Source organism: Gossypium hirsutum, chromosome D04, assembly GCF_007990345.1.
Source record: "Gossypium hirsutum isolate 1008001.06 chromosome D04, Gossypium_hirsutum_v2.1, whole genome shotgun sequence".
NCBI classification, from domain to species: domain Eukaryota; kingdom Viridiplantae; phylum Streptophyta; class Magnoliopsida; order Malvales; family Malvaceae; genus Gossypium; species Gossypium hirsutum.
This window is the reverse complement of record NC_053440.1, coordinates 16726329-16798417: the sequence shown is the minus strand read 5'-3', so window position 1 is coordinate 16798417 and position 72089 is coordinate 16726329. Positions and strand designations below refer to the sequence as shown.

The window sequence follows — 72089 nt, the reverse complement described above, 5'->3', positions numbered from 1 at the left end:
TAAATCTACGTCTACAGTTCACTCTTTGGTCCATAAATGTCGCTCATTGTTGTTTTACTTTATGATGAATGATGCAAAATCACAAATGATAGGTTTGACTGACATTTTAATTGAACCCGCAGATATCTTCTCGGTGAGAGAAGCAGTTCACCCTCAGAAGATGTGTCAGAGTTTTTGAAGCTTGTCAGTACAGCGCTCTAGCCATATGTTTACCACACTTCAATCCCATATTTGCATGTTAGTTTTATCAAGCAATTGCAATTATATGTAGGTTAAATATGTAAGTGGGTCATATGATTCTGCTGAGGGCTTTCAACTGTTAGACAAGGAAATTGCAATGCATGAAATCTCGAAAAGTAGTCAAGAAGTGTCATCTCGGAGACTCTTTTATCTCGCACTTCCACCATCGGTATATCCATCGGTTTGCAGGATGATCAGGAAATATTGCATGAACGAATGTACGTACTTCTGTTCCAAGACCAACAGTGCTTGAATGCATCATTATTTCTTGGGACTATGAATGTTGTTCTCACTTGCTTCACATTTGTTTCATATTTCAATGGATTTGATAACAAGATATAAGATATTTTCCAGCTGATCTTGGTGGATGGACTCGGGTGGTTGTTGAAAAACCATTTGGAAAAGATTTGGACTCTGCCGAGCTACTGAGTTCCCAGATCGGAGAGTTGTTTGATGAACCTCAAATTTACCGTATCGATCACTATTTGGGAAAGGAATTGGTCCAGAATCTGGTAATAAACATGTAAATAGGTGCTTGTATTTCTTGATTTCTTTAGCAGCTCTGCTCATATCTGGCTTTATGGCACTTGCAGTTGGTGCTTCGTTTTGCTAATCGCTTCTTCTTGCCCCTTTGGAATCGTGACAACATTGATAATGTACAGGTGAGGATCCTCCTTTGTGGATGTTTAAACATTCGAAGATGCTATGGCGAAGGTTTGATTGGTTTAGGATATGCTTCTTAGGCAACAAGTTTCATCAGTATATGCTGATTTTCACTTTAAAAAGGGAAATTTGTTAAAAGCCATGCTAAGCTGAAAGAGCTTTGCTAATTGTCAAGTTATAATATTGCTTTGATATTAATCCCTATGTTCTTTGTTTCTTTTGGCAGGTTGTGTTCAGGGAGGATTTCGGAACTGAAGGTCGTGGTGGATATTTTGATGAATACGGGTATGCTTCATAGCACTTATTTCAGATCCTTATGGTATTAGAAAATGCATGAAGAACCATGCACCTCAGCTAGGCGTATCTGCACTCTTAGTTCTTTTTCCTTTTGTGCTCTTTCTGCAGAATCATCCGTGATATTATCCAAAACCATCTGTTGCAGGTAAGGTCATTACTAACCTCAACTAGATATCATATGGTTAGAATGAAGCCTAACAAGTTGGCAAGAACATGCTATGCACCATTAGCCTACTTCCCTTATTAATCGAGTTCATAACGACAACAGGTTTTTTGTCTTGTGGCTATGGAGAAGCCTGTCTCTCTCAAACCCGAGCACATTCGTGATGAGAAAGTGAAGGTGCACTTTTTTCCCCTCTCTCCAGACTTTAGGAATTGCCATATACTTAACAGACCGATGTTTTGAGAATCCATTAAAAAATATATGGTTGAGATTCTCGAAACTTCGAGTTTAGGTACTCTTAAGTCAGTGCTTTCTTTATCATAGATGCTTATTATCATATAAAATCCAGGTTCTTCAATCGGTACTCCCAATTAAAGATGAAGAGGTTGTACTCGGACAATATGAAGGTTACCGAGATGATCCAACAGTTCCTGACTACTCAAATACCCCAACATTTGCTACTGTTATCCTCCGTATACACAATGAAAGATGGGAAGGTAGCATAATTACTTCTTTTCATTACTGTTGTTTGTTTTACGTGCTTCTTCATTGAGTTGCTAATTTCACTCATTGATGTGTTTCAGGTGTTCCATTTATACTAAAGGCAGGGAAAGCATTGAATTCAAGAAAGGCAGAGATACGTGTTCAATTTAAGGATGTTCCTGGTGATATATTCAAATGTATGACAATTGGCATATAAGATTCTTTATAATTCCACTTATGGATTACTTGTTTATCATTGGCCTCCAACCCTTTTCTTTATTAACTCTTTTCAAGTATTCTGACATTTTAACAAGCTTGTTGCTGGAATTGACTTCTTTATTTAGGTGAAAAGCAAGGGAGAAATGAGTTTGTCATACGGCTGCAACCTTCTGAAGCGATGTACATGAAGCTAACAGTGAGTTGGCTAATCTTATTGTGTCCATCTGAAAGGCTATGATCAGAGCTATAGTTTCTATGAATGTTGTTTTCACGCTTGTAGACTTTCCTTCATGCTTCAACATGTATAGTTCCAGATTATTTTCAATTTAAGCTTGAAAACCGGTTGCAACATCTTTGCGCCTTTAAACTGATTTGCATTTTCTCTATAATGCAGGTGAAGCAGCCTGGTCTGGAGATGTCAACAGTGCAAAGTGAACTAGACTTGTCATACAAGCAACGCTATCAAGGTGTTACGATCCCAAAGGCTTATGAACGTCTTATTCTTGACACGTATGGTCCTTGCCCTTCCTGATTCTTGAAATATTATTATTCGGGATCCTTTAATCTTTCTGCTTTCAAATGAAGTGCTTCAATTTTCATTCGAGCTTTAAAGGCTAGTAGGTTTAGGATTAGAAACCATGATAACCAGTTAAATACATTTGAGAATTAAGAATACAGTGTTAAGGTTCCCATGTAATGAACAATGGATCTACGTTTGGTTATACAGGATCCGAGGCGATCAGCAGCATTTTGTTCGCAGAGATGAATTAAAGGTAAGAACTTGTGCACACTCCTTGCAGAAATTCAAACCGATATTCATATTGCTTCAATTTGACAGGCGGCATGGGAGATATTCACACCTCTTCTACACCGAATTGACAATGGTGAAATGAAGCCGACTCCATACCAACAAGGCAGCCGTGGTCCTACAGAAGCAGATGAGCTTTCGGCTAAAGCCAGTTATGTTCAAACACATGGATACATTTGGGCCCTCCCACCTTATAGAAACTTGCTATAACTTGGTATTTCATCACCATTCCCATATAAGTCGAGGTATTGGTTTGTAACACATCCAATAAAAACGCAGCCATGTAACCCTATCTCAGCCAAGCCTAGGAACCTTTTACCCTGCCTATTTGAAGTATTTTGTGTATAGAATAGGATTCTATATCCCTTTTTGAATCCTATTTGGAACATTTTATGAAGGGTGTTTCCTTGTGATGGGGGGAAATAATGTGCGTCTCATTTTAGGGTATGGCATCAGGTTGGCTTGACCATAGAAATATACAACTGTTCCAAACCTGTTTACTTGAGCCACCCTTTGTCGTTTGCAAGAAATCAATAGCTCCACATTCAAACAACTTTTATCCTTAAAGAGTTTTTCACCTTGGAAAAATATAGGGGAGAAAGGTAGGATGGGCAAGGCAAAGAAAACCTAGAAAGGCAGGTAAACAAGATGTGGAGCCATAAGTGTGTGTGTGGAAAGCTTTCTTTTATTAGCCACACATCTCTCCCAAATTCCCTCAAATTGAACCTTTTTTCACTTTACTTGTGCCACCCAATATACCAAAACTACATTTATACACTAACCCCACTTTTTGTTCATGTAAACATCAAAGATACCATTTCGGATTTTATATCCCAACACATTAGTTGGGCATGGGATTATGAAAATAATTAAAACCAAAAAAAGGAAAGAAAAAAAAACACGATTTGATGGCTGCTGAAACCATGGTTCAACATAATACTAATTAGGATGTATATTGGACGTAAATATAAAAGTATATTTTTTTTAAATTTAGAAAACAATTAAACATACTCATATCAAATAAATATATTTATGTAATCATTTCATCTTATTTGTTTTTTATTTTTAATTTTGGACATAATATTCTTTGAATTTCGTGAACAGAGTGGATTAGATAAAATGTCGATGTCATGCTAATTTATATGTCAACTTTGTGTACCTTTCTCGTTTTCCTTTACCTTTTTTTTAAAAAAAATTTCAAATAAAGGAAATTTGTGAAATGAAAATAGTATTTTTAATTATAATTAAAAACAAGTTAGAGAAGGAATATTCAAACTTGACATTGGAAACATTATTTATTTACACTAACTATGCATACAATTTTTAAATAATAACTTCTCATAAAACTAAAATTGGCCATCCCAATCCCTTTTTTCTCTTTTCAAACCAACGAGGCTTTTTTTAACACTTCAATTTTATTAAAAATTTATTTTAATCATTCATTTAAATTTTATTTTGTTTTTTTAAACCTTAAATTTTTATTTTATTTTTATCAAATCATCCAAAAATAAATGAAAAAAATCAACAAATATTGACTTTGTTGATGTATTTTAAAGGAAATAATGAAAAGTGTACAACATAGATAGTCTTATGATGTGATATACTGATATCCATACGGGTATGCACTTTGAGTGAGAGCAACGCGGATTCCTAGTAACTAGGAATCCTTTCGTTATTGCCAAATAAATCGATCAATAATCAATTTGAAAATGAAAACAAAAAAGAGTCTTCTTTTTTGTTTACTTTACTCTTTTTCTTTTCATTAAACTTCCTATTTAATGATCCTGATATGAATCTAGAGCGTTATCAATGTCATAATTTATGGGAGCAACTAAATAACGTAAATTGCCACATGGATGTCACACTAATAATTAATTGAACTTTTTAAAATTTCAAAAAATTTAAAAAATATAGAAAGTTATTAAATTTATTTACTTTTTTGTAAAAATATTAAAAAGTAATTAATTCTTGATGTGATAATTCACATCAACAAAGTTAACATTTGTTAACTCTTTTTATTCATTTTGTGTATGGGCGAAGCTAAAATTTTTTTGAGGGATCAAAATTAAATTATAAAATTTTTAATAGATTAAAATATGATTTTACCATGTATTAATTTATAATTTTAATATTTTTAAAGATATTAAATAAAATTTTTCTTCTTATTTAGGAGATTAAAATATAATTTTACCGTATATTATTTTATACTTTTATTAATTTTAAAGGGGTTAGAAGCGAAATTTTTTATTTTTAGGAATCAAACTCAAAGCGGTAAATAAATCATAAATCATTGTACTTTTTTTAACTGCAACAAGGCTTGCCTTACTAATTAATAAACGCAAATTTTAATTTTCTCATTATCTAACAATTCATTAAAATTGTATAAAAAAATCCAATTCACTAAAAAAATTATATACACTTTAAAAAAAAAAAAGAATTTGAAAGTCACCACCTAAACAAACCCCTCCAATTGGCCTGGAATCTTGTTTCCCATTCCTTCTTGCTCTCCTTTTTCCACTATTTTTGGCCAACTCTGTTTTTTTTCCTCTGTTCTTTGCCCTTTTAACTTTTCTTCTCCATTCTCTTTCTTTCTGCATTGCTCTTTGCATGAACCAAAAAAATTAAGTTTGGTCAAAAACCTTTTGATTCTTTTATCTCCTCAGTTAGATTCTTTCATATTAAGATGTTTTTTTCCCTTTGAAGTATCTTGTCCTTCTTTACTTTGCCATTCTTTCAAAGTTTCAACTTTTGCCTCCAAATTCACAAAACAAGGTAAAAAAATATCTTTTTTGAGCTTAATTTGGCTCCTTTCATATTTTTTTTTACAAGAAACTCTATAGAATTTCTGGTGTATTTTACTTTTTTTAGGTCTGGCTTGACACCTGAAATAATGGGTTATCTAATTTGTCCTTGTTTAACTTATATATATATATATTTAGTTTGGTTTAGAATCATGTTATTTGTTTCAATTGTTGGCTGAGTTTAGGGTTCTTTCTTCTTCTTTTTTTCCTTAGATGTGTTGGTGATTGAAGACAATAAAAAATGGCATTGAAGTGGGATGATATTGGGAACTCGTTGAGTTATTGGAGTTGCAATTGGGATATGGAAAATGATCATTTTAGTGGAAGTGAATCAAAAGGCTTTTCTGAGGCTGTTAATGATGATATTGTTGATAGACTGCCTGCAGATCCATTTGGGATGGAAATAAGGTCTACTTTTGCTGCAGCAATCACAGGTTGGATTCATGATGTTGAGAATGAATTGGGGTCAGATTTATGTGTGTTTGGCATGCAAGATGGTGATGAAAATAAGATTACTGATCATCACCGTTTGTTCAAGGGTCTAAATTCGGTTTGGAATGGGACCGTGAGTTTCCAACAAGGAGAAGGCAATTCAAGTTTTTCTGGATTTGGTTCAGAAGATGATGATAAAAACATTGATGATGATCAATCATCTTTCTTTAAAGGTAATCATCGAGTTCGAAATGGAACCCTGAGTTTCCAACAGGAGGAAAGTACCTTTCAAGTTGATGAAATATCAATCCCAAATGAATTTATTGATGGATTTGGGATTGGTAATGGACTTCCCGATGGAGGTTTTGTATTCAATGATGAAGGTAATAAGTTGGAGGGCTGCAATGGAGTTTCTTGTGATGATAGTGAAGGAGATGCTCCAAATAATGCTTTGTTTTTCACCCTTGGTTATCTTGGTGTTAAGGATCTCCTTGTAATGGAAAGGGTCTGTATATCTTTAAGGGATTCTGTTAGAAATGATCCTCTCCTTTGGAGGAACATTCATATTGAAGATTCGTTGAGTAAGAGAATTACCGATGATGCTCTTTTAAAATTAACTAGCAGGGCTCAAGGCACTATTGAATGCTTGAGTCTGGTGGGGTGCAAAATGATCACTGATGATGGTTTGAAACGCGTGCTTGAAAGCAATTCCAAGCTCAGTAAGGTTAGTATTGCAGTGCAAGTTGCTGTTATTAAGTCAATATGGTTTAACTTTTCATATACATTAGTCAATTTGTTATATAATTCGTATGTATACATATATCTTAAGGAAGGCCACTGACACTTTTTTTTTAATTTAATTGATTTAGTATTGTTTTTACTCTTTTGGTATGTGCTAATGATGTTTGTATTTAAGGTTATAAAGTTTAGTTTCACTTTGGTTAGAATTGTTGGCAAAATTACTCTATTATATGTTGTGTGTTTAGATAGTGAGTTAAGATTGTTAGCATGTAAAGCAGTTGATGGATTCTAGTACGTGGAATTTTTGTTTTGTGTTTAGGTAGCGCGATAAGGTTGTTAGCATGTAAAGAAGTTGATGAAACATGTGGGTTGCATGTTGTGTGTTTAGATAGCAAGTTAAGATTGTTAGCATGTAAAGCAGTTGATGAATTCTAACACGTGGATTGTATGTTGTGGTTTAGATAGCGAGTTAAGATTGTTAGCATGTAAAGCAGTTGATGAATTCTAACACGTGGATTGTATGTTGTGGTTTAGATAGCGAGTTAAGATTGTTAGCATGTAAAACAGTTGATGGATTCTAACACGTGGATTGTATGTTGTGTGTTTAGATAGCGCGCTAAGGTTGTTAGCCTGTAAAGCAGTTGATGATTTCTAACACATGGATTGTATGTTGTGTGTTTAGATAGCAAGTTATGATTGCTAGCATGTTAAGCAGTTGATGAATTCTAACAGTGGGTTGTATGTTGTGTGTTTAGATAGCGCGTTAAGGTTGTTAGCATGTAAAGCAGTTGATGATTTCTAACACGTGGATTGTATGTTGTGTGCTTAGATAGCGAGTTCTGATTGTTAGCATGTAAAGCAGTTGATGAATTCTAACACGTGGATTGTATGTTGTGTGTTTAGATAGCGCATTAAGATTGTTAGCATGTAAAGCAGTTGATGATTTCTAACATGTGGATTGTATGTTGTGTGTTTAGATAGCGAGTTAAGATTGTTAGCATGTAAAGCAGTTGATGAATTCTAACACGTGGGTTGTATGTTGTGTGTTTAGATAGCGCGTTAAGGTTGTTAGCATGTAAAGCAGTTGATGATTTCTAACACGTGGATTGTATGTTGTGTGCTTAGATAGCGAGTTTTGATTGTTAGCTTGTAAAGCAGTTGATGAATTCTAACACGTGGATTGTATGTTGTGTGTTTAGATAGCGTGTTAAGATTGTTAGCATGCAAAGCAGTTGATGATTTCTAACATGTGGATTGTATGTTGTGTGTTTAGATAGCGAGTTAAGATTGTTAGCATGTAAAGCAGTTGATGAATTCTAACACATGGATTGTTGCCTTTGTTTTTTATGACATCGATAATATAAGTATTTTTTGGAATTGTCTTCTGGATGCTCTAGGATTTCAACGATGATAGTAGTCCGATTATTTTATTGATGTCTCTTATTGCCATTAAAACTTAGAATTGACTTATTTGCTACTCTTGCTCTGATGAAACTTTCTATATTAGTTTCGGTTCTTGCTCCGTGGCCCTTTATTGGCATTGATTGTTTTAAGAAAATGTCATATTTTAATGTACTTGAAGGTTTGGTGAAGTTAGATTTGACACAATTTATGTTCCCTATGAGGTCACCAAGTTGATCAATTTTCATGCAGTTAAGTGTGCCAGAATGTACGAGACTTAATGTCGAGGGCATTTTGTTGAATTTAAGAGCTTTCAAGTCTGCTGGGTTCCCAGGAATAAAACATTTAAGAATAGGTGGAAGTTTTAGCGTAACAGAAGAGCAATTCAAAGAGTTGAAGTTATTACTAGGGATAAATAATTCAATGCAACTGCAAGAGCAAAAACCACAGTTTTTCCGACAGGGGCAATCACATCTCATGTCTGATGATGATAGGGCAATCGACATTGAAGTTTGTCCTAGATGTCAGAAATTGAAACTAGTTTATGATTGCCCATCTGAGAGTTGCAGAAGAACATATCATGCTGCTCAGTTGTGTAGGGCTTGCATTCTCTGCATTGCACGTTGTATCCATTGTGGTTGCTGCTTTAAGGACTGCGATTATGAGGAAACATTTACCCTCGATTTGCTTTGTTTCAATTGTTGGAAGCAAATAGGTGGCCCTTCTTCTAAGCACGTGTTGCACGAGACGAGGAATCAGTTATGCTTTCATGGGTAGCTCAGAAGATGTGATATAATATTCCTTTGGATACAGATTGTGGACAAGACACTTGTTGTTGCACAATGGCAAAACTTAGAAAGTGGTAAGAGATGCCTAGCATCTTAAGCCTAGTCTAATGGCTGCCATGATGAGTATTCCTGCTTTGTTGGATGGGAACATTGAGGTCGGTTGGTTGGCAGGAATGAGATATGGAGGTAAATCTTATAAAAGATCCTTCCATTGATTGTGTTGATGAAAGCATTGGTGATTTGTTCCATCATTGGGAAGAAGGAAGAATGGCGTGGAGCGAGGATGGTGGATGACCAGGACTTTCTTTCATAGGGAGCTTTGTTGTTGGGATAACTGTAATTTAATCCATGGGCCTTGACTGAAATTCATTTGTTTTAAATACGAAAGCTGAATATAGTTAGTCAATTTCCTACTTGGACTTGGATGATCCCTTACAGAGTTTTTTTTTGGCATTCTAAAAATATAATCAACGTCCGCCTAAAATTTTAATTAACAACTTTTATTAGGTTTTGTGAATGCTCATCAAGAAAATGGAGAGAGGTTTCGGCCCTCCCTGAATTTTATATATGGATGGGCCTCTCCCAATTAGATTTGTAATTTGGGGGGCTGACTTTTATTCTAGAAACTTCGTTCAGATGGAACCCCAATTATTTCTTCACTTTTATTCTAGAAGCTTTACACAGACTCATTTTTTAGGTGGTGGTTTCAATTTTCAGACCTTTCCCAGTTAAACCAAAAATCAAACTGCAATGAATATCACATTATTGCATGTGAAAAATCAATGGGTGGGTTTGAGGGGTGGTCCATCTATTTGTGGATATGGTTTTAAATTTAATATTTAGATATTTTTGTAAATGAAAAAAAGTGACCCAAAGGAGATGCAAATTTTAGTTAGTGTTGTTGCAAGTTTGGATTAAAATCAAAAGTCCTGCTAAGACAATAACAAATTGCAAAAGTAGGGGTACCATTCATGGGAAACGCCTGCTTTTTCACTCAACAGAAAATGAAGCGCTCCTACGTTGAAGAATGTTATTCAAGTGGAACACGATGTTATTAGCATGGTTAAGAGAGAGAGGAATTGATATCCTTGGATGAATAACAGGTAATCAACTCACTCATCAGTAGGCTTTTCTTTTCTGTCTTTTTTAATAGATATTATGTGTTTGTGAACCACATTCACCTCAACATCTTACTCCAATTAAGTGGTGGGTTGGTGGTCCCTTATGCAGATGTTTTTCTTTTTGTTAGATGTAACATCTTTTTCAGTTTACGCCATTTCTTCATATGCCCGTACTAATGAACACGTTGACTTCCGTTTTTGTGGTTAAGAATGATCTTTATTACTTTTTTGTCCACCATTTTTTAATACCATTTTAAGTAAAGAATGAGATTTTAATCCCATTTCCTATGAACATTTTTATCCCTTTTATTATTGATTTACCATTTTTTTCAATATAAAATCACTCATTCCATCAAAAAGTCAAAAGGCATACACACAAAAGTGTCATAGAGGACAAAAATGTGTCTCATTTTTACCATTAATAAAATAGCCACTTGTTGAAACAACAATTCAAGAGGAGAGGGTGATAAAGAGCTATCTTTGGATGGTTTCAGCAAAGTATCAACCTAAGAAGGAGAGTTTTGCCTTGATGGTGTAAGAGAAGGTATTTATAGGTAAAAAGGTCTTTAGCTTTATGCTATGACACATGCCTACCATGGTAAAATCTTGGTACGCCTCTTAGGGCAGGATAGGCCTCTTAGTTAAGCAACAATTAGATTGATGAGTTTGGTGACCAAGTGACCATTGGTCTTGAATGACTTGGCAAAGCCCTACGTGTTGTCCATGTTTAAAGGAGCTCGACACCTGTCCTGACGATATTTAAAGGGAAAGGTTCCATGAGTTGGACATGTTATGCTCCAATAAAGTCTATAATTTGGTAAGGTAGCCATTAGGCAAGGAAAGTTTAGGCGCGAGTGGCAAAGCAGGTATAATAATTGTCCCACTCGAAGGGAAGGTTATTAAGTGACCTTCTTTGAGGCGTAGTTTTGACGATTTGCATTCTTCAACTAAGATGTGGATCATCTGCATAACTTATACACATGAATATTATGTGTGGGGGGGAAACATTGTGTTTTGTGTACATGTCTCGTATGTGTAGGGCTTTTTATTTTGGCACAGGGGAACGACTTTTGAATTTTTCTTAATTGATAAGGGTGTGGCATGTCTGCTTGTGATAGGTTATAAGATAGTGCTTTCTCGCGGAAAGTAAAGCAAACATCTAAATTGGTAACTTTCTCGTGGATACTTAAAATGGCAGATTGTTCCGTGAATACCCCACCTTATGGCAGGTCTCGCGAAACTTAAAACGCAGAACATAATAGAACTGAATTCATTTATTTATTCACATACATCACAAAAGTCTACAATAATAACCTTTTAAAATTAGCATGTTTGTTTACAAATGACCAAACGACTATATACATGCCACTTAGATCGACTTAAATAAAATCAAGAGTCTACCACAACTTTGATAGATACTGTGAACTTCTTGCTGGTCCAATTGTCACGCTCTGAACGTTTAAAATCTACAAGATAAAAGCAATCTAGGCATAAGTATTAAGAATACTTAGTAAGCTCATACAAATTCTATAGTTAACTTACCTCACATGATAATTATATGATAATTTAATACACAAACACAGTTTACCTATCAGCTAACACAATTCGCCAACAAAGTAAGTGTGTATACTTCATCACATATAATATATCGAGTACACAATATGATACAATTACACTCATCATACCAAATTCATTCTAATACCTTTCACTAGTACAGACTCCAATTATAATGGTCAATTCTTTCATTTCTCTTCATTCCTTAACTTGCAAATTTCACATTTTACATGTCTTATATTACCCAATAAACATTGTAAAAGAACTTAAAACACAGGTACGCTTCACATCAGAGGCTTTTCTGAGCTACTCACGTACAGAGGTGTAAGGTTTCCCGTCCAAGCTAAACCTTTATGGACATAATGAAAGCCTGGCCAGGGTTGTATATACATGTAAGGTTACCAGTCTAGGCTAAATCTGTGTCACATGTATCTTCAAGTCCACAACAAATGCTAAATCTCGGAATCATCAGGAAATAACATGTAACCATGTGTATGAATCTTTTACTAAATTCATCGAGAAATTTTTATTTTATACTCTCATTCTCATTTCCTTGGTGTGATAGTTCAATATTTCCCTTCTATACCCAACAAACCAAATCAGACTTACCGAGCCTTTAACTATACAAATAAAGAACAAAGAAAATAAAGTTAAACAATGTTTATATTGTATAAACTTACCTGGTGGTGTAACACCCTTTACATGACCCAATCACCAAGTCCGAGTATTGTATGCCACAACTATCAGAATAATTTAACACTTTCCTATTTCGAATTTAATATATATACTTAGATAACTTAAACATTCAAACTTTTTCCTAACATTTATACACTCATCGTATTAGTTTTACTTTCTTACAACCCGAAAAATTTAATGATTCAATTATTGTTTACAATTTACAATATGACTCCGAGTAGACTTAGTCAACTTCAACCCAGAGCCATGGCCTCCGAGTTTTTATCTATCTTGCAGTCAAACAACAATTTATTAAGTTTGGAAGAACTTAGTGAGATCTATACATAAAATTCATGAACGACCACAAAAATCTTTAAGAAAATGAGATTTCTGGTTCAGAATTAAATTCCTTGAATTTCATAGGAGAATTCACGAACTTGGTTGGCAAGGTCTATGTCTTAAGCTCTTTGAGTCATTTTTGGCGAACATAAACCCTAGTCTGGTCATACCCATGTTCTCTTATAAGTCTCATCCTATTTATCGTTGTTCCACATCCTTGATATTTGTATGCATTACTTCTAGCTAGCGACAGTTGGAGTTTTTCCAAAATAATTACCGATACAACGGTCCTTGTAGAATATGATCATTTTCTAGTATCCCCTTTCTCTTTGAAGAATTTAGGCCCAGAAAGTATTCAGTCCATTCCTTTAAGATGCCTCGCTAGACATGTGATTCCCAGGTATTATCTCCTCCTTAAGTATTTCGTAAAGGTATCTATCTTATATAGGTCCACACAATCTTTTGTCATGTTTTATGGTCTTGGTGGACTTCCACTTCTCGTTATTCTCTAGTGGACTTTATTCACCATTTAGCGTAGAGCTGACGTTCCTTCGATGCTGACTCTTGTTGGTATTCCCATTAAGATCTATTCTATTGCGCTCTATTCCTCAACTACTTAACACCTAAAGGATCCGTAACTTCTTTGGCAGACTTTTGTTGGTAAACACCCAATTTACCATCTCGTTTGATGAGTCACTTCTCCTTTTACACATGGTTGAGTTATGATGCTCTCTAGGCTCCAACCATCATTCCCCTTGATGAATCTCCTAGTTATCCCATTTGATCCGTCTCTCAAATGCACAAAGTTCTTCCTATCTAGTGACTGGATGCTCAATCATCACGTATCTTCTTCTTTATACCTTGGTGGGTCTTCTGGTTTTTTGAATTGCAAACTTCACATGCCGCCCTTTCCAAGCTAAGGCCTTACACATGTAACCCCATGTTTTTCATCTCGGCGGATTTTCTATGTTTCATAGTCGAGCTATGGTCTTACACATGTAACCCCATGTTTAATGTCCTGGTGAACTACTGTTGGATCGCCGGCACCCCTATGGCGCAGCGAAAAAATAATAATTCAGCGATCCCAACCAGGAATCCATGTGTAAGGAACGAATCGGGGTGAAAAGGTTGCGAAATTACCTAATGTTTATTCAGAGTAGACAACAACACCTCAACAACGAGTAGTCTAATCTGTTGTCGAACCAAGCCGCAATCTATCGTGATCCCGACCTCTACGTAATCCACCCAGTTGACTACGAACGGAAGAAATCCCCAAAACAATTTTGAAAGTGATTTTTGTTTGACGGCTGCTAGACCCAAGCAAAGGAAAAATGGGATCCTTATAAACTTTTTATTTTTAGGGTTTTTAGGAATTAAATAAATATAATAATATTTTAAACCGAAAATTATAATTACATTAATTATAATATAATTTCGGTAAACCATATATTTATTTGAATTCATATGCTAACCAAATTCATGTCCTCATTATGCGTACAACAACTTTGTACATAATGTGTTGGAAATTTGATTACCGAATTAAATTAAATTAAATTAATTCTAATTAATTTAATTCAAGCGACCCCCAAAACAATACCAACTATGGCTTAATCTGTTCATTACAACTATAGGGTGTGACCCTGTAGGTTCTTGTAACGTTAGCAATAATACTAGAACGATTCCAATGTTACAAACAATGAGTGGCATCTAGCAATGCATCATTGCTACCTAAGTCACAAGAGATCATGATTCGACATAACCTTTTTATGATTAACCTTTTATGCAATAATCCTTAAGTCATTTATCTCTGGATTGGACAAAAGTCATGGAATAGTCACACTTGCATAGTCCATTCCATGTTCCTTGATATCTTAAGCAGACTACGATATACAAATAAGTATGACATCTCATATCAACTTATTTGAGCATGGCCATGCATTTCTAGTCTCACTTAATCAAGTTGCCTAAGATATTACTCCCATTATGTAGGAGGAACTTATTCTATATCGACCAACCATATCCCTCTACATCGATTGTGGTATATCCAACATCAGCCTTTATAGAACAACCAGTTACGGTGTACGTTTGACTGTATCAAGATATACTACTCACGATGTTGGGATTATGATGATCTCAAGTCTGAGGATCATATACATATTAATCACTATGAGTAATGTCATGAAAATTACATAATAATCCAAGAAACATACTCATAATGGGTCAGTCCAATATGTTGTTCTCTAACACACATATTCATGCATCGATTCTGACATTCCATATCAATGACAACTCTTTATCATCAATCAACTGCATGTTAGTCTTAATGCATTATCGTTGTCCTATCCAACAATAATACTTGACTAAGGATCTTTTAAGAATAATCATATTATTCTCAGGACATTATTATAAAACAGTTTATTTATACACACAGAAAAGAAACTGAAATAATAATGGTAACGCCTTATATTAATAAACATGATAAATCAAGTATATTATTACAACCATCTCATGATTGATCTTTGGGCATACTCTAACAACTACCCTATGTTTAATGTCCCAACGGGCTCTCTATGCTATCATAGTTGAGTTATGGTCTTACACATGTAACCACATGTTCAATGTTCTAGCGGACTACCCTGTGTTTAATGTCTCGGTAGACTCTCTATGTTGTTATAACCGAGCTATGGTCTTACACATGTAACCCCACGTTTAATGTTCTAGCAGACTACCCCATGTTTAATGTCTCGACAGACTCTTTATGTTGCTATAGCCGAGTCAAATAAAATAAATAATTAAGATAAATAAATAGAAAAATAAATCAAATATTGAAACAATAAAGAAGAAAAATAAAGAAGATAGATGGAAAAGATAGAACGTGATATGTAGAATTCCTAATAAGCATTGGAAACATGAAGAACCCACAACCCTATTCAAGCAACTCTAATTTCCCCTCCAAGATAGTAAACTTGACAAGAAAAGGTTTGAAGATGATCCCCACAATCTGAATAGATTGTTAAACTACTCTTTAAAAGAAAACTTAAGAGAAATTCTTGAAAGAAAAACTTAAAGAGAATTTATTAATTCAAAAGAGAAGTTGAATAATAATGAATTGTTTGATTTGTGTACAATGAAAAGGCCTATATATAACCTAGCTAAATAAATCTAAATAAAACTCTTAAATATACTAGAACTCTAATTAATCTAAACAAAAGTAGTTTTAAACTAAACTTTCCTGTTAACATAAAACTCTAAATAACTTAAACTACTTAATAATTATTAAAAATTTGGAATAATAAATTAATAAATTAATAAAATAATAATAGCTGATAAATATAATATTGGACTCATATATAATAAAAATTAAGCCCAAAACTCGAACCCAATATAATTTAAACTCGAATTACAAGCCCAAAACTCATAATTCCCGTCATAATCCCGTCCAAAAATTATGTTCGAGTAATATTCACTAAAATGGTCATAACTTGAGCTCCCGAATTCAAAATCAAGTGATTTAAATTGCGTTTCGAAGCTAAGAGATAGATCTTCGAATTCCATGGAGACATCTCAACCCAAAAATGTCTAGATCACATCTAAAAAGTCATTGCAAGTATACTAATTTCTCAAACTTGAAAATTGGCAGCTTCGATGAATGGAATTTAATGAATTTCACCCCATCCGTGTATGTATCATTCCCTATTTCCTCAAAAAGATTCATCCTCGAATCTTGTCTTTGATCGAATCTTGGTTTGATTTGCTTGGCCTCTTAAGGTACTGTGAGCCCATCACATCCATGGGTCTAAAATTGGGCCTTGAGACTTGCATCACATACTATGACACTAAATACCCACACACGGTATATCACATACTCAAACAACAAGATGTATTCTAAACAAACAAAAATTTTTCTTACAACATTCATACACTTCTACCAGTCTACGCACTCATAGCATCATACCCATTCATCACTATTCATAACTAATCAAATTCTAGGCAAAATACATATTAGTCATAAAGGTGTTCCAATCAAGAGACAAAATACCATAGAGAACCCAAAGATAGGTTATAGATTCTCACATTGCTTCCTTTGTCCTTAACAGTTTAGCTTGTCCAAATGCTAGAGCCTCCTTTGTCATAGCAGCTAAGCATGACAACTATTTATCGGTTAAACTAAAGGTGTTCAACCCTTAAAAGCCATAATCTTAAATTATACAAAAGCTTTGAGAGCCCTTATTCCACTCTTTCCTTTAATCCACGAGTCGAGAGAGGTAAGAAAGCTTACAGTTTCCTTGATTTCTCTACAACCATACTTTGATTAGCACGACTACTACGACATGCTGAGCTTCCTTCAGCTACATCCTTTTCTTCTTCAGAGCAATTGAAGAAGATGATGTTATGGAGAGAAAAATTTATAAATAGAATTGAGAAAGTTATGTCTCCACACATACTTATATATATAATCCTTAGGCACGGTCCTCACTGACCATCTCAACCATCCATCCTTAATTATTGTCTCCCATTATGGAACCAGTCGATTCTAATCTAACTAAACCAAATTTGAAATCTAATTAATCACAATTCAACCACCAAAATTTTTGAATTTCCCGGTAGAGTTTGATAATTTTCTAACTCTTTCAATTTAATCCTATCTTTTCTTAAATTTTGGGTCAATAAAGATAGGCAGGTGTTACAGACAGAATGATAACTTCCCACAATAAAGTCTACTCAATAACCTTTCCTTTCCTGCGATCTATTCTTGGCTGATTCAAATCTTGATCTATTACATAATTTAAACCAAAATTTATCAACCAACCTCATTCATTATCTTATAAAGCATATAAGTCAGTTCAGTTCTATCACTCAAAATTTTCTTAAGCCTAACACATTATACAGTTGAGCCCTTTTATAAAAAAAGTTTATAGAAATCTCAAACTAGTTTCAAAATGTCTATACTTAAGCCCTGATATCCAAAACTAGAAAATTTTCATTTTTATAAAGTGATCCTTTTTCTCAATTCCACTTCTAACCTAATCATTTAACATTGAAATTTCAAGCATTCAACAATGGTAATCTCATGAAATCTTTAATAGTTAGAAATGAACACCAACGTTAGCTAGATTAAAACACAACAATCTCAAAAACATAAAATTCGTGCACAATAAGTTCGATTTAGATTACCATTCAAAATCACAAAGCTTGATCGACTTTCCTAGCTCAACAAAGAAGAAAAATGATGATGGAGAGGATGAAGCAAAGAAAAATGAACTGCCTCTTACCACCCACCATGATACAATATATATATGTCTAATCTAATTATTAATTAATATTAGCATCATAATAAGTAATACCAACACCTGTTCGGCCACTATGTATAAAAATGGATAAATTATCATTTTAGACCCTAATAAATCAACTTATTATCATTACCAAAAGAAATCTATAATGGTCACTTCTACCACCTTTACGATTTCATCCCTATACCATGATCAACTTTCTAATCTTTCAAATTACCAAACCAGGTTTTCATTTAACAATATAATAGACTAATAATTATTAAATATTAAAACTTATAGACTCAATTACCGATAAACAAAGTTCTAAAATGATCATTTTTGGCACCACTAAAAACGAGCTGTTACAAGGGTTGCCAATATAGGGAGGAGCCTTGCAATATGATGAAAGATGCTTAACAAAAGAGGGATTATTCTCATAGAAGCTAAGAGTTTTCTAGATTTAAAAGCTCTCAATCACTTTAAGATGTTTTTGAGAGAATAGGAAGTGATAGTGTTGTTGGTGTAGAAGGGGCTATACATAAAGCACCATTAGAAGTGGGAATATGTATGCACCCACAACTATTTCAAATGCTTATTTTGTATTTGTTATTTCATCTAATGTAGGGAGCGAGGTTGGGGGTCGACTCATAAATGCCTTAAACTAGAAGTCCCTGTAATATTCAAGTTCACATTTTAAGAAGGCAATAATTCGCTCAGGACGTTAAAAATCCATCATATCATTATTTTCCCTAGAGGTATAAGATTACAATTGGGGAGTTCCTTTGTACTTCCATCAAGGTGTTCCCCAACTAGGACATAAGCTTACTCAGGGTAGCTAGCAAAACCATGTTTCCTTTTCGGGTAGCTAATATGAAAGGTCCATTGGTGATGTTGTACACTGAAAAGGACCTAGTAGTTCATAGTTTGCAGATAATAACATACGAGGAAAATGTTGCTCCAAATTAGACTAAGTAAGAATATGAGGGTTTGAATATCTTTTATGATTTGCTAAAAAAATAAATATATTTATATGGAAAAGAGAGCATCCTTATAAAAAAAGGCTTTAAATGGCACTACTCGAGAGATGGATGCAAAAACTCAACTTGACCTAGAGTCTAGACTTTCCACGGTCATTATGATTTTGTCTATCACATTTACTCTCGACCTAGCCATCAATAAGTCTTGAGGTTGACTTCCATTGCTCTTATCTGATCACTTTAAATAGCTTAGGTGAATGGTTTGGTAAGTTAATTATAAGGAAGCAATATGACATTGTCTAGTTGTTTGTTGGTTGGATTCTATGTAGCTAGTCCTTATGGGAGTAGGAAACTTTAGCTTCATACAGAAAGTTGTAATAACCCTCCTAGCCATTCTCATTATGGGTTAAAGAAACAAGGCATGGTTTACTGATGGCTGATTAACAACCATGGACTTCACACACTCGATCATGATGTGTCCATCTTTTATGGTGACTGGTAGTGTTATAAAAACCTTTACATCGATGAGTTGATTGGCAATTAAAAAATCAGGCACACCCTCTTCCACACATTTTCTTTGAGATTCATTTGCTTAAAGGCTACCAATGTAATACTTCCATTACGCTTCCACTATCAACCAAATTTCTTTTTACCTTATAACTAGCAAAGGTCACTATAACTATCAATAGATCATCAACATTCCTATCCAATATTGTATCTTAATCCACTTTAGTGTATTCAATTTCCATTTATCAGTAGAGTAAGTCCTTTTCATCAAAAGGCGATATGATACTTTTCAAATGTGTTTTGCTCTTCATGTTTGAAGTAGCTAGTTCTTCGTTGTTTACACCTATGTTTACCATTAAGGAAGGGACAGTGATGTTTTCCCCTATTTTTACATATAGTTTAGGATACGACCCATGATTTTCTGTATTGGTCAATCAACCTTGATTAGGGTGATCCGATCTTCGGTGATACGAACTAAAATACCTAAAATTAGTCTCTACATAAAAAAAATTCATCGCCTCCAACATAGGCTTTATCATATATATATTGGACAGGTGTTGTGTTTATTCTTTGTTAAAGCTTACTTCAGATGGTTGTTGTGTTTATTCTTTGTTAAAGGTTACTTCAGTTGGTTATGATTTACACCAGTTATGAAAGCATCAACAACCTACTGGTCCATTAAATCTTTCATTTATATAGTCATCGTATTAAACCACTTAATATAGTATCGTAAGAGTTCATCTCTCTACCTAATTATCAAATGACTAGTAGGTGTATTTAATACTGTCTTATAAGAGTGAAAGTTCTCAAAAAATTGGCGACTCAATTGGCCAAAATTATTAATAGAACTTTCTAGAAGAGACAAATACCAATTTTTAACACTTCTTTTCAAGGTCATGAGAAAGACCTTACATTAAAAGGCATCAGAATACCTCAATACATCCATATAATTAATATATTGCAACGAATTTTTGAATGGATCTTTATCCCCTTCATATATATCCTTGAAAAACTTGAGATTTTGTGGCAAATCTACAAGCACTATCTCAAGAGCTCATGGCCTATTAGAACAAGAGACCTAGAATATATCCTCAACATCATATGTTAAGGCTTAGATATCCCTTTTGAAAACCTCCATCTCATCATGTCAAGCCTAAGGTTGGTGTTGCGGTTGATATTCTAGTTGCTTGTTGTGTTCTTATCATTGTCTATGTACATTAAGTGATGAGGCAACTTCATTGTGTTGTCTTTAATATTAGGGGTTTTGATTTGATCTAAGCGTTCTGATGATTTTTGTATTTCGGTGGAACTATTCCTAATATTTCTAGTTGTGCATAAGTTATTGTTGTACCATTTGATCCATTGCTGCTTTAATTTTTTCTTTTGTAGTTCCAAAAGTTGTTAGGAGGTGGAATTGAGGTTGGGATTAAAATTATAGGTTGTTTGGTCTTTTAAAGTAAGTCCTAAGTGTATATTAGAGGATGGTGGAAATAGTGGTTGGTTTGCATAAGGATTAAAATATCCACTCGGTTGTGATTGATACTGATAATATATGTTCTCACTTGGATCACTATATGGGTTATATGGACAAAAATTTGATTAAGACTTGAAATTTTGGCCAGTGTAGAAACTCTAAGTAGAAGGGTTTGTGGTCGTATTAGGGTTTTTAGGGATATTCTTGTTAGGGTAACCCATTTCGTCCACACTTACCACACCAAATTGTCGAGGGAAAATCTAAGTAAGATGAGACGGTGACGGTTCACATGACAGAGGTAAGTTAGTTGTGTGAAGAGCTATCTTTGGAGGATTTTAATAGAGTTTCATCTTAGGAAGAGGAGTCTTGCCTTGATGGTGGAGGAGAAGGTATCTATAGGCAAAAGTGCCTTCAACCTTCTCCTAAGCCGTGAAATATGTCTATAGTGGTCAAATCTTAGTACGTCTCTTAGGTAGTAGGATATACCTGTAACGATCCAAAATTCGGTGGTGGTAGAAATTATGAATTCAGGATCGTTTCTATAAAATGAGTTTGTAAATATTAAATATGTATAATATATTGTTATATTAAAGTTTGATCCGATAATTTCTACCGAATTAATAGTTAATTAGGGCTCATGGACTAAATTGTAAAATTCTAATCGTTACAGATCTTTAATTAGGAAATGGTAAAGGGACTTAAATTGTAATTAGCCAAAAACCTAAAACATTAATTAAAATCTTTAAAATTTAAATATAGTGGATGATAATAATAATATCCACTAAGTATTGATTAAGGTTAAGTTAGTTAAATTAAGTTTATGTTAATTAAACCAATTTGATTAAGCTTTAAAGCTATATATGGTTTTAAAAAAAAACTAAGCTATATATAGTTTAAGGTAGTGGGAAAATTTCATCATTATTTTTCACTCATCTTATTGCCGTCCAAAAGAAGAAGAAAAACCTAGGAAATTTCTTTGATATTCGACTATCAATTGGTAAGCAAATTCAAGTCATTTTCTTGTAATTTTTATAGATTTAAGGTCATGAGAGTTTGACTTAGCTAGCCCATGTACCAATTTGAAAAATATTCAATAATGATGCACTATGTGCTGGAAAACAATCCGGTTTGAAAATGGTTTTCTAGCACAACAGAAAATTAAAATTTTAAAAATCTAGCCAGTTTGTGATATTTATACCAATAAACCCTAAACTGAATTCACACTTATGTTGTTAGATAGTTAGATCCTTGTCGCTCCCGGCTTTCAATCAAAAGACCTTTTCTGCTATTCTTGTACCACAAACTACTTCGAGTGTAAGCTTGAACGATTCAAATCAAAACACAGAACTAGAAATAGCGTTCTTCATTTAAGTGTGAAAACGAAAAATCTCTTCTCAAACAGAAACCGACAAAATTATTATTCCAGAAAATAGTTCAATAGCTGTGAACTAATTCTCTCTATTTTCGGGTAGAGTAACAATATTTTAAAGTTGTGTGTATAGTACAACCAGTGCCATCTATTTTTAGGGAGAGGAGATAGAACCCTTGTTGAATTGTAGAAGTTTATTTCAATTAGAAAAATGAACTCCTAATATATGTAGGAGTATATAGGGCGGTAACCCTAGTTAATAATATTAGGGTTTGTCATCCCCCTCATTAACATGAGGGACTTTTGGGCCTCTCCTATATCGGGTCCAATTACAAATATTTCCTAGACTTTCAACCCAATACTTTATAATTTGATCCAACTCAATATTTGATTTCTATTTCCTAAATAAACATCTTAATATTTTTTCAATTAAATAATCTTATCAACCCAATTCTAATATAAGAAAATATATTTAATATTTTTGCATTCAACGGTTCACTATAACCAAATGGTTTATTTCCATTTTTGAACTTCATTTAATTCGAAAAACATAAATTCATTTTCAGTTCATTTTCATTTTAGATAAAACCTTATTCATTTTCAAATGATTTCATTTTTCCATTTTCATTTTGGAGAAAATCACATTCATTTTAAAATAATTCCATTTCTCCATTTTGTTTTTCATTTTAGAGAAAATCATTATCATTTCTAAATGTTACTCATTTCTCTATTTTCACCATTTCTATTCATTTGATTCAACATGCAATTCATTTATGGTTTTAACGAGCTAGTAGAGGGATCGATTGGGCATATGCAATTAAGGCTCAAATGATTTATAATTAAATTTCAGTTTTTCGACTATTAATTCTAAATTCATGTGGTCACGAAGTCATTCGACTATAGTATCATGATTGAGATCTCCCCAACGACAAACCATTACAAAAGTAACTCAATCAGTACTCGTCCAACGACCTTGTCATAAGTGTGTTACCCTTATAGGATATTCTTAATCTCTTTGGGATAATATTCGTTTTCCTAATATAATCATATTTTATCTCATGGTAATTATTACATCTTTCTTCTTGAAAATTAATTACTATCAAATAGTAATCAAGTTATTCATCACAAAAGCAAACGACCTATGGCCACATTTGTAACACCCCCTCACTCGTCATTGTCACTAGATTAGAGTTAAGGGATGCTACGACAATTAACAAGACAAGAATTTACAATTCTAAAAAAAATTCCATTTAAACAATCATTATCAAGCAATCAATTAATAAACATTCCATTCAATCAAAATCGGGGCTTAAAATCGAGCCTAAGAAACTCTAAAAGCAATTCAAAAATAATCAGGGACTAATTTAGAACAAATCATAAAATCAAGGAAAAAATAGGAAATAGAGGCAACACAGCCGTGTGATCAGACCCTGTGACAGGCTAAGACCGTGTGAACAAAATTATTATCAAAATCCAACAGAGCACACAATTGTGCCATATACTCGTGTGAGGCACACGGCCATGTGTCAAACCGTGTGGTAGCTCGTGTGTGCCTAAAGGTACCTTTAAGTGAAAAATTATCAATTCATGCTTACTTAAACTACAAGTAACCAATTAAACAAACTTTCAACCTGTTCAATTTGCTTCAAAAACATTGTAAAACATGTTATTTTCCTAATTCTAACAAATATGCCATAAGACACCATCACAAACAACAATCAAATTTAATGATCAACTTCATTTGCTATCAAATTCACACTTAACCAAACTTGTCTATCATAAGAAAAAAATAGGCACAAATCATTTTATACCATCCAAATCAAACTCCAACCACTGTTTGCCTATTCATGTATTCCCTATCACAATATAACACATCTATATGCATTTCGTGCCATCAAGTTAAATCCATCACATATCAATTTCAATATCACATTCAAATCTGTAAATAAAGTTATGATCAACCACATTATTAGCCACAAACAATCAACTTATAAACAAGTAAAAAACATGCCACTCATATTGAACACTTATATACAAATTACAAGATACTCCTATTACATGCCACATATCCCAAAGTAAACATTTTTAAAGTCTACCGAAGATAGATGGATAGTGTGATCTTCCACTTGATCCAATTTCCCGGTTCCGCAAAATGAGATCTACAAGAAAATAGGGAAACATCACGGATAAGCTTTTACGAGCTTAGTAAGTTCACAGGTTGAAATATTATAACTTACTGCATAATCACATTTTAGTAATTAACAAAATCACTAGCTAATATTAACCCTGTCAACCACAACAATTTATCAGGTGAGTTTTGTAAATACGAGTCATTTAATCATCACATTTATATAGTTTCAACCATTATAAAGTCACGAGATATTATCGGAAACCATGAACACTTATACAATTCACAATTGAAGCATCATAACCTAGAATCAAATACATATCAATATCATGTCACTTAATCATAAATATTTTCAGCCCGATGAACGACATAAATAGATATGGATACGCGGTTATACATCCAGAACACACCAAGACGCTCAAACAAGCCAAACCAACTGAGAACACACCTGGGCACCAAATGCCTGGCCCGTAGGCTATCATCCCTCCAGAAAGACACCTGGGCACCAAATGCCAAGTCCGTAGGCTAACATCCGCCCTTAATAACACACCAAAATCGTTGTAAATATAACACGATAGTCCGTAACAAATGCAGGACATCAATATATTCAATGGAAAGAAACAAATCAAAAGCCATCATCTCATCACAAGTCAATCTCGTACCACGTGCAATATAACCTTTTGGCATGCTAATTGTATCCTATTATGTGTTCATTCGGGCTCAATACAGGTACTCGTATAACATTTTATAATTCAATTCATTTTCTCACCTTGTAATAATTTGTAACAATTCAAATACATATATATTTATTAACATACAACAATTCAAAAATCAATATAATATTACAAATTATACCTAATTAAACCATATGAACTTACCAGAGATAAACAGCAAAGATGACAATATTAGAGACTAATCGGTAAATTTCTCTTTTCCACAATTATCTATCGATTCTTGATCTATACAGTAATTTTTATTTCAACTATTAGTCCCAAATACATTATAAAATCTAATTTAATGCATATGACTTCTTAATTGGCATTTTTCACAATTTCCCTAAATTTTTACAATTTTTCAATTTAGTCCCTAAAATCGAAAGAAGTTTATTTTTAACAATTAATCCCTATAACCATTAAGCTGAATTCATTTACATTCCAAAATAGCCCTTTAATTCTGAAATTTTACAAGAAAACCATGCCAAATTTAACAATTTAATAATTTAACCCCTAAACTCAAAACTAACCAAAATTACTTTACAATTTAGTTCAAATCCATCATCAAGCTTCAAAATCTTCCATTTAATATCAAGAACATCCAAAAATCATCAATGGTAATTTTAAAAAACTTAACAGTTTTGAAAACGGAGATACGAGTTAGCTGAACCTAGTTGCAACGATCTCAAAAACATAAAAATTACGAGAAACGGGCTTGAAAAACTTATCCTGCATAAGAAATGAAGCTTGGCCAATTATTCTATTGTTTCAAATATGTTGTTTCCGTTGAGAATGAAAAGAAATGAGAAAGATGATACATGTTTCTTTTGTTTTATTATTTTATTTTTCTTTATCATTTTATAAATTATCAAATTGTCATTAATTTACATATTTTTAAACTAAAGTATATATACGTACCTTCCAACATTTTAAGTATGGTTAAATTACCATATAAATCCATTCAAGTATGTTTTTATAGTCAATTAGTCCATTTAAACTAATAATAACTGAATTTTGCAACTTTTATGATTTAGTCTTTTTTTTGTAATTAATTAGCCAAACATCAAAATTTCTTAAACAAATTTCAATACACCTATATAATCACTCCGTAAATATTTAATAAAAATATTTTTGGGCTCAGTTTATAGAAATGAGGTCCCGATACCTCGTTTTCTAAAACCACTTGACTTTAGGGACAAATCACTTGAACTTAACAATTCATTTCAAATAACAAAAATTATCAAATCAATATTTAATATAATACTTTGTTTGACTATAAATATTAATAAATAATAGTTACGGACACACTTGTCGAAATTGTGGTCCCAAAACCACTGTTTCTGACACCACTAGAAAACGGACTGTTACAACATTTACTTTTCATCAACCATGTAATGCCAATGAGAGGATATCATTTACCCATGTCTCGAGCTATGAATTCCACTGTTGTGAATGATGCTACATACTGCAAAATTCATATATTGACTGCCTATAAACGCACTATCATTTATAGAATAAATATAACACCAAAAATATAAAATTAAGAACGACGATGTCCACAAGTGCATGGGTCAAATTGTAATATAGTTGTAAAATGAAATACTAGAAGTATTCCAAGGATCGTAACCAATGGAGGATGGAATAAATAATGAAAATAGTTTTTACAATATCAAGTCTAAGTAGTAGTAATTATTTCCTATATTACGATCAACCAGAAAATAGATTAAATAGAATAAAATAAATAAATAATAAATAAATAAATAACGAGAAATAAACAAATGAACTAAATCGATAAACCAATCAGGAAGATTAACTTATTTCAGGGTTTGTAACTAATTTCAAATTAGGGTTTTAGAGTGGATTAGTAATATATTAACTAACTATTACCTCTCGGTCTTTAATGAACTAATCAATTGATTGATGCACGCTTATCTCCTGACCTCACTTTCTCAACCCTGATAAATTATGATTTACTCGGTTCAACTTATCTTTCAACCTTTTCTAGCCTATGATAACTTATTAGGGTTGTCAAGCCTAACAGTTCAAGAACACGTAATTTATACTAAAAAATCCTTCTCGAGAAACCCCATATCCTATGTTAATCACATCTTCATCCACTCGTTAATCTCTCCTAAGGGAGTTAGCCACTCATATTATCCATAATCTCAACTTTAATTGAATAGACCATGTGAGAAACACGACCGATTCGGAAAAGAAAAGTGATTTGAATAATTGTAGATTAAATATTGAATAGGGAATGGAGTAACAAATCTCTCGATTGGAATAACGAAATAAAATGAATGCAAAGTAAAATATAAACAGAATACTTTAATTAAATAAACAAACTCTTGAATCAAAATTGATTTCAAGAAGAAAATAAGAAAGTATTTAAAAACTTTTGAAGGCTTCTAGCACGACCTGATTACATTCAACCCCTAATGTCTTATTTATTAAGGTGTTAACAGCCCAAATTAGGACTTCCGCAGATATTAGGTTTTCGTATAAGTTTGATTGTGTGGATGAAAATAACCTCAAAACAATTAGGCAGCACGTTGGCCTCGTGTTGCGCTACACCTCTTGTGTGGCGTGACACGACACCCTTATACAGCCTTGTGTCATTTCTTTGGTGTTTTGACGTCCCAAAAAGCTTGCCTGTCACTCAACCTTTGCTTCCACATCAATTGGGCCTTTATATATTCATCCTACACACTCAATTAAGCCAATTAGAACAATCTAAGGCCTGTGTCAGCCTATTAGGTCAGAACACCTACAAAATGTGTTAAACACTTATTTTTAATAAATTTTATTCCTAATGCCTAATTACTAAAAATGTAAATTAAAAACCTAAATTTCTTAGAAATCAAGCTTTTTAAGTGCGAAATTAACCCGAATTGACTACTACATTTGACGATAGGTCAAATACCCAACGCACCAGTTTTCGGTTCCTTATCTATTTGAACCCAGACTTTTCTTACATCAAAGTATATGAGTCACACATACATAGTCTGTCATTCACTCAGGATTTAAGTATGCCACACTATGACAGTTACAAGTGAATAAATCCATAAATGGATTCATGATCTATTTTTCTTGGGTTTTGTCCAATGTATTGTCAGTCCAGTCAGTCACATCTATGTCTCTATATTTTGGGAGTCATCTACTTCGATACCTAAAACAAAGCATCTCCCCAATTGGACTTGATAGACAACATATTCGTCTTTCAATCGGTTTACTCATTTCCGATTAGACTAAGGACATGTTTAGGTTCGTCTACTAATTTAAGTTATCTTTCTGTATAACGATCTGAACACGTAATATCACTAAGTATTAGTTTAAACATTAGACAACTAGTAAGCAAAATTTTCTTCTATTTCTCTTCGCATTCAAAAACCACATAAGGACAATTGTACAAAGTATATTAATATAATCAATGAATTTTCTTTATTAACTAATTTGTTCAAAAAAATTACAAGTTTACAAACAAATATACTACACTCAGGGCACCAGATCTAACACTATGTGTGCGAGTATAATTGCTTCGATTTGTCCGATGATACACCTCGTGTGCCAATATAATTGCTTCGGCTTGCTCGATGGTACACCTTGTGTGCCAATATAATTGCTTCGACTTACTCAATAATGCAATATCTAGGCCAGCATGTTGGAAAAAAATGGGTTTTAGAAATGCAGCAGAAAATATATTTAGGGAAAAACTAGAGTTTTAAAATTTTTTCCAAAACAAGATCTTAGTTGTGATATCTAAAGTAATAAACACTTAATCAAAATTGTACCTTTTTGATTCGTCTAGGATGAGTGCTTCGACTGAATAGTCTCCTCTGTTATCCTCAAGCTCACATCTGCCGAGTGTAGACTCGCTTCGAATAAGAAAAAAATTTCACAAAAATTACCAGTATGGTAACTTTGCAATTTCTCTAAACTTTTGGGTCAAGTTGTATATTAGAAAAATATCTTTAGAAATTTTTTGAAATAATCTCTTCAGAGAATTTTCTCTTTACAACTTTCTTTTGAATTCAAGTGTATGTCAAATAATGACCCAAGGCTCTCTTAATATAGGGAGAGTTTAGAGAATTCAACTATAATTAAACTTAATCACTTTAATATTAAATTAACATAATATTTATTAAGATAAATATTAGATTAAATTTAATATTAAATCTTATTAAAATAATAGAATGTTTATCTACAAGATAAACATTACATTAAATTTAATATTAAGATAATCATTTTAATATTAAATTAATAAAATACTATTAAGATAAGTATTTAATTTAATTTAATTTAATTTAATATTAAAATATTATAAATAATATTATTTTTGGAATAGTTAATCTGAAATCAAATTCTCTGGTAGAGTTTCAGTAGAAATGTAACTCTTCCACTGCTCAACCATCGAAGACCAACCGCTGCCGATCACCGGAACGCCGCCGTCGCAGCCACTGACACCCCCGTGTCTGGTGATGTAGGAGCGACAACCTTATGACACCCAGAGCTGATTTGGTCTGGGTCAATGACAATCAACTAGTCCGGTTTAGCCACCGGTTGGACCGTCAGCCCAGTTTCATATATCGGGTTTGGTTTGACCAGTTTTTGGCTATTGGTCTTGGTTTTGGGCTCTCATGCCCAATTTACGATCTGAATTTCAATTTTCAAGTTCAATTACCCATTGGGCCAATTGTCTGACTTGAAAATTAATTTCGAAAAGTATATTATTAATTTTTATTAATTTTATTAATTTAATTTTACTTAACCAAAATTAATCTTTCCAAAAATCACTTAGATTTTCCAAATTAATTTTTCAAGAAAATTCTTTAATCAAATTCTCTAGTTGAACAATTCTCACAACTACCTAATTTAATTCCACATTGAATAAATTGACTCAATTAAATTATTTCCAAAGCCGTAGAGGTTTCTTCTGATTCAAATGTCATCTGATCGAGTTTTTATTGAGCTAGCGGAGGAACCAATCAGACATATACAATTAGGCTCTAGTGATTGCAATTATGTCCAAAAGCATCGTTCTAATAATTCGCAATTACTTAATCATGGAGTCAATCCACAAGAAGTATCATATTTGAAAACTCCTTATTGTATACTCTTTACAAAAACAATCCATCCAACTGTTTTGTCCAATGACCTCATCATGTGTGTGTTACCCTCATTTGATATCCTTGATTCCTTTTAGTTAAATTTGTTCACTCAATACAGTCTTATTTTATCTCATTGTCACAATTTTGTCTTCTTAATAATTAATATAATCACTGTCAACAAATGACTATAATGAATTGCTCGCTCGAGAACAAGCAACCTGTGGCCATATTCCATATTTATCAATTCACAAAATGCTAATGAAAGGATATCATTAACTCTTTAATTGAACTATGGATTCCACTGTTGCTAGTAAAATCATGCCATACACAATTCATGTACCCAACATACCGGCTATAGGCTCGATTATCTTTAAATTATAAGCCTCCACTTATATCCAATCACATGAGTTACATACGCATGGTCACTGACTAACTCAGGATTTAGGTAAACCACACCATGAATGCCACAAGTGAATTAATTCACAAACGGATTTAGAATTAATTCATCTTGGGTCCAGTCCAATGTATCATTCCACTAATGAATACATCTATGTCTCTACTCGTGAAGTCAACTGCTTCGGTAGCCAAGACTAGTCATTTCCCCAATTAGAGTTGTAGATGACATAATAATCCTTCTCAGTATTTGAATCAAATGCTCACTTTGATTCTTTTACGTATTACAGGCTCATTTAGATTATCTACTGAAGTAAGTTGTCTTTCTCGCAATGTAAATATTCTTATAATGCCACTTATCTTCAGTTTTAACTTAGACAATTAATGAGCTAATATCTACTTGTCACAATTTCGCTATGCATGCAAAATATAAAAGAAAAAAATACAAAAGGCATAATAGTGAAATGTGAAATTAACTTTATTTATTCATCATTTAAATAAATAGAAAATAGTTATATGTTTACTACAATATGGAGACATTTCTCAACATAATATTTTCGGTTTACCTAATGATGCACTGTAGTGCCAAATTAGGATGTAGGTTGACTAATCTCTATATCCATCTTGAAATTCGAGTTAGGTTAATAGGGTTATATAAATATAATTTGGCTATATGGTTGATTGAAATGAATTGTGATATTCTATAGCATCTGAAAGATCTTACGAAATAACTAAAAACGTACCCCGGAAGCTGATTTTATTAAATGAGCTCATAAGCTCAAAAATTATAGAAATGTGATATGAAATGTTGATAATAGTAAATGAATAAGCATATGTGCCTATAGATGATTAAGTGAATTGTTTAGGTTGTATAAAATATAAACAAAAATGAGATTAAACATCATATTGGTACAGAAATATATATGTAAGTAATTGAATTAGATATGTTACATCTTTGTTAATAGAATGGATGATATAAATGTTAGTTTGATTATCAAATGGAATGTTGTAGAAGAATGAAATTATTATATTGAATATTCTTATTTTGTGGCTTGAAATATGGAAACTACCACTGAACGTTATTGCTCAGCGTACGATTTGTTTTCTCCGTGCGCAGGTATAGTAGATTCTAGATAGTTCGAGCAATTGGTCCAGTGTCTAGCAAGCGATCTTCGACTCAGCAAAGTTTGTAAATTTCATTTTGTTTTTAAGTATGGCATGTACCTCGGTTGAGTCAATGATCTGTTGTAATTTGACATGTCAAATTAGGCTCTCCATGACACTTAAAGAGCTTATTCTTGAGCAATTTAGGTGTCTTTTTTGTGTTTTTGTTGAGTTTTAGCTTTTCTCGTTAATAAGTGTTTTTTTTAATTTTTTTCCCTTTTGAGACAAGTTGGCCAAATGCGTCATGAGGAACCTAATGATTTGATTGAGTGGAATAGAGAGTCGATAATGGCTCGAACTTGGAGAAAACACCATTCACAAGAAAGGTATCATGATAATGAAGCATGGAAATTGTGATACCCCTAACGATCCTAAAGTGAAGATAATTGAGGCCAACTCCAATGATATCATGATGCCAAGAAGTGGGTATCGCAATACCGAGACCCTCAAGACTCCTCATTTTAAGACTGTCTTGGATATCACGATACTAGAGCCTGTGCATCAGATGCCACTACCGAACGAAGAAAAAAATAACTACAAGGGTAACTCTTGTCCAACCTCAACCCCAATCAAAATTAGACGTTTAAGGATATTTTGGTCACAAATTTGGGTTTGTAATTAGATGTTAAAGCCACTTTTTGGCTAAGAACAAAGTGGATTAACTTTTTACACTTTTCTTTCATCTTTTAATGCTTTAATTGTCTTCTTCATTTTTTAGGGTTTTAGACTTATGCTTTTTATAATTTCAAGTTAGTTAAGAGTTAGTTTTTACTGTAGCTAGGTTTTATTTGCAGTTTAGTACCTGAACTCTACTTGTACTTTCAGTTTAATCTTTAGTCATTAATAACTCAGCTTCATTTTTTTTTTGGCAAAAATTTGAACTTTAACATTATTTGTTACCTTCATTGTTGCCAACTTCATTCTCTTCAAGCATCCATCAAGAAAACACAAAACTTTCTTTAACCTTATTCTTGTGCTTAATCTAATGTATGCTTAAATGTTTATTGGGTTGTTTTTCATATTAGAATGATTATGAGTAGCTAAATCTTTGGTGGTTGGTTGATGGAAGTGTTGTTTAGTTAGTTTTTGGTATAGGGACTAAATTGTAAAAACTAGAATAAATTGAATAAACTTCAAAACCTAGGCTTGACGCCCCTAAAGGAAAATTCAGATAAGTGAGATTGAGAGGAAAATTCTATAGTCCCGGGTTAGTTTGGTGAGGTCGAGAGATAAACCAAATTAATTTGTCTAACTTGGTAAAGTGGAGATCGAGAGGTAAAATTGAACCAAATTAGGAGTTAAGTGATTTAAATCCCTAATCCAAAGATTGATTAGCAACATAGGAGTCAACCACTCGTTGTTTGTTATCAAATTTGTTAATTGCATACTTTTTCTTATTTTACAATTTAATCCTTTTTAGCGTTCAATAGTTAATTAGCTTAATTAATCTTGATCATGACTTGTCGTACTATGAAATTTAGTGATTAGTTAGCTAGCCTTCTTAATTGCGTGTTTGCCGCTTAGGAATCACCTAGTCTTGGAACTCTCTTGGGTTCGATCCTTGGAATACTCGAAGTGTTCCATTGTACACTTATAGATATTACAACTGACTTGTCATACTTACAGCATACCACATTAGTATTGACTGTTTTAGTGTTGATTCTCAGTCCCGATGCACGTACGTCGAGGTGCAGTCAATCAATTTTTGGTATAGTATAATACTTATAAAACTTAGGAGTTGGGATTGTTATTTTGAAAGTGAACATATGTTTGATTTGTGCAAATTAAGTTGTCATAATATTTGCTAGGGTAAAAAGTGTGAGATGTTATTAGTGTATATAGTAATGTATGTGTATATATATGCGTGTATACTTATTTCAAGTAGATTACTAGTTAGCTAATGAAGTTTCTTAGGTGTTTGGATGAAAATGATGAAATGAATGGAATATATACATGTATGAAAGGTATTATGATTAAAAATTGAACTCATTGGGGATGTATGTTTGGCTAAAAAATGTGCTTTGGTATGTCTATTGGTTGTTTGAAAATTGCAACTTAATATTTCATTTAGAAATTTGTAGAAACAGTATGTCACGCTGCAAAGTTGTACGTTCGTTGTCACGACGAGACCAAGTTGTCATACCACGGCGCAACGTTGAATATTAAACGTTGCGATGAGGTCTATGATCTGTCGTAATTTGATACGTCAAATTAGGCTCTCCATTACACTTAAAGAGCTTATTCTCAAGCAATTTAAATTTATTTTTCGTAGTTTTTGCTTTATTTTAGTTCTTTTATTTTAATAAGTATTTAATCATTTTGTACTTATTTTGAGATCCAAATTAGCCAAATGCACCATTTGGAACCTAATGATCGATTTACACTTAAAGAGTTTATTTTCAAGCGTTTTAAATTTATTTTCATAGTTTTTTATTTATTTTAGTTCTTTCATTTTAATAAGTATTTAATCATTTTGTACTCATTTTGAGATCCAAATTAGCCAAATGCACCATTTGGAAGCTAATGATCGATTAATTGTTGTAGGAACGCAATAGTGACCCAATCTTGAGCAAAAACATCACCAAATAGTAGGGGTATCGAGATACTGAAACATGGAAATCACGATACCCTCGATAGTCTTGAAATGGAGACCACCTACGATGGTATTGCAATATCCTCCTTAGGTATCGCGATACCCAACCTTCAAGGAAACTCCCCATATTGAGACTGTCGTCAATATCACGATGTCCAGGCCATGGATATCGCGATATCACTGTTGTGAGGAGACAAAATTTGACATCAAGGGTAGTCCTTGTCCAACCGAAACACCAATGAAAAAAAAATGTTAAGGGGAATTTTGGTCAAGAAAAAGGGGGTCAAGAGAGAGAGAGAGAGGAATTAGACACAATTTTTAGTTATCTTCTTAGTTTTTCTTTCATTTCTAGGGTTTTAATACTTTCTCTCCATGGCTGTAGGTTTAATTTTCTGCTAGTTTCTTTGTGTTTCTTTGCATTCTTAGTGTTATTTAAGTTACTTACTGTTGTAGCTTAGGTTTATTTGCATGTTTAGTGCCTTAAACTTGGTTGTAATCATATTTTAATCTTTTGTTTAATGTTATTTCAGTTGTTTTCTTTTCCTCTGCCAAAAATCTTAACTTATATGTTCTTGGTTATTTATTTTGCTTCTAGTTGTTTGCTTTCATCTCTTTCAAAGTGAAAACCTAAGTTTTCATCTTTTTATTGAGTTTTATATCAATGGCTTTCATGGTTGCTTCTTTGATTTTTTTTTGTTTAAATACGACCATGGGTAACTAAACCCTGTAGGGGTTGGTTGATAGAGATGTGGGTAAATTAAATTGTGGAATTAGGGACTAAATTGCAATAAATTAGACTAAACTGAATAAAACTCAAAACTTAGTATTGACGCCCCTAATGGAAAATCAAGATAAGTGAGACCGAGAGGTAATTTTATTGGACACCAATTCATTAGTTCCAGGTTAGTCGGGTGAGATCGAGAGATAAACTAGACTATTTATTTAATTTGGTAAAATTGAGACTAAGAGGTAAAATGGAGCCACTTAGGAGTTTAAGCATTTTAGTTTCCTACTTCGATGATTAACTAACCACATTGAGTCAACCAACCACCGTTTGTTATTGCTTGAATAGTTTCCTAGATTTGCATGCTTTACGATTTAGTCATTTTGTTAATTAGCTAATAAATTAGTTTAAATACTCTCAATTTCATGGTCTGCTGTACTATGTTATCTAGTGAGTAGTTATTTAGACTCTTTAATTGCTTGTTATTATCTAGGATTCACTTAATCGTCGACTCTTGTGGGTTCGATCATTGGAGTACTCTTGTACCCCATTGTACAAATTATATTACAATTGACCTGTTACACTTGCAGACATCGCACATTGTTATTCTGATTTGATTATCGTATTAGTGTTGATTCTTAGTCCTGGTGCAAGCACGTTGATGGGCGCGGTCAGTTTACACAGTATGTTGTGTCACGACGAGGAACCTCCTAACATCGCGACGTCAACCCGATGTTTTGTGATCTTTACTATTTAGTCCTAATTCGACCTCGTATTAGCTTTAGAGCTTTTGTAAGCTCGTATAAGACCTGAAAATTATTACATATTGTTTTATATACTTGTTTTACTTATAATTAAATGTTTAATGTTGTGAATCGGATTGTGATTTGATCGCAGTTGCTCTGGCAATGAATGTGTCATCTTGTAGCTCTGACCCGATGATTGGGTCAGATATGGGGTGTTACAATGCCTCTTAGCCAATCGATAATTAGATTGATGGTACTAGAAACTAGACGATGATTGGAGTTGATAAAGTCCTATGTGATATCCATACGTAAAAGGGCTCAACATCTGTTTCGGTGAGATTAGAGGGAAAAGCTTCACATGTTAGCCACGCCATGCACCAACAATGTCTATAATATGGTGAGGTATCTTATTAGGTGAGGTTGGTCTAGGTGTGGATGGTGAGGCTCTTTTGAGCAAGGCATGTATACACAAATCAAAACAAAAACGAAGGGAATGAAACATTAAGCACAACATAGAAAAAAAAAGAGATAAAGATGGGGAATACCATAAATCCTAACCATGCTTCTAGCACTTACAATCATGAATTTTTAAAATAGATGACTACTAAGCAACACAAATCCCTGGTTTAACCACCACTAGAGCTACCTATATGGGTCACCAAACCACCATCAAGCCGTGAGAAAAACTTGAATAATACTATGAGTAAGGTTCAAATAGAGATAACAAGAAAGGGAGGAAAATATGAAAGAGAAAAGGGAGAAAGATCAAGGGACAGTTAGTCGTTGCCAACTAATCAGCCAACTGTTCAACAACGAATGCAAGGATAGTTTTGGTGCTAAAAAGGAGAAAAAATAGTGTTTCTTTTACCATTGATTTACCTGCCATTTCACTTTTTAAGCATGAGGTTTTTAAGCATTCTTTAGTTTTTAACAACATAAAAAATGATTAAAAGTCAAATTGGTCAACTTTTCAATTTTTGTTTCAATTAGTATAATTGATGGATTTAATGTAAATATTTGCATATTAAAAAAATAAATTTAATGTTAAATAAATATTAAAAACAATTAATACATAACAAAAATTCTCAAATCAACAAAATAAATGGTATAAACCACCTATTTATCATTGAATTGGTCTTATTTTCTAAACCTTGGGTTTTAAAGACGCATGCAAGATCCCTTCTTATTTGTCATTGAATGGGTTTTAATTTTATAACGCATGCAAACAACTTTGGTGGTAGGGTAATGAAACTCATGATGTAGCACCTTGCATAAAAGCATATTCTCTAGGGTTGTTGGTATATTCCTCGATTAGTCATAACAAAAAAAGTTAGGTAATAAGGAAATTTTATAACTAGTTATTAAAAAAAGTTCACAACTTTGGTGTTATATTAGTGTTAACTGTAAAGAAATAAATATAATAGAAATTATTTTATTTATATATATTTATGGAGACAGGGGAGAAAATTGATAATTATATTGAAAAACAAAGAAATTTCTAGAAGAACATAATATAGAGATAAAAAGGGGAAGAAAAATCACATTGGAAATCTATGCTATGACCAGATAATAAGATTTTCCTATCCACAAGTGGACCCATTTTACTTTCGACTCATATAATGACCAGTATCGTAATTTCACTTGAAATTTTCAAATTTCAAATTCCTTCAATCACGTGCCAACATTGAAATCAACGGCTACCATTCTCCCATCTTTTTCTCCTAGAAATTTCCGTCAGCTACCCCCTCTCTAGGTCACGGACACTACGCTTATATATAAATGCTGTTCGCTTTTCATTTCTCATTCATCACTGTTCAAGCCTCACTCCGCCATCTTCAATAATTTCTTCCGTTGATCTTTGTTAGAGATTAGCTTTTTAATTTTTCATTATGGGAAAGATCAAGATCGGAATCAATGGTAACACTTTTTTATTTTATTTTTTTGTATTTTTATTTTTTTAGTTATTGATTTAATTGTCGATTTGATGAAGGATTTGGAAGGATCGGGCGTTTGGTTGCGAGAGTTGCTCTCCAAAGCGATGATATTGAGCTCGTTGCTGTTAACGATCCTTTCATCACCACTGAATACATGGTTTGTATGCTTACATGCTTATTTGCCTTCGTATTTTTAGCTTATTTGCTCGATCCTTTAGATTTAATCTCGAGTAGAAAAAGAATCCTCTGAGAGGATCGATGATTTTATTTATTTTTCCTGATCTGAATCAAACACTTTCTCACTTTCCAAAGTGAGCATGATTTATGAAAATGCAATGATAACAGATCTGTTGAAATGTAGATCTAGTAGAGATTTATGAAAATGAACTGTTTTACTTGTTTTTAGTTTGAAAACCCGAATATAAGTGTTTATGCTGTTTACGTTAATTATTGATGTGATTTTGTAATTTTATGTGTGTAGACCTACATGTTTAAGTACGACAGTGTTCACGGTCAATGGAAGCATCATGAGCTTAAGGTGAAGGACTCAAAGACCCTTCTCTTTGGTGAAAAGCCTGTCACAGTTTTCGGTATCAGGTAGTATTTTCTTCTCTTTTGAAGATCTTATAGACTTTTTGAGGATCATAGAGAGTTTAATTATGTAATGAGTTTTTATTGATTGATTGGCTCTGTGTTGATGTTAGAAACCCTGAGGAAATCCCATGGGCTGAGGCTGGAGCTGAGTATGTTGTTGAGTCTACTGGTGTTTTTACTGACAAGGACAAGGCTGCTGCTCACTTGAAGGTTTGTGATAATAATTTCAGCTTATGGTCATATGAGAAGAAAATTTTATCAGAATTAACATGCCACATGTTTTTCAGGAGGCATTAAAAGTTTAAATTTTGGAACCTAATTTATTTTCTTGAATGGATTATGTTTTTTTGCTTTTCAGGGTGGCGCGAAGAAGGTTATCATTTCTGCTCCCAGTAAGGATGCTCCCATGTTTGTTGTGGGTGTCAATGAGAAGGAATATAAGCCTGACCTTAACATTGTCTCCAATGCTAGTTGCACCACCAACTGTCTTGCCCCATTGGCTAAGGTAATAATAATTCCTTGTTTATTTCTTTGTGCATCGGGCTGATACTTTTATCTTTGAGGAAATAACAGACTTCTAACTTGGTGATGGTAGGTGATCAACGATAAATTTGGCATTGTTGAGGGTCTTATGACCACCGTCCATTCTATTACTGGTAAGTACTTGTGCTGTCATATTACTTATTGTTGCAAATCATGTCTGTATTGTTGACTAATATTTTCTTTTTTAATTCAGCTACACAAAAGACTGTTGATGGTCCTTCCATGAAGGACTGGAGAGGTGGTAGAGCTGCTTCCTTCAATATCATTCCTAGCAGCACTGGAGCTGCCAAGGTATGTTTTATGTTGATTGTTAGATTCTCAAATGCTATTACATGTATTTTTACATCAAATAAACTATTAATTTGTTGCTGTATTTATTATTGTTAAGTTATATCTGGAATTGTAGCTTGATTGTTGATAGTGGTGGTTATCATGTAATCATGTAGGCTGTCGGCAAAGTTTTGCCAGCACTGAATGGCAAGCTGACTGGAATGGCTTTCCGTGTTCCCACTGTTGATGTCTCTGTGGTTGACCTCACTGTGAGACTTGAGAAGAAGGCTACATATGATGAAATTAAGGCTGCTATCAAGTAAGCATTAGAATATGTTTATCTTATTATGGTATCTTAAGTTGTCCTTAGGATAATTCACTTATAATTCTGTTCTGTTGTTTGTCTGTGCATAGGGCGGAATCTGAAGGCAACTTGAAGGGAATTCTTGGTTATGTAGACGAAGATTTAGTCTCAACTGACTTCATCGGAGACAACAGGTATTATGTCATTGTTAATACCTTTTTAAATTGTCAATTTCTAACTTGTCTGTCTTATTTATGTCATATACTCCAAAAAGCTATGTTGCTATGGTTATTTTAAAGTACCCGTGCCCAACACTAATATGTGGACATTGGCGTGGTGAAGATATGGCATTTAAAGCATCTTCCATATGCATGAGAAAAGTTAACAAAAAACCTATCACTTGCAAGAACTTATATTCTGCGTTATTTGACACTATCAGGTCAAGCATTTTTGATGCCAAGGCTGGAATTGCTTTGAATGACAACTTTGTTAAGCTTGTGACTTGGTATGACAACGAATGGGGTTACAGGTAAATTACATTGATGCTAAATTTCATAGCTCCACAGTATTATTCCTTTAATCAAATATTATGTAGCATGTCCTTGATGGTCTTTTTCTTCTGTTGCAGTTCCCGTGTTATCGACTTGATCCGACACATGTCTAAGGCTTAAGTGAGTGAGTGATTGTGCTTGGTGTATCCAAGCTTTAGCAATTTTAATTTAGAAGAGATGTTATGAGAGAATAAACGAATTGTACGGAGCATATTTTTGTGTGAAGAAGGGTTGTTTCAGTTTTATTACCCAAGTACTTGAATGTTTCAAGTTTCATTGCAGTTGTTTTTCTACTTTAATGCATACGTGGTGATTATGGTTTCTCTACTTAAATTGATATCTTGTGATTATGTTATATTTGTGTGTTCGTGGAAAGAATATTTACAAGTTTATGTATGGTGTTCATCTAGGTATTTTTTTTTGTCGTCAAGATTGGATATGTGTAATTTAGTTGTAGGCCCAATGCCTGAAAAAGATTACAACAACTTGCTCTGAGTGGCATATGTACTTTCAATGCCATGCCAATGTCGGCAATCGTTGTGATGGCATCAACGACCAGTGAAAATGAGAGGGACAAAGAAAATAAAACAACCAAAGCATTGAGTTATTATATCGACAATTGGAAGAGCATTCACCGATAAACGGAACCAAAGCTAACTCAAGGGGTGTTAGGGTGTGAGATAAAAAGAAAACATATACCTATTACTTAGTTTGTCATGTTGTTTGAATGTGTCTACTTTTTGTAAGTTAGTTTTGGGTTAACATATACCTATTCCTCTTTGAGTTCCTCTTATCTAGTTGGTGGTAGTTTACACTTTAACTAGTATTTAAATTTGGATTTGGCTATACTTTACTTTTGCGGTAATTATGTGGCATTGATAGTGAATGTCATGATAATATGTGCATGGTACTTATAAACAAAAGGATGTTTAAAAATATATAAAATAATAAATAAATAAAATCACAAATGGTTGTCCAAATTTGAATATCATTCATGTCATATGCGTTCTTTTTAGTAATTTATTTTTGGTTTTTACAAAATATCAAGTTTTTATATTTTTTTAAATTAATATATATATATACAAATTATTTTTTTTATAAAAATTTAAAACATAAATTAATAAAAAAATACAATTTTTCATATTATGAATAGACTTGGAGAAACGGTTGTCTAAATTTAGAAGAACTTAGACAATTATTCTTCTAGATTCTTCTAGACGTGCTTTTTTTTGTGTAAATTTATTTATTTTTACAAATTTAAAAAGTTATAATTTCTTGTAATCTATATCTTATAATTTTTTTACGTACTTACAAAATAATAATATAAAATACAGATTTTATAAAAATATATAAAATTATTAAAAAGCATGTTTGAAATGAATAGACAAATTGGTGTCTAGATTTATTATTTAAATCTAGACAATGGTTCATTCTTCTATTGAAAAATTATAGTTTTTCAATTAATTTCAAAATAAGAATATAAAAACTTGATATTTTATAAAAATGTAAAATATATAAAATTATTAAAAAAAATATCTTAAATGATTTGAATAAATGGTTGTCCAGATTGACAACTATATGCTTAGGTTTACTCTTTACATGAAACAAATTATACCTTTCTATTAATCTATATATTTCAAAGATTTTATGTTCATTTTTATTTATGTTTGCCAGGTGTTGTAATGAAAGGTTGTTAGTTCCCCGACATCAATTTCTAACAGTGTTACTGGTACCAAAGTGTATGACAACTATATTTTATTTGAATTGAGGGATTGAACTCCCCTTAGTCGTTTCACTGGTGTGCAGGGATGAAAAATGTTACAAATTAAATGCTTCCAACAATTATTTTTCATCCTCATTAATCATAAATATTCAAAAACTCGTTCTTTCTCATCAACGGCACTTTAAGACTCAAAAGACGCATCCAAGCTTCAAAATCAAGAGAATCAAGTTTATTTATTCATTTTATTTAATTCTCTTGTAAACAATCTCTAAGAGCTTATTGTTAAATCTTTTGTTACTCTTATTCCATTTCTTGGAGAGCTTAAATTTTTGTAAATATTATACTTTGTTTTTAAAAAAGTAATAATTTTTTAGATTAAACTGGGATATTCATATTTGAGGTATATCAAAGTGGTGGAAGTAAGTAATTAAGACCGAAACCCTATAAATTTATTGTGTTTGAACTATTTTCTCTTTCTCTTATAATTTAGTGTTAGATTTCAAATATTTGTTCTATATTTATAAATAATCAATTGTAATATTTAAAAAAAATCATTTATGGCAAACACAAAATTCTTAATTCTGAAATTTAAAAAATAATAAAAAGATTGAAAGCATGAGGAAAGCAACCCCCATTTTTTATACGATTTAAGTATGATTTATAACTATTTTTTCTTGTTTTGTTCGGGCGAGGAGTTACGCTTCAATTAAATTTTATGGTCTCGACAATGCATTGGTCACCATTAAACTTAACACGAAGGGAGTAGTATTGTCCATTAGTAACAATGTTTCGGTTGGAGGGATATTTAGAGATGCCAATGTGAAATGATTGTGATGGTTGTCGATTCCACTAATATAATCATACACCTAATTTGCAAACTTGAGCAATATAGGGAGTAGGGTCGATCCCTCAGAGACTGGGTTCACGTAAAATTGTTGCTCTTTCTCGACCAGATTCGTGTTTGGGCAGTTGTCGTGCCCAAGAAATTTGGTGGAGGATAAAAATTGAAAACCTGAAATAAACAGAAAAAAATGCGTAAAAAGTAAAAGCTGAAAACAATTAAATAAAAAAACAGTTAAATAAATCTGAAGGAAAATCAATTAAACTTAGCTCAGCTTCAGGCACGGGTTTTTCCTCGTCTTTGAACCGATCCTCGAAATTAGATGAACTCTTTTTTTCCAATAAGCTAGTTATAGCTACCAAGGACGCCTCGGACACCAACTCTTCCTTGTGTAAATTAGTTATGGAACGTCCTATAACTAACCCTTACCGATCGAGCAACCAACAAAACGTTCGTGGTTTAGAACTCCGACAACTTTGCGTTCTAGAAGAGCCTAGCTCGAACCAATGTCCTCAACCGCGTGGGACATTTAAATCCGGTTATTACTTCCCTTGACGGAACCAAACAGTAATCCCCACTTGGCACGCCAATGTGTTCACGGAAAACCGATTAGACAATTGATCCTTTCGGAATTCCAACTGTACGTCTAACCACACTAACTCAAACGACGTCTTTTTTGACTTAGTGTTGTTTCGACTTTGTGAGTTGATGAAGTCATACTCTTAATCCGGAGAAGTAATAAATACTGAAAATTAGGAATTGAATTTCTTGGGTTCGTAACTCATTGATCTTGACGAAGCTAACACCGACTTGAAGCTGAAATGGGTTTAGTTAACTAAGGCTTGAGGCATATTGGGGTTGGTCATATCTTGAGTAGGTTGGATGGAAAAAATGTTAAAATGGTAAAAAGTGGGTGACTTAATATGTGGAATAGTTTTAGGTTACACGGAATGAGAAAAAGGTTTGGAAAAGAAAAATGTAAGTAGTGTAGGTTGGTGACAAGCTAGAAATTAATAAATTGAAAGTAAAAAAACCAAAGACAACAAATAATTTTGAGAAAGAAGGAGAGATTATATTCAAAGGATGAAAGCTTGATTGAAAACTTGATGATTAAATGAACAAAGTAGCCTCCCATTTATACTAGTGGCTTTGTTAAATTAAGAGCCACTAGCCATAGAAAATCAAGGAAATAAAATATTCCTATGATATAAAAAAAATCCCTACATAATCTCCCACTAAGTCAAAATAAAATTTCAGCTAATTACAACTTGGAAAAATTCTATTTTGGCCCGCCTTTTTTGCTCCTTTCTTCAATCTAGCCCAATTGCTTCTCCTTTTTCTCTTTTGACCCCAAATTGCACTTCTGTATAAAATTCAATATAAAATGGAGAAAATCAGTGGTGCGTTCTCGTAAATTGACCAATTAAATTACATAAAACATGTATTTTTAGCATTTAATCAGATTGTATAGATTTTCAATGATGGCGGGTAAGGAAACAAATTTTCGAATTGAAGCAAGAGCCATAATTGAAAGTCTGCGCGTAGCATGGAAATAATATTACAGGCAGCTAGAATTAGAATGCAGAGGCGGATTTAGGGGGCTGGCAGAGGCCTCGGCCTTGGCCCCCCCTAAAATAGAAAATTTACCATTTTGGCCTTTAAAGTTTTTTAAAATTTTAAATTAGTAAAAATAAAATTGCACGCCCCTTAAAAATGATAAAAAAAATTTAATCCTTTAAAAATAATAAAAATATAGTCAATTTAATTTCAACCCCTCTAAATTTTTTTCCTGGCTTCGCCCTTGCTAGAATGTGATAATGCGCTTCTAGTGGTGTCTCTAGAAGGTGGAAGATTGGAAGGTTAGAATTCATCATATACCGAGCGCTCAGAATGCGGTTGCTGATCGAATTGCCAAGTGCATGAATAGAGGTCCCTCAATTTTGATGTTGTTTGAAGAACCCCTCTAGTACAAGGGGTTTTACTTTTTGATAGTGATACCTTTACATAAGTTTGACTAATTTTTAATGTAATCACTTACTGCTTTTTTTTTTACAAAAATAAAAATGACTAAAGAATCTTAAAGATGATATAAAATGACCATTTAACTTGCTTCACACACGCTTTGTATTAGTTGATTATTATTTAATTAATTTATAGAGTAAAAAATTAAAAGTTGCAACAGGGTTAGAGTAATATTTGTAATTTAATCTTTGTATTCATATTTTTAAGAATTTAATTATTTTACTTTTTGAATTTGTTAACATCGTTAAAATTCCTATGTTAAATTCCTTAGTATGATATTTTGAAATTAAAAAAAAAAAAGAAATACTCACCCAGGTAACAAAATGACATTCAATGGACCTAAATTTAATGGAAAATTTTAATGGTGTTAATAATTCTTAAAAATTTACATAATTATTTTAATTAGATTAAAGTATAATATTATAAAAATTGAGATACCAAATTATATCAAAATTAAAGTAAATTGTTGTGTAAAAGGAATAGAGCCAGAAAAAGGGAACAACTGGACCTTATGGCTTCCTTGGTATAGATACCATTCAAATGTATAAATAAAGGACTCAGCCAGAGCTTTCACAGCGGCCCAGTCGGGGTCTCATTTGGACTGGCCCATCCTTATATATAAGCTCAAAATGGGTGAACCCAAATAATCCCCCAGTCTCACGGTCCAGTCCAATAAGCAAACCAGAATTCTTCTTCGTCTTCAAGCTCTCATTTTAGCTTCGTCTCAGAAACCCTAAATCCCTTAATTTCATTCCGGAAAAGGGCGGCTCAAGAGTTCATCTTTACAACTTCTAGAGAAAGGTAACTTATTCTCATTTTCTATTGCACTTTTTGGTTACTACTAAATAGCTGAAACTGAGATTAAAAAAAGAAAAAACTGGGAAATCTTTGCCTTTCTTTTTCCAAAATTGATTTCTTAGAAACCAAAAAGATAATTCTTCTTCTTATTCCAAACCTAATTCTTTTCTTTTACTGGGATTGAGTTGATATTCTGTTGAATAGATGCTTGGTCGATTTAGTTCTGTAAAGTTTTTAGCGTTTATTTAATTTGATAGTTGCGAATTGTTTTAAGAAGCTTAAATCTTGTTTCCATGGTATTCAGAGTTTGGACTTGAATGATGATTTGATACATGATCAATGCTGGTCCTATTAAAATTTGTAAGTTAGAAGCATTTTCCATTAGTATGAATTTTCTGGTGTGAACTTTTGAGTCCACTTGCATTCTTTCTCCTTGATATTTGCTCATCGCTTAAAGTTAAGATGTTGGATGAAGATATGATACTCCTTCAATATTGAAGTTATTGTTTACCTTGAGCACTGCGTAGGCCCAGTGTCATGCTATGAATGAGCTGTGATAGGGATTGGATATATTATAAATGGAGATTTACATGTCTTAGTGTCTCTTTGGAAAGCAAAGTAGGATGCCGATATTTCTTGAATATTTATGACTCGTTCATGCCTGTTTTTTTTTTAAAAACTTCTTCAGCTTCAGCGAATGTGATAAGAAACTCTTTCCAGGCACTCTTTGGTTCTTATCTACTAAAGGAATAGCCAATCTTGAGAACCTTCCTATATTTTTTTTCTTAATTTCGTCATCTAGTAGCTTTGATTTCATGAATGAGCATCTTTGATTTCATGAATTAGCATACAAACTTTTTTGAGAAACTTCATTCCTCAAAATGTTGAAGTGACAACTACAATGTCCTCTGTGGATCCTATCTGTCCATGTTTCTAAACCAGGTTGATGTATCAAACACATTTCCACATCCAACCTGTGTACAGTGTTTATAAGTTTACCTCCTCTCTTTTTGGAGGGTCCAAGAATCATACCCATGTCTGTTTGAGGTGTCTGCTATGTCTCAAACTTGGGTATGGGCAAGAGTGAATAGTTGGAGTAAAACTGGATCCTATGAAGTGTTTAACCATTGTGGTTGTGATTAGATTCTCTAAGAACTCACTATTAGAGGATACAATTTACTTTTACCATAATCGTAGGGTGAATTAAAAAGGAGTTTATGTATTTCCCCTTCTATTATCAAAAAAAAAAAAGAAAAAAGGAGAAGGAACAAATGCTCATTGACTTGTGATTACTGTATATGACTTATGATTGATTGACTCCTCTGTTGATGTTGTTTAGTTTTTATTAATGATTTTGCTTCACCCATATAATGAAATAAATCAAAAGATGCGTTTCTTCATTTTTTTAAAGATATTTCTGCAATTATTGACATAAATTTTTACAGGGATTAAAATCATGGCATTAAATCAGATGAGATCATTAAAAAGTGTCATCATTGCCAAGAATGCAGTTGGCGTGGGACAACGAACATTTGCTGCTGGGGCTGGCAAAGCCAAGAAGGGCTCTAAAGGTGCAGCCAGTGATGCACCAGAAGGATCAACACTCAGCAAAGAAGTCAAATCCACAACAGTGGTTGGTGCAAATATACTCAAGGATGGAGCAGATCCAAAGATATTCCTGGATTCTGAGTACCCTGATTGGCTGTGGCATCTGCTGGATAAAAGTCCAGCATTGAGTGAGCTAAGGAGGAAAGACATTGAAACACTCCCATATGAAGATCTTAAACGCTTTGTCAAGTTGGACAACCGAGCTGGGATAAAAGAAAACAATTCTGTCAAGGCCAAAAACTGATAGTAGTATAGAAATACTTTCTATTAAGCATTAGTTCTTTGGCAAGAATGATTCATCTGTTCTTCTGGGATTCCCTTTGTTGATTGATTTACATTGAGTAATGATGGAACGGGAATGAAGTAAAGAAGCACGGAGGATTTTGAGGATTTATTTATCTCCAAATAAAGCTTTGTAACTTTGTTTGGCTTTCCCTTTTTGTGTTCTTTTTCCCCTTTAAACCTTTAAGATTTATGTTTAGCATAAATAATCTACCATTTCCAAATGCAATAGAAATGTTCATTGCATCATTAGATTGGACCCCCCAAGTCATAGACATTGCCATCGTAAGTTATTAAGTGGAAGCCACCTCTTGTTGCCCCACTTCCCCAACTTAAAAAAAAAAAAACAAGTGGGGGGGGGGGGTTCAGAGTCTATCCTTCTTTAGGAGATTCACTGTGATAGGTATATGCTTTTTTCCCTTTTTCTTCCCTTATGTCAAGGACTTTGGTGGTCCATCTGTTCCCTTGAATAGACCATTGGTTCCTCTTTGGTGCAATATTGCTCTAATGAATCACAGTACCTTTTTCTCCTTTCCATGAACTGTAAAATGATTGTAGGCAGATAACTTGGTTAAGTCATTGTTGATAGCTGCAATTTTTCTTGTTTCCATTTTGTGTCTCCCATAGGTTCTTCAACCCACCCTTTTTTTACCCTCTTTTTATCCATCAATGAGTTACTGCTCTAACAATTAAACAAAATCAAGGTGTTTTACCGAGCAGGTTGGTCCAAGTATCTTGGTGAATCTTGTGCAGGCACCCTTTAGATTACCGATATATATATATGTACGTACCTACATATAAAAGATGGAGACTGGAGAGGAAATGGTTGGTTTTCACTATTCTGATCATGTGAAGATGAGCTTCATAACTCCGATTAAAGGTGCGAAAGAGACCTATTAGAACACAACTTAAGAAAGATAAAAAGGTGGGAAACAAGGGTACTGGAATTGGACATGACATGCATTATTGTTGATAAAGCATCAAACCCACCTTTTATTTTCAGCCTTTTTCAATTGTGCTAGTAGTAGTCATATAAAAGTAAAAGCTGCTTCTCACATGCTCTTCTTTCGCTTTTAGAGCTGTGCGATCTAAGTTAGTGTAGAGTTGGATTTCGGAGGTTATCACTCACCAAACATTCTTGATACCACAGCTCACCATATCTTCGTTCTTATCCTTGCAATCGTACTCTATACCTAGCTATCATGCTTCAATTCTTAATTTTTTAAAACAAAAACTCGTGCCCACTACATTTTTAGACATGTGTAATTAAAATATACTTATCTTGAGCATATACCCGTATATGATATTTACACGTAAAATAAGTCCAAACTAAATAAAGTGTACTTCTGGACTTTTCTTCTCTACATGCTCCTGAAACCTAGCACATGCCATGTATGACATGAGCATAAGAAGCAATGAACAATATAAACAGCTCAGTTTCAAGCTACAATCATGAGTTTGATCTTCCATCATGTTCCATGATGTTTTTGAGTAGGCAAGTGGTCAAAGTTTTTCTTTTAATTATAACCTTCTCTCAATATATGAAAAAAAGTCCATATTCGATAAGTGTCGATCTTCAATAATCATATCTGAATTTGAGTTACCTATCAAATGAATAACAAGGAAATGGGAGATGGAGCTGTGAACCAAGTGTTATCCAAGTTTTTGTAGCTCGATCCTTGTTATAGGATTGAGGAGGCCGGTGGCACACTTTAAAAGACTTTGACATGCCTATATTTAACACAAAGGCCGGTGGACAGACAACAATGGCCGGTGGACTTTTACCAAATAAAAAGATTTTAGGGTCAGAAAGGTGAGATTGTTGAAGCCTTCCACTCTTCCTAATCTAGAAATTTAGAATTAAGTTCCTCAAATTATTTAAACTTAACTGTCATTATCATAGCAGAAAAAAAGCACTAAAATATTGGAAGGGGCTGCTAAGCTTGACTAGAGTTAACAATTTTTGGTTTTGATTAACTAAATTAACTATCAAAGGACCAATTAATCAATAACTAAAGGGACCATTAAACAGTTGAAAATAACATAACACTTCATAAAGCATAATTAACTTGTTCCACAATTAACTCAAACATCTGTCTGTATCCACAGTAAAAAGTAAAATCACCACTTTTCATGCAAAAAAAGGGCAGTAAAACCTCACATGGTTTGATCATCATTAACACCACAGTTAAAAAGGAATCTTACCTAATTCTAATATTATTTTATTCTAATTTTTTTACTAATATATTTGGTCTCCACTTTGAATAACCCAAGAATCTGTGGAAAACCAATATGCTCTTTTTTTTCCATGTACTGTTATCTTCTTGGAACAGTTCTGATTCTGGCCTTTTTAACTATTTTATTCCAAACAAACCCTTTTTCTTCAAGTGCATGCCTTCTTTCCTGTCTTCAACTTTTGTGAGAGTTATGATTACTAATTTCCCTTTCTTATATCATTAAATCTCACCTCTTTGGCTATCAAAAAACTTGGAAGAAAATTATTTATTTCCTTCACATGTTTTGATATTCTTCATTCTCTCTTCAGGGTTGGTTGTTCTTCTGGTTTTCTTTTTGTGCTTTTAGTTTTTGATGCAGGTAGTTCAACTGCTTCAATTAATAAAGACTTAAAACCTTCTCTGTGTGCCTTTCTAGGTAGGCTTTTAATGATTCTCTTTATTTAAGCTTTACTTTCATAGTTGTTATTAGTTTAACCTTTCTTTTTTTGAATTCAGTAGGGCCTTCCTCTTGTCTGTGCTTACCTATAGAATTTGTTCATCTTTGTAGGTAAAACTTCATTACTCTCTCTTCAAAATGCCTCCTACATATTTGCCTCTTCGTTGGGAAAGCACTGGGGATCAATGGTGGTATGCATCTCCCATAGATTGGGCGGCAGCTAATGGCCACTATGATTTGGTCCGAGAGCTTCTTAGGATAGATGGCAATCACCTCATCAAGCTAACCTCTTTGAGGAGGATCCGCCGCCTTGAAACGGTATGGGATGATGAGGAACAATTTGATGATGTTGCTAAATGTCGTTCCCAAGTTGCTAGGAAACTTTTTCTTGAATGTGAATCAAAGAAATCAAAGAATTCCCTTATCAGAGCAGGCTATGGTGGATGGCTTATATACACGGCTGCCTCAGCAGGAGACTTGGGTTTTGTTCAACAACTGCTTCAAAGAAACCCTCTACTGGTTTTTGGAGAAGGGGAGTATGGTGTTACTGATGTACTTTATGCCGCTGCAAGGGGTAAAAATTCTGAGGTTTTCAGGCTTATATATGATTTTGCAGTCTCACCAAGGTTTTTGGCAGTCAAAGGGGACGGATTTGAGGAGCACATTGGGGAAATTCCTTCTGTTTATAAATGGGAAATTACAAACAGAGCTGTTCATGCTGCTGCTAGAGGAGGAAATTTGAAGGTTTTGAAGGATCTTCTTAGTGATTGCACTGATATTTTGGGTTACAGGGATAAGCGTGGCTCAACTATATTGCATGCCGCTGCTGGCAAAGGCCAAGTTGAGGTTAGGCTCAAACTATTCTACCATATGTTATAACTTGTTTACCTTACTAATGAAAACGTTGTTTCATTTCTATAGGTTGTCAAATATCTGGTTGCCTCTTTTGATATCATGGACTCAACAGATGAACAAGGCAACACAGCTCTGCATATTGCTGCTTACAGGGGTCAATCAGCAGTTGTTGAGGCTTTGATTCTTGCATCCCCTTCATTGATCTCTGTAACAAACAAGGCTGGGGAAACGTTTTTGCATTTGGCGGTGTCTGGTTTCCAAACACCGGCTTTTCGAAGAGTGGACCGACAGGTTAATCTTATGAAACGACTGGTACATGCAAAAAATTTCAGCATGGAAGACATTGTTAATGCTAAAAACAATGATGGAAGGACTGCTCTCCACATGGCCATCATTGGGAATGTTCATACTGATCTAGTTGAACTCCTGATGTCTGCAAAATCAATCAATGTGAACATTCGTGATGCGGATGGAATGACTCCACTAGATCTTCTGAAACAAAGGCCTCATTCAGCTTCATCGGATATACTTATTCAACACTTGATTTCAGCAGGTGGGATGTTTGGTTGTCAGGATTACACTGCAAGAAGAGCAATAGCTTCACACATAAAGATGCAAGGCCACGGGAGCAGTCCTGGAACTTCTTTCAGGATATCCGACACCCAAATCTTCTTGTACACCGGCGTTGAGACAACATCGGATGCTAGCGATCTCGGCAGTGGAGGAAAGAGTCGTTCATCGTCAACTGATTTCGATTCAGCTGATGAAAACAGGAAGTCATCAGTAGATAAAAAGCCCGCAGGTTCTTCTATGAACAATGCAGCACAGAGATTGAAAAGTGTTCTCCATTGGCCTCGAATGAAGGATCAAAAGCCGAAAAGAATGAATGGAAATTACTCAGAAGAAACTCCAATCCCTCTCAGGCAGAGGTTTTCAAAGCCTTCGTCACTCCCAAACAACAAGAGAACACTTTCGGTGAGGAGTGGTCAATCCAGTCCAATTGCAAAGAAGAAACTTGCTTCAGGGATAATCCATGGCGTTATGCAAGCCATGCCACAGATAACCATTCCTCGAAGGTCTCGTTCGAGTTCGTTTTCCAAGTCATCTGTATCTTCTCCGAGCTCAATGGATAAACAAAAAGGGATATTCATTGAAGGTGATATAACTGGACCATCTTGTTCCAATCCAAGCCTTGATGATGAAAAACCAGATACAATGAAGCAAAGGCCCATGAAAAAGGGGTTAAGGAGTCAGTATTTCTGCTTTGGAGGTTCAGGGCTGGCTGTTAAAAACCCAGTGAGCAGGCAAAGGCAAAGCCAGACAAGTGCTGCCAATCCTGCCATGGTCTCAATGGCTTGATTGGTTTAGGTCCTGAAATGTTGTGATGACCAACCACCTGAATCTATGTAAAAGGCAACTTACTGACAAAGATGAAAGATTTAGCAGGATGTGTAACTTGCTGCCTAGGTTCTGTACTTGTTAGATTAAACACAAAAATGTATGCCTGAATTCTGAAACATACTTTTCATGTCTCAGTGTAAGTGAAGTGAAGTAGCCCAAAAACTAATTTAATGTTCTAATAAGCAATTTGCTTCTTTGTGTAGGTACAATGCCCAATATCATGCTCAGAATCTGTTTGATGTATGCATATGTAGATACTTGAATTCATACTTTGAAACTGAAAAACGTTGGGATTAAAGCAGATAATAAGCTCACAAGTTGGATGCAGTATCTATCGCTATGATGAACTCTGAACTTGTAGACAAAGAAAAACAATCTTAAATTGCAGGTGTAAGCATTTAATCTTAGCAAACAAGGGTTTAAAATTGTCATCATTCGACTACCAAAAAAACAATCTTTATGGATATACAAATCACTCTTGCCTCAAGTTGTTTGGATATTTAATAATGTGTTAAATTGTTCTATTATTTGAAACGAACCCAACATCTCTTAAAACTAATCATCAACTTTTGTAGAAGCTCATACAAATTAGCAGTTTGAAGCTCAATTTGACATTCGTTGGTCATCTAAGGCTAAAAAGTCCAAAATATCATTTATACTATATATTTAAATAAGATCTCCTAATGAATATACAAATCACTCCTCTAATTAAACCAATTTGTGCGATAAATGGTTATAGAGTTGTTTTGATTTTACATATTCAATGATACGAGTAATTATCCAAATTAATTTTCAACTGCTCCATTTCAACCATCATTAATCATTTAAGTCTAAAATATGAAAGTCCAAAAGACAATTTATACTACACATTAAAAGAAATAATCTCCTAATGGGTGGTCCATATGATATTTTTCCAGTTATTTTATATGGTTTCACAAATATCCATTTTTTCTTAAGATTTGATGAAAAATCCATTAATTCCGTAAAATTTTAAATAAAAGAATAATTTTACATTTATTAATTAATTATTATTTTATTTATTTTTTGTTTTATTTAATCTTTACATTTAATTATTTTCAATTTGTCGATTGAGTCTTAGGACGTGCGTTCAAGTGCGTTGAAGCATATTATCCTCTCATTTAAGGGTTGGGGATATACTATGAGTAGTTCTAGACATTCTATCAAAAAAAAACGTAAGTAATGTTAAAAAATTCAATTAGAAATAAAAAATATAATTAGTAATAAAAACATTTTAATTATTATTAAATTAAATTATAAATTACACTATATCGTAATATAACCATTTGTTAAACAAAATGTATTACCCACAATTGTAATTACAGAGAATACATATGAATAACGATAATTGAAATTAATTATTATAAAATACAATCAAACTGATAAATAGAATACATCTATATTTATAAAGAATAAATCTTGTACATAATAAAACATATGGCTAAAAAAAATGTTACTTTTAGCAAATTGAAGCTAAGCTTGAACAAACAATTGGCATAGAAATGGGTTTAAGAAAGAAATGGCTAGTAACATTGAATTCTTATGTGCAAAATAAAGGGGAGGAAAAGAATTGTTGAAATATTTTCAAATATTTATAGTGTGAGATTTCATTTGGAAAATATATTAAAAAGTTCTTAAAAAGTTCTTTCTATCATTCTTTCATCTTCTACAATTATTAGATTGTTCTATAAAGAATTATTGTAGAAATTCTTTATAGAAATTGATTTTCTTGTTATATTCTACTCATTGCTTAGTGAACTATTCTCGTCAGTGCAAAATGCAAATAGTCACCTGGCTTCATTATGTTCTCGAGGTTCATTTGCTTGAAACTCATTTGCACATTGAGTATAGGTGGGAAACCTTAAAGATAGTGGCTTAATACATGCCTTGGAGCCTTACCCTATTGTTTCGTTTTTCTGTTCGAGTTGTTGTTCGTGTTTTGTTCGTATGTTCGAGGTTTTTCTCATCAAAGTTTTGAATTAACAATACAGAGGCATAAATTGTACCGTTTAATTTAAACAAAAATAGAATACTCACAACTGTTTTGATTTTGTTTTTTTTTTTGCAAGGAAGCGAGGGGGAGTTAGAATCAGAATTGCATGCTTATTGATGGATCGTAATCAGGAATTAGTGTTCTCTTTCAGTAGCATAGTGGAATTTGAAGACATGCAACAAGCGGCATCGTTTGTGGTTCGTGAAGCACTACTTCATGCAGAAAGGAGAGGCCTTACTGTGGGAATTTTCAAGGAGAACATTAAAATCTTGGGACAAGTACTAGAAGGCAAGACAAATATTACCAATTGGAAAATCAATACATTGGTAGAGGATATCAGGAGTCTTGGCAATGTAAGCATAATCGACGACAGAATGGGACCAATGAAACATGCATACATATAGAGGTGTCAAGATGGGCGTCAATGGCCTCTAATGTTAAATATATGTTTTTATTTTCTTAAAGACAGAACAAAAAAGAATGCACACATGGTTACAAAGGAGGAGACGATGTTAAAATTTATAGGGCCTTGATATTTTGAAAAAAAATTATTTTCTGCAAATATATGTTAAATATTTAAATTTAATATTAATTTTGAGTTGAGTTTTTTTCAGTTTTATATTTTAATCAATTTCTTTTCATTACAACTTTTTAAAAAATAGTAGTTAATTAGTTTTATATAAAAATAATTTAAAGAATTTATCTAAATGTTAATATATAACTAAGTTAAATGCTGGAGAGCGGCAATAAAGAAGCAACGGAACTCGTCATGGCGAATGGTGTTGTGGATAATGGCTGTAGCTTGCTTCGTCGTATTCGGGCTATGTTAAAGCTTCAATGGGAGATGTATATTAGACACGTTACTAGGGAGAGCAACAAAGCAGCTGACTTTGTTGCTAAGGCATTTCGCAATAGGGGTGTCGCCCTTCGGTGCTAGTTGATCCGGAGCCAAGGGGCTGGCCGCTGCTTGCTCGTGATGTAGTAGCAGAGGGTAGCAAGCGTGAGAGCGTACCTTGAGTTGATGTGCTCTGTTAAATTATTATATATATACACATACATATAAATTAAAAAAAGTAATACAAAAAATTTTAATTTTAATTGAAGTCAAAATTTTTATTATATTTTAACAGTTCAATATAATATGTAATTTGTTATGAATATCTTATTATTAGGTAAATGTCCATTAAGATTACGATACATTTGATGTATTTTAAAACTTTAATATTGATTAGAAGTAGAGATTTATTTAAAAAAATTTTGTTCTAGAAAAAATCTTTTGAGATCAATAAAGAAAAACACTTCTATTCCAACAAAAATAAACAAAAATGAGAATATTACTTTAAAAATTATAATAAAAAAAGTATTCTTCAAGAATATTATGAATTCATGAATACTAATAAAATTCTTTGAATGATTTGAAAAATATTATTTAGAATCTATTAATATAATAAAAATAATACTAGATGACAAACCAATAGAGGGGAAGTTGAATCTTAACATCCCCTTTAATGGAAGTTCAACATCTTCATAAAAATACCAGAATAAAAGCAAGTCTTTTAAGAATGAGAGCTCCTGATGCAGGAGAACAAATCTCATCAAAAAATATTAAAATGATAGTAGGACAAAACAATTATACAAGTATAAGTCTTCATACAATAGGGAAACAATTGGATTATGTTGAAAATTTGATAGAAAACCACTCAGTAAAGAAAGAATTGGTAAAAGAAATAACTGAAAAAAGTTCTAAAGAACAAATATTTCACTTTATGAAATCCCAAAACATTTCCAAACAACTCAAATGATTTCTTAACAGAAATCCAAAATAGACTTGAAGTTTTGGAAAGTTAAAAATTTGAATTAGTTGCTCCAGATACCCCAATGCAAGCCTAACACTTAGTAAATACGTTACACCAATCCTCTCAATCTGACTTTGAATAGTCAGAAGAACAACAAATTAACAAAATGACTTGGAAAGAAAAAAAAATTATATTATCTAAAAATCACCGCACCTGATCTTAATATTGAAGAAAAACCTGTTTTCCAAATAAATACAATGCTAACACAATTTATGAGTGGAATATAGACATAATGTCTAAATATAATATAATTCTCAGTTTATTACAAAAAATGAAAATGGTTTCAAATATTTATAAAACTCAAAATCAAAACAGATTAATTAGTGATCATGCAATAGCCAATCTTTTAGTTGTTGGATTTACTGGCCAATTAAAAGGATAGTGGGACGATGCACTCACTAAAACATAACAAGAAGAAATCCTAAAAATAATAAAAAAGATGATCAAGGAAGAATTGTTTTAGATGACCAATGAAGAGAAATCTAAGATGCAGTTGCAACTTTAATTTTCTCAATCTTTAAACATTTATAGGAGACTCTTCTCATCTTAAAGATATGAATTCAAAATTATTATCAAATTTAAAATGTAAAAATATTAATAGACTTTAAATGGTATAAAGATGTCTTGTAACAGCCTACCCGGCGGATATTATGTCAAGTTACTGTTTGACGTGTAAATTGGTTTAGTCAAGGGTAGAAATGAGTAAGTTAGAGAATTATTTGTTGACGACTGTATGGAGTATTTTGTACGATTCTCCATCTGGAGAAATCTAAAGTTTGGCGGGCTATTTTATTAAGCTATCTGCCAACCTCAGATGTTTTGGGCGAACTCATTAGTTCGCAGCTCGATAAGTTTGTTTTCATAGTTAGTATATGTTATAATGACGTGGTAAGTGATGTTTGAGTTTCGTTGAGACATATTTAGAACTGAACTAGGATACTGTAGATGATTTGATACTTAATTAATTCTTCTAGAATTTCTAGAGCGATTGTAGGATCCTCTAACTTCTCACTAAGTTTTGTTGTGGTTGTCTTTTTTATATAAGGATATCAGACTAGCATATTTGCATGTTTTGCTTTTGCTTCTCCTTCTTGCATTTTTGCTGAAGTTTTAGAAATTTTAAGTTAGAATCAGTAGTGAGGAGTTCCAATATTTAGCTGACACCATTGTTAACACCAGATTATTATTAATTTCTATACACCCTTAGGTCACTATCGAAGGAATTTACGTGTTTACATAATGCATGCGTAGGTTTTAGAATATGTTCTTGATGAAGGAAATTTCTTGATTCTAGTTTGCATGCTATCGATTGATGCATGCATGTCAAATTTCAATAGTTTGATGATCTGATAGATGTATTTCTCTTCATTTTAGCTCAAGAAACAACAAGGGCAAAAGACCTGCTGAGTAGATTATTGTATTAGACTTTCTGGTGAGTTCTTTCTTACTCAATGTGTTGTAAATACTATTGTTGTATGAACTGTATAAGGTAAATATTCTTTCTCAACAACGTAAGTGTGGTGATTGGTCTTGTGGTGTTCAACTAGTATTATCAGTGTGGATATGGTCTGTCTATGTTTCGATATAAAACACCTTCTTTACTGCACGAGCCAGTACCACCAATATGTGATATGTGATATGTGATTATAAAGAAGGGGAATATGTTTGTGATGCCTCTGGTAGGGCAACTATATTGCAAATCGGACTGGTAGATCATGAGAAAACATATAAATTGAACAAAAATTATATGAGAAGTTAAGGGGGTGTGTGCATATGAATACAACTGATCGATAAAATTCTAACTCTGAAATCTGGATATGAGGTTGACATAAGGATGGGTTGTGTACAAGTTATAGTTAAGGTGGCAGATTGTAAACGTCCATGTGCCATGTTAAGTATTATGATTATTACGTTTGAACCTCTCTGGAATGTTAAGTATTTTTATGGTATTAAAGCTTGTTCATCAGTAGTATCACTGTACATTAAAAGTTCATTTGAACTTACTCTATTATCCTTTCCTTTTCAAGCTTGCTGATAGAAGGAAGAGATTTTGTTGAAGGGACTACGCTAGAGAATTATTGATTGTGAGCCATTTGTTTAATTTTGTATCATGCATGACCTTTCGGGGGTGGCGTGTAGATCTACTTTGTAACCAACTTGTATAACGATTTAGCACTTTTGTCAAGATATGGTTTTATGAGAATCTTTACAAACTTTTCATGTATCTGTTTAATCTACCATATCTTGTTCTATGAGATTGTCTCATTGGCATATACACCAAATAGTTTCTGAATGCTGTTTTAACTGCCAATAATGCACTTGAAACTATTGTATGGTAATAACCCATCTTATGTTTTATATAAACTTGTAAACTTTTGTAAGGCTTCCACCATGTGTTTTGTCTAAAAATGTTTTACCTGGAGTATCATTAATTTGATTATTTCGTATTGTTATTCTGAGGTTCACACTCAGATCTCAAACCTTTTATAAATTTCAAATATTATTTGTTAAATTTGTATGGTTTAAGTTGTGACACTCTCTATTCAGATTCGGTGATCGGGTCGGGTAGGAAGTGTTACAAGTTTTGGTATTAGAGTCAAGGTTGAGCCAGTTTTTGAAAAACCGAAGGCTATGTTACGGCCCACCATGCATGATACATTTCTGGCTTAGTCCCTGTATTTTAAGCTAATCTAATTTTTATTATAGTTGTTAAAGAAAATGTCTAAAGGATTAACTAGTAAGGAGATTGAAAGCCATATACCTCATGCTCAGGAGCAAACTCCTACACCTAACCTAGGTGCTACTGGGATGTCTTTCGAGATGTTTTCATCATCATGATGACTTAGATGTTTGATCAGTTCATGGGGACAGCTCAAGCACCTCTAACCTCAACAAAATCAGTAACCACAATCAGAAATAGTATGACTTGTACCTCCTGCACCTCTAGTACCAACTGCAATCCAATCTAAGGGTGATCCGGTAAGAGAAATAAGAAAAAGAGGCGCTAAATAATTTATGGGAGACAAAGGTGGTGACCCCATAGTGGTTATCACGCGTTTGCAGAGTATTGAAGGAGTTAAAGTGACGTCGGCGGACAACTTCATGTGTGTAGTCTCATTACTTGAAGGGGAAGCGTATCAATGGTGGGAAACACTGACTAGTGTGACCTCTGAAGAGCTAATTGACTAGGAATTCTTCTTGGAGAAATTCTAAGAAAGGTATGTAAACCAAATATATGTCGAGCAGATGAAGAAAGAGTTCTTGTGTCTCAAGCAAGAATGGATGTCAGTGATGGCATATGAACATGAGTTTATTCGACTCAGCCGTTATGCAAAAGATATGTTCCAGAATGAGAAATCCTTATGTGATAAGTTCAAATGGAGTCTAAAGGATGAAATTTGAGCCATGGTGGCGACATATTAATGCCATAGTTTAGCAGCCATGACGACTAAAACTCATAAGATGGAGATGAAGTGTGGATTTTCTGGTCTACCACCCTTATTGAATTTCAAGTGGCCGAAAGATCGAATCTTCTCGGTATCAATGATGGATTCATAGCTTGTGAGTTTCAGGCGAGATGGAGGTGGTCAACAAGCTACCTTGATGGCAAGTATGGGCGGATCCAGAGTGATGAGAAATTTAATTTGGGAGCACTATAACACCCCAAAATAGGGCCTAAGAGTTTTAGGGGTATTTTTAAGAATTTTAGCCTTAGAGTGTTCAGAATTTTGCGACATGATTTATCAGTAGTGTTTTTAATTATGGTTTTTAGAAAATTAAATCAATTTCTGAAAATGAGTTCTAAATACCTTTAATTTTGCAAAAAAGACTGATTTGTAAAAGAGTAAACACTTAGAGTTTTTAAGAGGCAATTAAACAAAACTTCAAAAATCAACCTATTTTCCCCTTCATCTTTATAAAACCTACGATAGTTCCTCCAACCCTTTATGTTTTGTCATCCCTTGCTCCTCTACACCCTAATCAGTAAATTTTGATTCCCAGCCTTCATTCTATTGATTTCTTTCATTCCTATAACATTAAACCTTCATAGAATTTCAAGAAAACACCCAAAAACACCATAGTTTTCTCCATTGTCAAGCTTTCAAATTTTTTGAGTTTTTGATCAAACGCTCGATTTTTCACCAACTAAGGTAATGATTCAACTTATAGTTATTTTTAAATGTTATTTAGTCTTTAAAATCAAGTTTTTAGTTGTTAAATCACATGTTTTAAATAAAATCCAAAACTTGGGTCGTTAATGATGAAATTCGAGATTTTGTATAAAAATGATGTTTCAAAGTGTTTTTCAATTAGTTTTAATATGATTAGAAGGTTTCTAAACTTAATTCGAAGTTTTGTTAAAGATTTCTTGAGTTTTAATGAATTTTTAGAAAATAACCATAAAACATGTTGAAAAAGTCGATATCATGAATTGAGTTTTGTGTAGTTTAAAGGTTGAGAATTAGTCATAGGTGAAGTATAAGATGAACAAAATTGGTTTTAGGTGAAAAGATTAAGTATAGACCGAGATATTCAGATTTAAAGTTTGCTATGTTAAATGTTTTAGTTATATGGGAACATAGCTTAGGCTTATATTTTTTATTGTTTGTGGTAAGTTCTTAGCTGATTATTGAATGCATTGTTGTGTGGATTGTTGTGTTGAAGTTCTGGATTCGATAGAACCTTCTACAAGTAGAGATAAAGGCAAGGAAAAGCTAGTTTGAGCTTTCAACTTCTTGGTAAAAGCGTAATTGGTGAGTGTTTGGAATAATTGCTTGTGAACATGATTCAATGCGTTATTTGAGAATTTAGTAGTAGCCTAAACCCTAATCTAAATTCTAAGTGTAAGTTTTCTCATACCTATGTTATCTTATAAATAAAGTGCTTATGTGTTTGTGAACATGTGAATTGAGATGAGATGTTATAACATGTGATGTGTGGTTATGATAATCGTTGTGAAAGTGCAAATGTGTACATGTTATGTATATGTTAAATGTTAGTTACAATATTTTGCTAAATATGAAAATATGTAGTGACTGTGCACGGATAACCAGTAAGTGATATGTGTTTGATTTCATATATTTTGGCCTTGTTATTATTGAAACCATTGGATATAGTTGACATGCTATAGGATTGTGAGTACTAACCTATATGTACAGGGATTTTGGGTGTTGAGGCCTTGGGACATGTTGGAGAGAGAAGAGAATGTGAGTTAAGCTCCATTCAATGAGACATGTAAGGGGAAATAAGGAGAGTGTTAGCTAAGTACAGCTTGGCTTCAGCTCGTGGGACTGGTTCTCTAGAAAAAGTCCCAAACCCCACATCCTGTAGTCCGCCTGGATTTAATTCGCTTTTAGTAATTATATTACATTATATATATAAGTAATTAGAAGCTAAAGAGAAATTCAATATTACCATATTTTACCGCTCAACTAATGCTATGTGATCCGGTCAAGATGAATCGATCGAATTTCACAGCTGAGGAGGCAAAGGGAGGCAAAGCGAGAGGCTCTAAAAGAAAAGACTTCATAGAACCTTACTCACACGATACGGGGATGGGCCTACACAAGCAGAAAGAAGAGCTATTAGCTTGTCGGCGTAACGAATGCTTCACTTTTGGGACATGTTTGACTCTATGAGCTTATGTTTGGTGTGTTGGAGATCCGTGTATCCGATGAGTGATGGTAGAGCTCACTTTTATATTCCATAGCTCAAGTACCAAATTATCTTAACTTATAAATAACTATGTATTGTGATATGTGTTTATATTATATGTGACCATTATGCAATTTACCTATAAAGATGTTTTAGAGTATTGTGGTATATGCTTGAATGTTATGTGATTTTACAAGTATTATGAAATATGCTTAAACGTCATGAGATTATATGAGTATGGTGATATATGCTTGTATGTTATGTGACTATATGTTAAATATGATATATGCTTAAAAGTGAATATGTTTACCATGTAAAGGAACTAGAAAATAATGTACGAGTAAGTATACCATGACACTAAAGTTGAAAGTGTTAAGGTTGTGCTATATGGTTGTTTCATTAATACTTGATGAACTGTTCGCATGGTAGTTGTACTAGGCATTCACTGAGCTTGTTAAGCTCATCCACTCCCTTATATAACCATTGCAGATTAGTTGTGTGTCGATGTGAGCGGTGTGGTTTCGAAGGTGGTTTTGGGGCTTGTTGGTTAAACCCTTGGGTTTGGTTGGGTCTATGCTGCATTTGATTTTTGTTCGGTCCATTTTCGTAATTACTCTAGGAAAAGTTTGGATGATTCTGCCACGATGGATTATAGAAGTTAGATTGTTGTCCTTGTCCACTTTTATTTTGGTACTGGTTCCCAACGTAGTACACTGATTCAAGATTTGAAGGGCAATTCTTAAAAGAATGACCATCCCCACAGTATACACAGGAAACTACCTTATACTGACTTGGTGATTGAGCTGTAAAATTATTTAAACCATTAGTGGTAAATTATTTTAACATAGAGGAAATAAAAAACACCTGGTGAGAAAGTGAAGTTAGTGCGTCCACTTCATGCACTCCGGCTACACATCTTTCTAAAACTGCTCGATTTGTTGACCATTGGTAGTTATTGCTTGCAATCCTTTCGATGATCTCATAAGCCTCATTATAAGACTTAGACAAAATCGCACCATTTGCAAAAGCGTTCACCATTAATCTTGTATGTGTGTTGAGACCGTTATAAAATGTCTCCAGTTGGATATAGTGAGGAATCCCATGAAAAGGACACTTACGAAGTAATTCCTTAAATTTTTCCCAAGCCTAGTATAAAGACTCGTTATCCGATTGTTGGAAAATTGTTATCTCATTATGCAATTTTGCTTTCTTACTCAGTGAAAAATATTTAACCATAAACCTTTTTGCTAATTTTTTCCAAGTAGATATTGAACTTGGTGGCAATGAATTCAGCCATGCTCATGCTCGATCTTGTAATAAGTACGAAAACAATTTCAACCTCAGTGTGTCTTCAGTCACACCAACTAACTTAAATGAATCACTAACCTCCATGAATAATCAAAGGTGTAAATGTGGATCTTCTGTGGGCATACCACTGAACTGGCCTACCGTTTGGAGCATTTGAAACATCACTGGTTTCAATTTGAATTAGGGTGCCTCGATATCTGGCCTCCTAATTCCCGAATTTAACTCAATGAAGAGTGAGACAGCTTATTGTCTGATGGCACAATCCCTATCATCAGCTATAATGATTGGGTTGTGCACTTGATTGACTCCATTACCTTGTCCATCGTTTTGATTTCCAAGGTCCATCTCGACTTGTCTTTGAGCAGATCTCTCACGTCTTCTTTGTTTAAAAGTCTGCTCGATTTTAGGGTCCACATGTAATAGATCAATGATTCGATCTATGCTCATAAAACACTTGTGAATAAATCAAAATAAAATAAAGAATAAATTAGTAGTGTTAGGAATTAAATAAAATAAATAAAAACAAAATTGTAAAAATAATTTCTCAAATAATGATTAAGGCAACAGTCCCTGGCAACGGTGCCAAAAACTTGTAACAAATTGTAACATGTTTACACAAGTGTACGTAGTCGTTCAAGTAATAAGTAAGTAAAAATAAGTTATCGTCTCCACAGGGACTATATAAGTTTAAACAATTAATTAAAAAATTATAATTAATAATTTGATGTAAAAACTCAATAAATTTGGATATGATGATTAGATTAATTAAATGCAAGAGTGATCCCTTAATGCAATTTTTAATCTAAATGCAATTTACCTAAGTGCATGAATGAAGGTTTTAGCAACAAAAAAAATCAACATTAAGTGGGATAGAATAATTATATTAATCAATTCAATTTACTTTCATCATGCTAACCTGTTTTACTTCCACGACAACTTGATCTCTTATTGGTTTGGAAACCAAATTAAGTCCTCTGAGATCTTTTACTTAGTTAAATATGCATGTTACTGATCATATTAAACTAAAGGTTTCTTAGCATTTCTACAAGGCCATAGGGACATTTACATTTGCAACTGTTTAATTACATAAATATAAAAACCATGCAAGATAATAAAGCTAACTAAATATATTATAAACCTTAACTTAGTCGGTTTTAGTGACCTAAATTAACCATTGCACTTTTCAATTATGTGTCTACTAGCCGTTGTCTGGTTAGGATCGCTTAGCTAATCTGAGTACACCCAATCATGTATGAATGAAATGCATCATAATATTAATTGAAAACATAATCGACTGAGGCACAAAACAAGTTAACATGAATTAAATAAATCTCATTAACTTAATATGATTATCCTAGCAGATAGGAATTAGAACTTCATAGTTGATGTCAAAATATAAAACTCAAAGCAAACATGTTAAAATAAATAATTAAGAGAAAAGAGTAGACTCAGTTCAACAACCTTTTGGATCTATTCTGACTGAAGCTCTCATCCGTTCTAATTAAAGCTTCTTTTGTTAAGGGTTTAGAAGGTAGCCTGCTAGAGAGTGCTTTTAACAAAACTTTTGAGGCTAAAGATGAGAGAAGGTATGAACGGATATTCAAGGGAAAAAGAGTAAAATGAATTGAGAAAAAAACTAGAGTGAGTGAGAGAGGAATGTTGAGTGATGAGGGATGATTGAAAATTAAGGAATGGCAAGGTATTTATAGGTGAAGTGGCTGGTCATGGTTTAAGGAAAAGGGATGACCAAGGCTTCTCAATTTGACTTTGAATTTCAAGCTAAAAATAGCTATGTAGTGGACGGTTTCAATAGGGAAGTTGTTGGGCCGAATTTTGATTATTTTCCAACTGCAGGGACCTTCAACTGAATATCCCAAAACACATTTTGAGCAACCAACATCAAGTGCCGAAATTGGGCTTTTAATTCTCCTTGTTGTACGATTTTTTCAGTCCAATAACTTAGCAAACATGTCCATCTTTTATCACATTACTTTATTGGGCTAAGTAGTCACCCCAGTCTCAAAATTGCATGGTCTTGTCGCCCACATGGACAATTTGTGCATGACCATATTTTATTTATTTAAATCATGTCTCTAACGGATCTCCTACGTAGTGAAAAATACATACATTAATAAATTAACATGGATTAATATAAAATATGCATGGAAACCATTTAATTAAGCATAATTTTACATACATTCTAAATTCACGTCTAAAATTACTAGTTAAGTAAAATTAACTCATTTTAATAATGATTATTTAAGATAAATGCAATAATTAAGTAAAAAGGTGGTAAAAATATATAAAAAAATCCTATATAGTTTCGAGTTTACAATAATTTACCTTCGTATACCTGAAAGAGTGTGTGAGCGGCAAGGGGCCTTTTGAAGAACGGGTTATGCTAGAGAGTGGGCTTAGGTGAGACCATTTCATTAAGAGACGATGCTTAGCTGCCAGGGTCTGCGAGTTACAAGATTAATACACAAATTAAAATAGATGGGTTAAATTTAGTTTCTGACTTAATCGACACACATACTAGAGAATACAGGGAAAGCCTTATCAATAGTACCTTCCTTGAGGAGATCGCGTCGAGAATCTTACAAATTCCCTTAGCTAAGGAAGGGTATGGCAACATGCGAGTTTGGCGAGGGGAATCATCTGGGTAATTCTCTGTCAGGAGCACCTACAAACTATTACATGAGGTACTTTTTCCTTGAACTTAAATTACACATAAAATGACCCTATAAAATATTAAAAAAAACTATGGAAGTTACAAATTCCCTTAAAAATAAAAATCAACCTATGGAAAACTTCATGGAATTTCCTTCCTACTATAGCAAATCTACAATACAGAAGGATAAGAGAGGATGCACTTTATCCCAGATGTAGTGGAGCAATAGAGAACATTGTCCATATTTTCAGGGAATGCCTTACATTATTAGAGGTTTGGGAAAATTTAAAATCTCAATTGGATACTACCAAACTTAGAGTTGAATGGTGGGGAATGGATTACCTGGATATTTAGAAATAGCACCAGTGTACAGTGTTGATATTTCTACTGTGTAATATGGGGGATCTAGAAAACAAGAAATCAATTTATACAGGACGGGTTGGAGGAAATGATGCAAACTAGATATGGTAGAACTAAGGAATAGAGCCCTCCACTAGGCTCGAATGTTAAAATTAATTTCGACGTTGCTTTCAACCAAGGTCAGGCCAGACTGGGTTCTGGGGTTGTAGTAAAGAACACACTAGGTGAGATCTTAGCCTTAGAAATGGTATTACACAAGGCGATTGCATCCTAGTTTGCAACGGAGGGACATGCATGTCTCCAAGCAATGCTTCTAGGGATCCATTTGGGTCTCTCATCAATAATAATAGAAGGAGATGTGAGGAAAATAATAAAGAAATGTCAGTTGGATATCCGAGACAAATTGGAAATACGGGTTATTATTCGGGATATACAACAACAGAAACAAAATTTTCAGAGAATCTGATTCAAACATGTACCTAGATTTGCTAATGGCCTTGCTCATAATCTAGCCACTGAATGTTTGAAGAGGGAAAGGGAGATTTACCTGGTGGGAGGCGTGTTAATGGCTGTCGATGAAGCAGTGAGAAGAAGGAGGCAGAGAGAACCAGATTGATAGGAGCTGAAGTGATAGTGCTCGGGAAGAGGAAATGGCAGCAAATGATTTTAGATTTGGAAAGTTGTTGATACCAGATTAGTTATTGGAATTCAAGGCAGGGATATCAGAAATTAATGATTTAACAACAAGTATGCTATGCCAAAAATAGGGCCTTTCTCTCCTCTTTGGCCACAAAACAGGTACTGCCTTTTAGTTGTCAAACCATTAATTCTGACTACTTCCTCAAATCCAATACCAATTAGCACCCTTGGTCTAATTTTAATTTTTGTTATACAGGATCCATTGTATGGCAAGCTCAAAGCATATAATTAAACTCACGAGAGATTTTCTTTTAATGATTCACGATTGTTGATCAGAAAGAGAACATGAAATATTTAGAAAGACATATATATTTTTTTAAAACACACTGGTATTTTATTTAGAAAACTTCCATTGAACTTCGATTGATTACAACTGAGAATTGTTTTCCTTTATATAGGAAAACTTTAAGCAGGAGAATTTTGGACTTATCCTAATTTTTACAGGCAAACCTGATAAGGAGGAATATCCTTTACATAAGAAACAGACTACATTTATGACTCATATAAAAAACAAATAGACTTTTCACTCCTACTTTTTATAAAAAACAAGCCTACTTTCTTGAATAATGTAAAAAACATAGTGAAACATCACATCGAATTTATGAATCATATAACAAACATAATGAAACATCACGTCTAATTTATGACTCAAACATAATGAAACATCACGTCTAGTCACTTTTATAGTCTGTGCTGATATCAGAAGTGAGATTTAGTTCTTCTATCATCTTTGCTTTTTCTTCTTTAGACCTGTAGCACTTTTTATCCATCTGTTCAATCTGTTGTTCAAAACCATCACTTGAATTGTAAAAATTATCTTCTTCATCCATAGGTGATGTCTTTTCCTGCGAATTAGTCCAAGCTGGTGTACTTTGAATGGCATTACTAGAAAACTATGGATAGTCTTGTGATCATTCTTTTGGATCTGGTATGTTTGACTGGTATTCTTCTAATGCCTTTTTCAATTGTTCTTGATAAGGTGTCGGTGGTTCAATCTTTATGTCCCATGGTGTTAATACAACTCCTAGAGGCCATATGTATGCTGGAATAGTTCTATTTACCTGGCACAAATATTTTTGTAAATCTTTATAATTATAAGGATTTGAACTAACCTCTAAAAAATATGTTTTGTGTATCCAGGCACTAGGGAATGACCTTAATTGTGTTGCTGGACGATTCTCAATAAAATACTGAGGCTTGTAAAAAATAATCACAATATATTGTGCCCTGATATCTTTGAGTTGTTCTCTCATGATCATGTCAATCCATTGTTCTAAAGGGTAAAACCATTTTAAAAAAATGGATAAATTCTTGATCTCCAGACTGATTTAATCTTGGGCAGCCATAGTTAGAAAATTTAAAAGATCTTTAATGAAGAATTCCATCCCAATATGAAATAGGTGTGTCAAATACCAACGCTCCAAGATTTTCTTTTATTGAGAAGCCTAGTTGAAAAGAAAGAGATTTTTCATAAAAATGAGTTCCAGACCTTCTACTGCAAAAGCACCAATTTCCTTACCTTCTTTTCCTTTAAAATCTCACTCTGCAAAAAAAAATATCCTCATTATATGAGGTAACTTACTTTACAGAGGAAGAAAAAGTACAAGCTACAGATCTACCACTTGTAAATCCATACTCTACCTACCAAAAACCTAGTTACTCCTCAATAAAGAGTATAAAGTCACTAATCATTACCAGTCGCAAGAATGTTCGAGAATATGTCCAGTCTTCAAAGTTTGACAAGCACCGATTTATGGAAGCCAGAAAGAACAATTTGTCACTCTTGAAGTTCCTTCAAATTTCCCATAAGATTGGATTCAACATGGATATTCACATATCCATTTTGGTGCAGTCAGTTTAGCTTTAAATTATCATGGAACATCTGGGAAACCAGTTGTGTCCAGGATTGCTCTGTTAGATTCCAGATATAAACGATATCAGGACGCTTATATTGGGACAGTTGAAGCCACTATAAGCTCAGGAATGACGATGGTAACTTTATTTCCTAATTTTACCATGTCCCTTCAAGATCCAAACTTGTTGGATGCCTTAAAAGTCCAAATCCAGATTATTGGAGCTGAGATGGTTGAATCAGTAGTAACAGCAACCCTTAACTATCAAATAGTGTATAGGGTTCAATATCACGCCTTTAAGCTGTCACACCATGGTTCTAAAGATTTCCTTCTCATTTTTGTTAATACCAAATAAGAGCTTCACTGTGTGTATGTGCCAAAACAAATACCCAAGCAAGAGTTGCTGAAATTTTTTCCAAAAAAGTAGGTAACAAATTATGAGCAGATCCATCAGCATAATCATGATCAACCTATCAAATCAACCAAAAGTCAGATCATCACCAAATCAAATGGAGCCAGTGAAGTTTGATTTGATCACAGTCATCTAATACCTCAAATTACACTACCAATTTTCCCAACACAGTTGATGATGCAACCTTTTCAACCTAAAGTCCAGGGCCATAGTCAACTCTTATAGAGAGTTTTCAAGCAGATGGAAAACTTCTATATTATTTTAAAGATCCTGTTACAAGAAAATGTCCATGGGATCTTATATGTTCCTGTGAACTATGTCATGAGCTAAGTTTTGACGAATGGGTTGCAGACATGGATAATGAAAGCTTACAAGCCTCACAAGAAAAAATCTCACAAGAAATCAACACAGTCTGAGTTTTACAAACGGTGGATAAATGGTGATCCAAATATTGGTCCTCTAGGAGAGGATAATGGCAAATTTGTTTATCTTATTGATTACTCTGTTGATAAGATGAAAAAATTGACAGAAGGTGAACATCAGCCTTCTCCACCACCTCCACCACCAAAGAAAGATCCTCAAGACCAACAAAAATGGTTGGTCAAGCCTTTAAAGCAGCCATGTTATAAGAGGGTCAACAAATGGGTTCAAAAACAAAATCAGATTCAATCTTGTTCCCACAAGCCCAAACTTCAACTCTATCTCATATAAGTCAAGAAGTATGCATGTATCAACCAACATCTTCTTATGATCAAGATTTTCCTCCTATTAAAGAATTTATAAAAAGGATTATATTTATACTCCAAAAATTCCTTCAAAGTTACAAGTAGATCTAGAAGGAAAACCAGTCAAAATAACGGCGACAGAAGCTACTCTCAACTGGCAAAGAGAAAATGGTTTGGCTCAAAATTCATTCTTGAAGAAAATAGACTCGAAAGTCAATCAAATTGACTCAAAAGTCTCCAAAGTTGAAACCAGAACTAATGAAAATTCAAAGATGATTAAAGATCTTATTCAGCTTTTCCAAAAAAAGATTGAAAGAAGTCGCCAGAGAACCTACAGTGCCAGGCCAAGATTTTTTCTCTCACATTGCACAGAGAGAAAAAGAAATGTAAAATCCTAAAGAACAAATCTGGATATTAAAGGAAACAGGGAAAATACCATCTCCTAACCTTTCCAGGAATGGTATTGAACTATTTCCTTCAATCAAACAGTTGGATACTCCTCTATCATCCAGAACTCAAAAAATAATTTTTCCTCCTCCTGAAGAAAAGAAAAAACCTAATACTTATGACCTGTTTTTATAGATCAAGGCTTAGAAAGAAACAGAGAAAAAAGAGGTAGAAGAAAGAAAATGGCAAAAAGAAAAGGCCTTGGGAAAAATACCTGTTGAAAAAGAAAGTACAGAAAAATCCCTTCTCCACCTAGACAGGTATCAAAAGCATTAATGATTCAGAAGGAAAAATTTTCTGATAGTAATCCTTTATCAAATTTTTTGAAGGATTACAATCAGGAAATGCTTCCAAAGATATCTGTTTTACAAGAACATGAAGACTCCCCTACTAAAGAATCATCTTCATTAGAATCTACTTCAAAAGATTTTGAGTCTTCAGATGTCAATTTTGATCTACAAGTAATGGCCACAGCTTAACCAAATATAAAAGTTGAAATGTCAGATGATGAAGAAATGAATGAATCAGTTGAACCTTCAAATGCAAGACCTTCACCTCATGTTTCGGGGGGAAAGATGATTTTCACTCTAGATGATATTCTAACAAACAAATGGCCAAAAAGACTGCAAGAATTTCATGCTTGGTTAGAAACCAAAAGGTTGATAGAAGAAAGTCATTATAACATCTTGATGGAATTTGTTTCCAGATTCGCGGGAATGTTAAAAGACTGGTGGAATTTTATAAGTAAAGAATATCAAATATAATTTTTAGTGTTGACAGATTTATCGCAAGTGATCATGATTATTCATAATCACTTTATTGGAAGTCCTGAAGATCTTTTGACTCTAAAAAGAAGAGAATTTTTTAAAAGATGTTGCTCATACAAAAGAAGAGATTTGTCAAAGTATTTTTATGCAATGACTAAACTCTTTTGTGCCCTTGGGTTAGACCAAGTCTCAAACAAGCAGTGCTTGCATCCATACCTGATTTACTCCAAGTGGCAGTCAATCACAGCTTACAAAGACAAGGTAAAAACATCCTCAAATTAACTATTGGAGAAATCCAACAAGAGACTTATATTGCTCTTGAAGACTTGTGCAACAGAAGAAAAGTCTTTAAGGATTATCTTCATGGTGATAGGATGTTAGATAAGGCCTGTGATGATTCTTACCTCAAAATTAAATGTTGCAAAGACAAATCTTGTTATTGCCCTACCAAAAAAAAAGACATTTTAGAAGATTGAAAAAGTTTTTTCCAAAGATACCTAGAAAGAAAAAATTTAGATGGAGATTTCTTAAGAAGAAAAGATCTTCCAAAGGAGTCAAATCAACTCGCTGTTACATCTGCAATCAGAAAGGACATTTTGCAGAATTATGCCCCAACAACAAAAAAAGAGCAAAAATAATCCAGCAGATACAACAAGAATCTGGAATAAAGATCGGCAAAGATGATGATCTTGAGTCTTTATTCTCCATCGATGAGGAGTCGAATGAGCAGTTACTATGTACAATTCAAAGCCTTGAATACAGTGACTCTGAGTTTTCATCAAGTGAGATATACATGATGCAGTCCCAAATACTCTCAACAACCCAGGTTTCTATTCCCCGCAGTCCGGTTTCAATCTATCTTGATAAATACAGTAAGCCTATTACTATTATTGCTTTTATTGAAACTAGAGTGGCAGAAACAATCATGAATTCAGAAATTTTGCCATCAGAATGGTGGAAACCACACCTTCGTTACTTTAACTCTGCAACAGAAAAAAGTATTTGCAACACATTTGGTGAGCAAACCGATCAAAA

General features: G+C 33.4%; 5 protein-coding genes and 1 long non-coding RNA gene across 12 annotated transcripts in view; 5 read left to right on the top strand and 1 right to left on the bottom strand.

The window, feature by feature from the left end:
• The window catches only part of LOC107899693 (glucose-6-phosphate 1-dehydrogenase, cytoplasmic isoform), a 4552-nt gene extending 1174 nt beyond the window's left edge, over nt 1-3378 (top strand). For 3 of the 4 annotated variants that reach the window (XM_016825464.2, XM_016825465.2, XM_041092076.1), the window contains exons 4-16: nt 123-183; nt 272-458; nt 595-752; nt 834-902; nt 1130-1188; nt 1309-1345; nt 1469-1540; nt 1713-1860; nt 1948-2043; nt 2191-2261; nt 2460-2575; nt 2793-2838; nt 2904-3378. In XM_016825464.2, the coding sequence (XP_016680953.1) occupies nt 123-183; nt 272-458; nt 595-752; nt 834-902; nt 1130-1188; nt 1309-1345; nt 1469-1540; nt 1713-1860; nt 1948-2043; nt 2191-2261; nt 2460-2575; nt 2793-2838; nt 2904-3083 (1300 nt within the window). In that variant the 3' untranslated portion in view covers nt 3084-3378. Of the gene's footprint in view, nt 1-122; nt 184-271; nt 459-594; nt 753-833; nt 903-1129; nt 1189-1308; nt 1346-1468; nt 1541-1712; nt 1861-1947; nt 2044-2190; nt 2368-2459; nt 2576-2792; nt 2839-2903 lie in introns of those variants that run through there. The other variant, XR_001684793.2, reaches the window with a different exon arrangement.
• Nucleotides 3379-5284: 1906 nt separating this feature from the next.
• Nucleotides 5285-9442, top strand: LOC107899695 (F-box protein SKIP14). Its single transcript, XM_016825466.2, has 3 exons — nt 5285-5645; nt 5888-6830; nt 8501-9442. Exons 2-3 carry the CDS (start codon nt 5916-5918, stop codon nt 9023-9025), a joined length of 1440 nt encoding a protein of 479 aa, XP_016680955.1. The 5' UTR covers nt 5285-5645; nt 5888-5915; the 3' UTR covers nt 9026-9442.
• Nucleotides 9443-37444: 28002 nt separating this feature from the next.
• LOC107899696 (glyceraldehyde-3-phosphate dehydrogenase 2, cytosolic) lies at nt 37445-40420 on the top strand. The gene is made up of 11 exons (XM_016825467.2): nt 37445-37808; nt 37882-37982; nt 38307-38422; nt 38530-38629; nt 38778-38924; nt 39015-39075; nt 39156-39253; nt 39409-39551; nt 39647-39730; nt 39976-40065; nt 40165-40420. The coding sequence occupies exons 1-11, from the start codon at nt 37781-37783 to the stop codon at nt 40205-40207; spliced, it is 1011 nt and encodes a 336-aa protein (XP_016680956.1). The 5' UTR covers nt 37445-37780; the 3' UTR covers nt 40208-40420.
• Nucleotides 40421-45308: 4888 nt separating this feature from the next.
• LOC107899697 (54S ribosomal protein L37, mitochondrial) lies at nt 45309-47513 on the top strand. 2 transcript variants are annotated; one of them, XM_016825468.2, is made up of 3 exons: nt 45309-45474; nt 45776-45831; nt 46917-47513. In XM_016825468.2, exons 2-3 carry the CDS (start codon nt 45804-45806, stop codon nt 47321-47323), a joined length of 435 nt encoding a protein of 144 aa, XP_016680957.1. In that variant the 5' UTR covers nt 45309-45474; nt 45776-45803; the 3' UTR covers nt 47324-47513. The 2 variants fall into 2 exon arrangements, with proteins under 2 accessions (XP_016680957.1, XP_016680958.1); XM_016825469.2 differs by lacking the exon at nt 45776-45831 and having other exon boundaries at nt 45312-45474.
• Nucleotides 47514-48801: 1288 nt separating this feature from the next.
• Nucleotides 48802-52492, top strand: LOC107899698 (serine/threonine-protein phosphatase 6 regulatory ankyrin repeat subunit B). Its single transcript, XM_016825470.2, has 3 exons — nt 48802-50013; nt 50146-50880; nt 50956-52492. Exons 2-3 carry the CDS (start codon nt 50173-50175, stop codon nt 52246-52248), a joined length of 2001 nt encoding a protein of 666 aa, XP_016680959.1. The 5' UTR covers nt 48802-50013; nt 50146-50172; the 3' UTR covers nt 52249-52492.
• A 10561-nt stretch (nt 52493-63053) lies between these two features.
• LOC107898470 (uncharacterized) lies at nt 63054-67215 on the bottom strand. 3 transcript variants are annotated; one of them, XR_005912592.1, is made up of 4 exons: nt 66699-67215; nt 65690-65803; nt 65464-65580; nt 63054-65225 (listed from the first exon to the last, which is right to left on the bottom strand). It is a non-coding gene; the product is annotated as an uncharacterized lncRNA (long non-coding RNA). The 3 variants fall into 3 exon arrangements; XR_005912590.1 differs by having other exon boundaries at nt 63054-63573; nt 66699-67195; XR_001684416.2 differs by having other exon boundaries at nt 63054-65580; nt 66699-67195.
• Between the last annotated feature and the right edge of the window lie 4874 nt (nt 67216-72089).

What these genes read in the sequence shown, in the direction of transcription:
- LOC107899695 (XM_016825466.2), top strand. Translation starts at nt 5,916, where the DNA reads ATGGCATTGAAGTGGGATGATATTGGGAACTCGTTGAGTTATTGGAGT. An exon ending in GCAATTCCAAGCTCAGTAAG is followed by an intron (nt 6,831 to 8,500) that starts GTTAGTATTGCA and finishes ATTTTCATGCAG; the next exon opens with TTAAGTGTGCCAGAATGTAC.
- LOC107899696 (XM_016825467.2), top strand. Translation starts at nt 37,781, where the DNA reads ATGGGAAAGATCAAGATCGGAATCAATG. An exon ending in GACTTCATCGGAGACAACAG is followed by an intron (nt 39,731 to 39,975) that starts GTATTATGTCAT and finishes TGACACTATCAG; the next exon opens with GTCAAGCATTTTTGATGCCA. An exon ending in GACAACGAATGGGGTTACAG is followed by an intron (nt 40,066 to 40,164) that starts GTAAATTACATT and finishes CTTCTGTTGCAG; the next exon opens with TTCCCGTGTTATCGACTTGA.
- LOC107899697 (XM_016825468.2), top strand. Translation starts at nt 45,804, where the DNA reads ATGATCAATGCTGGTCCTATTAAAATTT. An exon ending in TGCTGGTCCTATTAAAATTT is followed by an intron (nt 45,832 to 46,916) that starts GTAAGTTAGAAG and finishes AAATTTTTACAG; the next exon opens with GGATTAAAATCATGGCATTA.
- LOC107899698 (XM_016825470.2), top strand. Translation starts at nt 50,173, where the DNA reads ATGCCTCCTACATATTTGCCTCTTCGTTGGGAAAGCACTGGGGATCAA. An exon ending in CTGGCAAAGGCCAAGTTGAG is followed by an intron (nt 50,881 to 50,955) that starts GTTAGGCTCAAA and finishes TCATTTCTATAG; the next exon opens with GTTGTCAAATATCTGGTTGC.